This window comes from Nicotiana tabacum, chromosome 7 (assembly GCF_000715075.1).
Source record: "Nicotiana tabacum cultivar K326 chromosome 7, ASM71507v2, whole genome shotgun sequence".
NCBI lineage: Eukaryota > Viridiplantae > Streptophyta > Magnoliopsida > Solanales > Solanaceae > Nicotiana > Nicotiana tabacum.
Genome location: NC_134086.1, coordinates 29,919,944 through 29,980,891, shown reverse-complemented (window position 1 = coordinate 29,980,891; position 60,948 = coordinate 29,919,944). Strand labels below are relative to the sequence as shown.

Genomic DNA, 60,948 nt, shown 5'->3' with positions numbered 1-60,948 from the left:
TTATCAGGATAGGGGCAAGTGTAGTGTGGAAGTACCAGCGCTCAAGTGTCCAAGTTCAGAGGGAACTCAATGGGTCCCAACGCGAGGCTCACAAGAGGGGGCATAACTTAAAGTCGAAGAGAGAGTGCAAGTGAAGAGCAGAGTTTTGGGGAATAAAGGAGGGAGAAACAGCTACAAATGGGTGCACAAAAGGGATTCAGGGGAATAGAGAAATTGTAAAGAGCCTATTGCTTAGGCAAGGGCAAGCTTTAGGCATGTCTAGCAATGGAGGATGCTGGCATACCTATAAGCCTGCCAGAAACACACACTATTAGAGGCTAGGATCCCAGGGGGATCAAGTTTGAGTTACGGACAATAATTTACAGTATTGCCATGCCTCAAACAAACCATAGCATGAACACATAGGGGTAGGGGTTTGGGTTTCATAATTAAACAGGCAGAAAGAAATTTCAGCATGCTAGAGTAAGTGTTGAACTATACAGAAGCAGTAGGAAGACATGCATACAAAGGTAGTAAATAAACACATTGTTGTGGTGCTGAAAACCTTAAATAGGACATAACAGTTTCAAAGAAGCAGATAGAATAAAAGCAGGCAGTAGGACTTGAAAGAAAACAGGCCACAGTACAAGTAACAAGAGAAAATACTTTTGAGTATGGGTATAGCTTCAGAAAGATTATGAGTGTCCGTCCCTTTGTGTCAATGAAAGATAAGATATTTATAGTGTGAAAACGGACAGAAAATAAGGTAAGAAAATAATCATGTACCAATTAAAATCAATCAGTAGAAGACTTCCTTTAATTAAGGAGTTCAAACTTAAACTATAATGAGCAAAAAATTTATTTAAGGAAAGAGATCAAGTAAGCATCTTATGTAAAGTAGGAAATTAACGGTAAATACATAAGAATTCAATTAAGGGAAGAAATTTTGAAATACACGGTTACACAGATAAGGTAAGAATCAATCAGTAGAAGTAAATCAAGGAGTCAAAGATTTGAAATTACTGGTTCATGAATAAACCAAGTCAGAAAGGCTAAGGAAATATTTCGACTCAAACCAAGTAACAGGGAAATTAGCAAAACAAAAGGAAGTCTGAAATCAATCAAAAAATTGAAAGTCATTTTAAAGGGAAGTTCAGTACATATAAAGAGTACACAAGTATTAGGCATGCGTGCCTGAATTTAGGACAAAGAAAGGTGTCATGCAATTGCAAAATCAGTGAACTATAGGAGCATAGTAGTCATATAGTAACTCAGCAAGAGAGAGAGTATCAAATAACATGCAAAGGATCCAGTAGAAAGACCTTAGAAGAGTTTAGCAGGGAACCAGAATCATATAAAGAAACAAAGGTCGAAACAAAGATTTTAAAGCTCAATCGAGCAGTAGATGAAACAACTTCAGAAACTCGGCTAGGTCTAAAGAAGTTTAGGGTTTTGAAATCAAACAAGTTCAGAGATGAAGAACAAGCAAATCACACAGCAAATGGTCTCAAAACTCGAATGAATCCCTAAATTTTAGGGTTTTACCATCAATCGAGCGTAGAGATGAAAGGACGAGTAAATCAGGCAGCAATACTAATGAAATAAGTTCAGAAATCCCAAAAAAAGAACTAAGACTCTTAGTATGTGTATTCCAGTAGAAGAACATAAGAAACACAGTAGAGAAGCAACATAAGAAACATTGTAGAAGAAGCAACACAAGAAACACAGTATAAGAAACACAGTAGAACATAAGAAACACAGTAGAAAAACCAACATAAGAAACACATTAGAATATGCTAAAGGTCAGAGAAACTTCTTAAATAACTCAACAAAACCCTAGATCGGAAACGATAAAAGTTTTGAAAGCAGAGTTTTGAAAGAAACTTTGAGAAAACGTTTGAAAGCTTAGGGTAAGCACAGATCTACAACGGATCTAAAAGAATCAGAAAAACCTCGAAGGTTAGGGTTTCAGAAGAAACCCTAACGGTGAGAAAGGCTTGGAAATCATCGATCTAAGCAGGAGAGGTCGAGATCAAGCTCGAATAACCATAGCTGGCCGGAACAAGGTCGAAAATGGCCGCAGACAACCATAACACTGAAAACATCCGAGGTCTGGACCCAGCTTCTTCATGGTCAGGCCTCGAAACTATAGTAACCAGGCGTGTAAGAGTTATAAGAGGCCGGTATAGGGCTTCAATGGCCTTGGAATCCATGGATTCCAGCGATTTTAGGGTGGAAGCGTATAGAGGCAGTTAGGGTTTGAGAGGGGAGTTGAGAGAGAACTGAGAGAGGAGGGAGTTTGATCAACAACCTGGATTGAATGGGGATCCGGGCGGGTTATTCAAACGGGTTGTGGGTTGGATAGATTTAGGATTTGGGATGGGTAATTGTGTTTGAGATTGGGTTTAATTAGGGGTTCAAATCTGGCCGAAATTGAAATACAAATGGGCTATCATTTAAATAGCCATTTTCCATTATTTATTTTATAAAAAATAGTAAAATTATTTCCAAAAATAAATTAAAAGCACTAAAATGATTAATAATACATAATTATCAAATTAAAAATACTGAAATTAATTTTACAAATATAAATACAATTAAATCTTAAAAGAGACCAATATTGCAATTATATGCAATTTAGCTTTAAAAAATGCCAAATAAATTTGTAAAAATACGCAAAAAATTATGTTAGCTATATTTTAGTATAAGTATGAGAATCCAATAAATGAATCACTAAAATAGGGCAATAAATTGATTTAAAAATCCTTAAAAATTAAGAGAAAAATATTAAAACCTTGGGACATACTTATATATGCATATACATTCTATTTTGAAAGTATTTTGCATATAAAAATATACAGGAAAAAATTGGGTATCAACAGAAGTTAGTCTTCACAATATTTTTGAAATGCTGCAGGCACAGCAGTTGGTTATCGCTCTATTGCAAAGCCACCCGAAGACTCCCAGCGCAGTAGCGCCGAAAACTACTCCCCCAGCCGAATAGGTACCGGAGAAGTCAAGCAACGACGGATCAGTAGCCGATCCCGCCATCGTAAAAATGTTAGAGGACCTCACTAGAAGGATTGAGTCAGGCGAGAAAATGATAGCAGCCAACGATAAGAGGGTCGACACTTACAACTTCAGAGTCGACCAAAATACCAGGCGCGCCCCTGGTTCTGAAGAGTGCAGATTCGTGAAAGTTCTTGCAACAACGGCTCCCCGAGGAAGCAGCCCTAGAACCCATTTCAAAGAAGTTCAGAACGCCAGAACTCCCTGAGTACAACGGGACCTCAGATCCCAACGAACGCATCACTGCCTATACGCGCGCGGTAAAAGGCAATGACCCAAAAGACGATGAGATCGAGTCCGTCTTATAGAAGAAGTTCGGGAAAACACTCTCGAAAGGGGCCATGATGTGGCATCATAACCTAGTGCCCAACCCCATAAACTCACTTACCATACTGGCAGATTCCTCCATAAAGGCACACGCCAATGCCATCAAAGCGACAACGAGAAAGCCCTGCACATCCAGGGCCGAGCAAAGGGAGAATGAAATGCTGCGAGAATTTTCTCATTCCCAGATGGAATGAACGGGACTACCCCTGATCTCAGACGACTGGGCGATGCAGACCTTAGCTCAAAACCTAAACAAACAAAGCCCGATGATTTCAAGGCAGTCGAAACAAAACTCGATCGAGTATCCGGCTAAGACCTGGCCGGACGCTCGCAACCGACACCAATCGCAAATCAGGGTTGTGGAGGACCAACTGAAAGCCCCCTCGGGATTAGTATACCCGAGCGGGCTCCTAACAAAGAAACTGAAACCAAACAAAGGAAGATACCGGCCGTACGCCACAGATAAGAGGAATGTCCCGAGATGCAACCTACCCCGCAATGATTGGAGAATGGATCGAGGACAATATCCTCGATGAGTCGTTAATAGAGCCAGATTCGACGGGGATGCATGGCCGGCGAGGGCGCCTCGCCTATCAGAATACAATTTCAACATCGCCATACCAAACATCGTGCTCACCGTCAGCAAAACCAGGGACGCCAAATGGCCTATACCAATTCGGTTGAATCCTTGTCAAAGGAATCACAGCCTGGTGCGGGAACTATATAATAAGTGCGTCCGTGGGGCCGAAGATAGCCACCAGCTCCGAAGGAAAAATGCCAAACCACTCAACAAAAATCACCGCCGAAAACTGGCGAGCGACCAAATTTAAGCTCAGTCCCAAGTAAGGAAGGCGGCCAGGAGGAACGAAGCAAATGGGCCGCAGCATATTACCACGATAGTGGAGGAGCGCCGACCTTTTCCAAGAACTTGTAAAAGGGAGAGAAAAATTTCTCGTCACCAGAGAAAGGTGGATCTGGGGATATATTCCCGAGGATGCCCTTACATTCAGCAAAGAGGGTACCGAGACCTTGTCTCGGCCTCACACTGACGCACTGATAACCTTCTTCCTCATTCGATCCATTTTAAATAAAACATGTGCTCATGAGTTCAGGTGGCTCGACCAACGTTGTCGGGCCAAGGATGATAGGGCGGTTCAGACCGCCGAGTCAAAACACAACCACCTCTCGAATCTTTAGCGGATTCCAAACAGTGATCGCAACGACAAGGAGAAAGACCATTCTCTCGGTACAACATAACTGTCCCAGACCGGAATGGCAAGTTCCATATCATCAAAGGAGGCGCAAGGCACGGACGCCTTATTCAGAGACCGCGTACGCACCACCCGAAGGCAGTGTTGTCCCCCCTTCGCCAAAAAGGGCAAAATTCCAAGCAAGGGACAGAATTAAAATTGTCAGTAGAAAGCAATACACGACAAGGGGAAAAGTCCGCATCACATAACGCATCACCAGCACCAACATCTCCACTCTCGAAAGAGTCAAAGGGTAAGCAAACCATGTCTTCGTCCAAACTCGATTAAACACAGCAGAGGGTTGTACCAGAATCCTCGCTCCAAAACGGCAGGGACATATCAACCCTAGGAACATAACCTGTGCATCCCGCGGTAAAGTAAAACTACCTTCCTCCTTCGTTATTTTTCATTAACCTGTATGCAGACACCTGGCCAGGGCGTTCGGAAGTGCTAACTCTACCCGAAGATCCCGAGGCCTTAACGATACCCGTTGCACTCTTTCCCCTCCCCGAAGAGGTTCTCGCCAGCAATGTTCTTAGCAGAGTAACGTGTCCCTTAAGGAGGATCCGACAAGACCGCAGGCCTTCTTTTGCAATCAACCCCGAACGATGAAGGGCACCCCTCTTGAAGGCGCCATCTGCTCGGAAGGGCCGGGGAATGGCAGACTGAGTTTCAATAGGGAATCATGTACTGGACCAAACGGTCCAAGGAGCCGTGCCCCCGCGGGCCGAGCTCACGACAACCAAACAACATGTATTTATGCCAACCAATTAAAGAATATCTTTCAGCATCTCGTACTCCAAAAAAGAAAATTTTAGCATGCTCGCGGCAGGGGTCCCTCCACCGAATGCGTCCCAAAATACTCAGAAACTTAGCGTCAATAATTTGGCTCCCGTACGACCCCAGGGTCGGAATTCCGAGCTCATAAGGCCCCAATAAGGCAATTCCGAGCTCACAAATAACAGCCTTCGAGCCTAAGCAAACTCGATGACTCGGAGACTGTCGACAATCGCCATACACTAGAAAACCTGAGGCCGTAAGACCCCGAGCGGGCAGACTCGATCTAGCTAGATCTATTTTACACAGCAACAAAAACTGTAAGACCACAATAGGCATGACAAACTGTAAGACCTCAACAGACATGACAAACTATAAGACCTCAACAGGCATGAAAAATTTGTAAGACCTTACTACAAGCATAGAACTCAATCCCGAAGTATAGGCTATATGTCGCATTTGTAAGATTCCCGAAATGGCATACCCTCGGTGTAGACGCCTAAACTATCACTCAGGATCAAAAATGCCTTCGGCCAAACACATATGACTATGGTTAAAATGGCTGCACCAGCCAAATTAATGCGATTCGGGGACGCCCGACTGTCGCTAACAAAATTGTAGGCCACTACTTCGAATCTACTTCGAAAAGAACCGGTTAAAACAGGCTACCCTCAACAGGCAAACGAGCTTCGACCATGTCAACTCCAAATCACAAGGCTTTGAGCTACTCAGCCTACGAGCTAAAAACCTTTCGAGGTGCTCAAACATCGTCGCTAACGACTTGAAATCGAGGTTCTTCCCGAACCAACGGCGGGTCAGGCAAAATTATTTCAAAAAGCCCTTAACGAGAGGAAAATAAACCCTACAATATGCCCACAGGCAAAAGCGTAATAGCCATAGTCACCAGCCAAACGAGCCTCCGGGCCGCACACTAAAAGGTCGCAACGACCGACAGCGTAAGAGCCACTGTCGCCAGCTTGAAAATTGAAAACTTGAGGATTAAAATGAGCTCGAATCGTAACCCGATTCGGAGACTGAATCCAAAATAGTTAACCTCACATGCCTAAGGGCACAGCGTAAGTGCCATTGTCGCCAGCCAAACGAGCCTCAGGTCCACACACTTAAAAGGTCGCTTCGACCCAAGGCGTAAGAGCCATCATCATCCGCCCATGCAGGCACGAAAATACTTGAGGGTCAAATAAAGCTCGAGTCGCAATACGACTCGGAGACTGAACTCAAAAACAGTTAAAATACAAATGCCCAAGGTCAAGGCGTAAGAATCGTTGCCGTCTGCCTGTGCAGGCATAAGAGATCGAAGGTCAAGCAAGCTCGAGTCAAAGCCTGACTCGGAGACTAAAACTAAATAGCTGGGCAAAGCACAAAAGCTCTAACGCCTACTCGTGTTAAACATCGCACTTGACCAAACATGGAAGAGCCTCCGAGCCTGTCTAATGAGCTCCGGATCCATAGGGCTCCCACCAAATACCGAAACCAGCCCGCCTGGTCGAAAGCAATGCAGAAAGAGATACAAAAGAGATAAAGCTTCAAGTTTTCTTTTATTTACATACGAAAAAGGTGCGTTCTCCATATACAAACATGCTCTGCGAATGACAATTACAAAATGGTAAAATAGCAAAATCTATGCTCCGCTCCAGAAGATTATGGCCTACCAGCCCCAGCTTCGCTTTCCGTGTCGTCGGCAAGAAATGACCGAGCATCACGCTCATCCGCCCTCGCACGTGCTAACTCCTCCAAGAGAACGAAACCCCTGGCGCCGATCTCTTCGAGTGCCTCTCTTCAGGATCTACAACGAACATATTCCTCGATCCTCTTCTTACGATCGAGGGCCCACTTCAACTCGGCTTGGGCATCGGCATCATCCTTCAAATGAATTGCCATCTCCTGATCAGCCTTGGTCCGACTCAATGCTGCTTCAGCCTGAGCATCGACTATCTCAGCCCTGACCTTCGAGAGATCGGACTCGAGCTTCGCGATCATAGCTGCTTGAACTGAAGTATTGTCATGAGCTAAGCGGAGTTGGGCCTCGAAGGCAGGAGCCTTAGCCAAGGCGCCCCTCTCCTCTAAAGCTTGGCCCTGCACCTGAGCCCTCAGTTCGCCACAAGCATTCCTAACTCGGTCGGCTTCGCCCCTAAGATACTCCAAAGCCTCCGTCTTTTTCTGCAGCTAAGATAGGCAAAAGGATTAACCTTAAGGGTCAAAAGGGCGAAACGCATACTACAAAAGGTTACCTGCTCCACCAAATAGCTCTCGTAATTTGAGCTCCGGTACGCCTCATATTGCCAGTGCATCAACTCAACCTACTTCTCCTCGCTGAGGAGCTTAAGGGACTCACCCTCATCCAGAGCTTTCCGAAGCCTATCCCCATGATGGAGCAGCTCATACATGAGCCTATCAAAGGCCTGCAAAAGAAAAACTCAATAGAGAAAGGAAAGACGCGAAAGGCAGAAAGGCTATGCCGAAACTCACCGCAAAGTGAAGCCGGCGGACTTCCTCAAAGACCGAGCACACTTCTATCGGTACGGCCCCTTTAGCCCTGGAAGAACCAACCTCAGTCGAGGCATAGTTACTCGAAGGAACCACCATTTTGGAACCAAACACTTCGTGAACAGCAGGCTCGGGCAATGTCCTCTCCTTGAAGACACGGGCCTGTTTAGCCCCACTAAGAGCTCCATCGCACTACGGGTGCAAATCCCGTTTATCATTGTCATCCCTTAGCTTTGAGGCCGATGACTGCTCCCTCTCTCCGGAGGAACACAACCTCGCCTCAAGGAACCGCCCGACACCTGCAACGGCAAAGACGGTACAAAAGAAAGAGGAAAATGTCATCTCAAATATATGAAGACCAAGGTAAAAGCAACGTACGCGCATACCTTGGTATTTCGCTTCCCATTTATCACGGGACACAGCTCGCCACCTACGCTCATCGCAAGTCGAATGGGTTGCCAACCTACGAACCCAGCCGGGCAGATCGAGAACTTCACCTGGCATCTATGAAGTTGCTGCAAAAAAAAAGGAAACACAATTACTCAATTGGTTTTCGCTATATGCAAAATCTAAGAAAGCACGAGACACTCAACTCATGCGCGTAGTTCCATCCCTCGGGAAATGGCGTGAGCTCCACGGGGATAATGTCAGCCGCCCGAATCCAGACGAACCGACCGACCCACTCTTGATCCTCATCTTCCTCATCATCAAAGAGCGTGGACGAACGACACCGCAAGGTTAGCAGGCCTCGATGATGAAAGGGCTGGTACAGCCTGATGAGGTGGCTAAGCATGAATTCAAGCCCAGCCTTCTCCGCAAAGAAATCTCATCATCAGCTCTATTCGCCAAAATGATGAGTGTATCTACGCCAAAGTAACCCGGTACTTCAGGCAGAAGTCAAGCACGACCTTATCAAGGGGGCCCAATGCGAAATGGTATAGGTATACGTTCAAGAATCTATTAGCAGAATCCGTAATACTCTCACCCGGGGAAAGCACTTGCAGCGCTGTCCCCTCGCCCCATCCGCAGTATCTCCTCACCATCTCCAGATGTTCCTCTCTTATCAAAGACGTAGTCTTCAGAGTGAACTCCCGCAAATCCTGAACACTGGGAGTGGAACTCTCCCCTCCCTGCCGGGCCGGCCACGAAGTAGCTGCCATGGCTATGGTAGAATTGACAGACTAAAACATGGACGTACGCCAACACTTTTTGTGCCTGAAGAAATGAAGGACCTGATGCCAAGGCGGAAGAATAACTATCTAAAATAATGGGATCTTCCAAAGAATCAAGGGCCACCCCACACATATGTGGGAAATAGAAACGATTCGCCTATCCGGAGTAAGCCTAGGGAGGCCGACGGCCTCGGTACAGATCCTGGGGTGGTGCCCGACCTCGAGGACCTCCATCAACAAGAAATTAGGCTTCAAGGAGCCAACTACCTCATCTCCAGTCTCGAGGTGGTGCCTGACCTCGAGGACCTCCATCAACAAGAAATTAGGCTTCAAGGAGCCAATTGCATCATCTCCAGTCCCGAGGTGGTGCCTGACCTCGAGGACCTCCATAAAAAAGAAGTCAGGCTTTGAAAAGCCTTCAGCGCCGTCATATAGCTCGAGGCGGTACCCGACCTTATGGTTTTCCTTTCTAAAAAAGAGAAGTAAACACTTAAAACTTCACCCATGAAGACTCTAGGAGGGCTCAAAGCATCGCCTAAATATAGGCAACCCCTCAATAGAAGTCTATCCACTACGCTTTAAAAGGCTATCTACATCAAGTTCAAAGTAAATCCCCAGGTATCCAAAGCTGACCTTCGCTCAGGACACCATTCTCAAAAACTTCAAAACTCAGCGTACTATCTCCATGCAACTTGAAGGGCCCGACGGCCCGAATCTATTGGACCAATTCAGACTTGGTCTGAGGTATGACAATGGGCTCGAAAAAGAGCCATGTCAATCGAGAGAAGATCGGAAAGAATGCTCGCATCCGAGTTAGGTATTGGCGGTCAACAACAAAGGAAAACATTCAAAAGCCTCGAAGCCCACAAAACATACAATAATAGGGCAAGTATCAAGAACGGGAATCAAGGAAGTATCTTTATATTCATGAATATTCATGTACAACAACCCTCGAGGGGCCCTCTCATATGATTACAAAAGCCTACAGAGGATCTCTACACAAAAACGGAGAAGTAGAAAGATGTACATGTGATGAAAACCCGAGAACCTGGTCCATCCTCGAAGGTCCATCTCCGGCATCAGCCTCATTGGGCGTCGCCCCCTCGAGCTCGCATCCTTGAAGGCAATTCCTTCGACCTCCATCTCCTCTAGGTTACCAGCTCAATCCGCGGAAGGTCCCCGCCGAGGGAAAAGATGAAGAAGAGGAAACGGAGGGGATGCAGAGGAGGCAGATAAAAGAGACATGACCCGCCGAAGCCAAAGGTTGAAGATTCGGCGGGCCCCAGCCTCGACGGCCGGTAGTGCCACTTTATCCTTTGGGAAAGGAAAAACCCAAGGAATGAAGTGCCACACCAGGCCTGGGTAGGAGAGTGAGCACCGGTGCATAGTCCGAATGACTGTCTACAAAAGGGGAAAATCGATTCCCCGTCTATCATCGTCTCGGGCCAATGACAACAACAGCAGCAGACGCAGCAACAGGACGACATGGTCGTGCTCGACAAGGGGAAGCTCCGGTAAGAGGCTACAATACAGCCTACGGGAGTTTTGCCAAATGGCCTTGAGGCCCCAAGCCCCAAGCATGATGTGCAATGATAGAAGAAGATAATAAGAAGAAATGGGCGAATAGGCAGATGAAGGTATTTGGATGGAAAAATAACGCCAGAGCACCCCCATTTATAATGGGTAATGACACGGTCATTGAGGCTTTGGAAGACTGACCGGCGGACGCAATTACTGCGTTCATGAAGAACCGAATCGATGGCGGTACTTTCACCTTGGACACGGGAATCGACAGTGCATTGAATGATGTCAAATATACAAGTCCATGGGACATCCCAGTTGTCACAAAAGCTCGCACCACAGATTGCATCGTTGGTATGACGTCACCACAAGAAGCTCGTAGAATCAAGTGTCAGAATCATTTCCCATCGCTTCGTTCTGGGAAACGCGGAGACTATTGTATGCGGCGAAATTAGAGGGCTTAATTTCTTGCTATCAAGCCACTTCGGAAGAATGTCTCGAGGCCCCAAGGACGTGGAGTTACGGCTGAGTCCCCTCCCTCGGGGCTTGTCGAGGCCCGACTTAGAGAAGATGAAGATCGAGGCTAGAGCAAAGGGGGACGTTCCCAAGGCACACGGTTAAGTCTGACAGAGCCGGCCTACCCAGAGCCTATGTCGAAGCGTCACGTCTAGCCGTCTCATCTCCATGCTTTTACAATTAATGTATGTTGTACTATAATCGGATTCCCCTCCTATATAAAGGAACCCACACTATTTTGTAAGCGGCGGAGGTTGCTCCAACTATTCTCCACAAGATCAATAATATCTCTTTCTTTCTTCTCTCTAACTTACTCGCTCTTACTAGCTCGAGGCCACTTTTGGCATTGATTGCTTCATATTTGGCATAAAGAGCTTTCTTTAATTATATCCTAACTGTTATCCCTTCCCCGGTTGCCCCCGATAGCTTGAGATCGAGTCGGATATCGACCCCGAGGCCCCTCATCGACCGGTCCGAAGCCCGGGCGGCAAGCCCCTTGGTTTGGTTACTGCCCCGTTTTAACTTGCATCTCATCGTTAAACTTCATATTCTTAGCATCAACTTCTCTAACAACTAGCATAAAAATAGATCACGTATATTTAGAGTCCCATTTACAAATTTAATTGTTGTTACTATTTTCACGGTACCTAATTCTATTTGCTCAAATTGTACGTAACTATGGTCTATCATCCTCGAGGACCACATAAAATCTTCCTTGACTAAAAATAGAGTAAATTAATGTCGATGTCATAACTCAAACAAAAAGACAAAAGAAAAAAAAGAAAAAAAAAATCACCTCCACACTTCTTAACGTGGCTGCTCTTTTATCTCAAGTACCTCACACTTTCTCTTTATTATCCATTCTCTTCACTTTCCTCCAAAACTTTTTCCTTTCCCCTTTCGTGTACCTCAATGTAACCATAGAAAAATAAACAGACAAATCTACCACGTGTCTTGTCATCATTTGTTGAAAAAGTAAGCGTTACCACCAAAATTCAACAATTAAACTCTAAGATCAACAAATTAAAATGTAAGTACACGTAAAGTTTCATGTAACGACATGACGGGAGAGGGTGGACGTGAGAATTAGGGTAGATTTAGTCGGAGCGTTTTTTTTTTCCTTTCCATACCGGTTGTATTAATTAATATTAATATAATATATTTCTTACTCTTAAATTGCTATTATTATCTGTTATTTGATTGCTATATTTTACTTATGTCTTTTCAATATCTTTATGTTATTATTGTTTGTTGTCATTGTTTTTTTTCCATCTTTTCTTAAGCCTGAGTTCATCGGAAACAACCTATCTTTCCTCCTAAGGCATGAGTAAGGTCTATATACGTATTAAGACTCGCACTTATAGAATTTCACTGGATTTGTTACCGTTATTGTATCTCTTTTTTCTTCTTCTTTTAAATGCCAAGAGGGAACTCACTCTTGTATTCATTAGTTTATTATCAATAAAATTTAACTTTAAAAATTACAGATTAAATAAAAATATCTTCCTTATACTTGTATTTATTGATTGGACGTGAGAAAATTGAGTATGAATAACTCTTTTCCCCATTAGTCTTCCCATACTTCAGCTGCATCCTCACTGGAACCTTCACGCGTCTCGCAATTCAACCGTCCCCTTCACGTGATCAAGCAATCGTAGCCGTCGCCTCTGCATTCGCTGATTCGTTGCCACGTGTCCGACTTTACACGTGTCCTTTATTGAACGTTTCCTTTTAGATCTTTACATAACTATATTATAATCTTATCTGAATTTCTCGAGCTCTATAAATATTCCACTTTCTTCCTTCCTCTTTTTCAGTATCAACAATTTGCTTCTTCAAAGTGTACACAAAACAAAGCCCAAAAAACAACTTCATAAAATTTCTCACTCTTTTGGAAAAAAATTCAAAATTTTCTGAATATTATGGCGATGAGTATGCCACACCAGATCTGTGCCTTATCAGGAACACCGTTAACGGCGGAGACCGGCGGTGAAGTTCCGGCGAAGGGAAACACAACTGCATCAGCTGTATGGAGAACGCCGTTGACGAATCTAAGAGTATCGGTGCAGAAGACAGGAGCTGACGTGGACATGTTGTCGCCGACGCCATCTCCGCCGTTGAGTCCGCTGAAAGGAGGAATGCGGCCGGATTTATCTGTAGCGTGTCAAGCACTAATGGAAGCGCCGGCGGAAACGGCAGCGGAGAGAGAGCATAGGCTCGGGAATTCTCCGGAAAAAGGGAAAGGAGTGCCGGTGTTTGTTATGATGCCGTTGGACAGCGTGAAGATGGATCATACGGTGAATAGGAAGAAGGCGATGAACGCAAGTTTGCAGGCGTTGAAAAGCGCAGGAGTGGAAGGGATCATGATGGATGTGTGGTGGGGATTGGTGGAGAGAGACGCGCCGGGAGAGTACAATTGGGGCGGTTACGCTGAGCTATTGGAAATGGCGAAGAAGCATGGGCTCAAAGTCCAGGCTGTCATGTCGTTCCATCAATGTGGCGGAAACGTCGGTGATTCCTGCACGTACGTACATTCAGTCTTCAACTATTTTTTTTAATAATTATTTTATTAATTTGCAGTTGTTATATTTTAATTTGGTATGGTTCTCATATTACAATGGGGTTCAAAATCTAGATAAAGCTTATTAACTTTAAATAAACGAATAGGAGTAAGTAAATGGAATACTTATAGAAGATTCGGTAGGATCTGGAAAATGTGAAAAAGGGAAAAAGAAACTTTTGAAATTTTTTTCTTTACTTTAAGCGATTTTCGAAGCCTAAACTTGCTCAAGTATCCAGATAACCTTTATGGGAGATACCAGCTAGGCAGCAAAGGTTGTGGCGGGGTGGTAAAATATGGAGGTTTAGTGATAGACTTTTCGGTCTGAATCCGAATTAGTCAGGCAGAACCCAAAGCAGATATTGAAGACCAGGTGGAAAAAAAATCTTTTATTCCGATCAATTTGAAGAAAGTACAAATTGCATTGCATAAACTATTTAAAGAACCTCTACTTTACCTGAAAAGACAAGTGACTTAATATTAGGATGGAATCAACTTGAATAGAGTCAAATGGATATTGAAGAACTCATATAACAACCCGAACTAATTATGGAAGAAGTAGATAATGGATTGAATGTTACATGAACTAAACATAATTAATTATGTATATGATGCTGCTTAAAGGTAACAGGAAAGAAAATATGAATAATTCTGTTCCATTCATATATTTGTTTCCCTACTTTTTAATTGCTTTGGATTAAAGGGGAAGCTACCATATTACAAGGATGTAGTAAGCAAGTAAAACCATTTGAATTAGTTTTTTATCGCCTTTGGTATTGTCAAGATCCATGATATTTGATATTGGCAAAGCCCCTTCTAGTCACTGTGTTGATTGAATGTTTAAAACTTGTTGAGTTGTGTTAACTTGGTAATTTTTGAAACTTGAAGGCTCAAAATCATCCCTGAAATAAAGGATACTTGGGCAATTTAGGAAGAGCTGTAAACAAGATATAGTCCCACTAAAATGTCATGCTTTTAGTTGTCCTTGTTTTCTGGCGTGCTTAATGGTAGACTTTAAAATTTCAGGATCCCTCTTCCTAGGTGGGTTGTTGAGGAGATGGAGAAGGACCCAGACCTTGCATACACAGATCAGTGGGGAAGGAGGAATTATGAGTATGTATCGCTCGGTTGTGACACACTTCCAGTTCTTAAAGGGAGGAGTCCTGTCCAATGTTATTCTGATTTCATGAGAGGGTTTAGAGATAGATTTGAGAACCTGCTAGGGGACACCATTATGGTAAGTTTTATGCTTTTCCAACCTTATGTTATGCTGCATGATATTGCTGATCAAAAAATAGAAAAGCTCAAACATTTTTCCAATGACTTGTGGTATGTAGGAAATTCAAGTTGGAATGGGTCCGGCTGGAGAGCTCCGTTACCCATCCTACCCTGAACAAGACGGAACATGGAAATTCCCTGGAATTGGGGCTTTTCAGTGTTATGACAAGGTATAAGCCAAGTTCTTTTTTCATTTTTCTTTTGCTGTGTTTTAGTGACTTAACTCCATTATCACCGATGATTTATTCTGATAAATTGTTCGTTTGGCAGTACATGATCAGCAGCTTAAAGGCTGCAGCAGAAGCTTTTGGCAAGCCTGAATGGGGACACACAGGTCCAACAGACGCTGGTCACTACAACAATTGGCCAGAGGACACCAACTTTTTCAGGAAGGAAGGTGGTGGCTGGGATGGTGAATATGGGGAATTCTTCCTCACTTGGTATTCTCAAATGCTTTTGAACCATGGTGAGAGGATATTGCAATCAGCCAAGGCAATATTCCATGACAAGGGCGTTAAGATTTCAGTTAAGATCGCAGGCATTCACTGGCACTATGGAACAAGGTCCCATGCCCCTGAGCTCACGGCTGGGTACTACAACACCCGTTTCCGTGATGGTTACCTTCCCATTGCCCAGATGCTTGCCCGCCACGGTGCAATTTTCAACTTCACATGTGTTGAGATGCGAGACCATGAGCAGCCACAAGATGCGCAATGTGCACCCGAAAAGTTGGTTAGGCAAGTGGCGTTAGCAACTCAGGAAGCTCAAGTTCCACTTGCTGGGGAGAATGCATTGCCACGATATGACGACTATGCACATGAACAGATCCTTCAAGCATCCTCATTGAATATCGATGATCAATCAAGTGACAGAGAGATGTGTGCATTTACTTATTTGAGGATGAATCCAGACCTGTTCCATCCTGATAATTGGAGGCGATTCGTCGCTTTTGTGAAGAAAATGAAAGAAGGAAAGGACGCGCACCGCTGTCAGGAACAACTAGAGCAAGAGGCAGAACATTTTGTGCATATAACTCAGCCTTTAGTGCAAGAAGCTGCAGTGGCCCTCATGCACTAAACAAATCTCGGCTGTAAACTTGTGCAAAATGGATGCGAAATACCTTGTAGCATGCAGTTTTTCAGCATGTTACCGGGATCTTATCTTCTCGTTCTATTTATGTTGTAAAACATATTATCGTGTAATTTTTTCAACTTAGATATGTCTTAATGATATGATACATAATTCAGTAGTAACTCCAACTCTTGATTCTCAGATAGTCCTGTTGTATATTCTTAATTTTCAGAGTAGTAAATATAACTCAACTCATGTTTCTCGGACAGTACTGCTAAAACCTTCCCCATCTACTTCTTCTCTATCCTGTCCCTTTCTCTCATTTTCCATGAGGATTGAGGAGATCGGTTTAGTGGTCCATCGCAAAAGATCCCAACTAAACTACAGGAGACTTTTGCTATGTCATTTTCTTCTATTAAAATAGTTACTAAATTATTTCCTAGCTTGAGCATGGCAACTTTTTTATGTCAACCCCGTGGCGGAGCCACTCATTGGCAAAGGGAATCAATTGACACCTATTAGTCCGAAAAGTACACTGCACGTTTCATTGCAAGCTTAGTTATTTATATTTTAACTCCAGTTATTTAAAGTCCTGAATGGACAACCCATTCATTGGAGCACATGATATGTGCACAAACTCCAAAACTATTTTGGATTTGGCAGGAAGTAGTGGCAATCACCGAAGGCTATTAGGTTTTTATGTGCTCGTGAGCAGGGGCGGAATTAGAGCGACGAAAACGAGTTCGGCCCAACCTAATATCTTTGGCTCAAATTTTATATTTATTTTTAAAAGATTACTGAATATACAAATTATTAATTTAGAACATAATCATTTAAAATAATTAAACTTGTAAACCCATAAGCCTGGAGTGCTGACTCCGCCTATGGAGGTCTCCTTCCCTTGGTAACTTCTCGATTGTTGTTCACTTGGTGATATGTCGGGTTGGTGTTTAGTAGGGCCAGAAATTTTGGCTGTAACGAAATTAAAGTTTAACACGAGTTGTACCCGTTCTTTTCCCAGTTCGAAGTTTGTTACTCTCGTGTCTAAGTTTAGTGGCCAGGAACTGTCATAAAAGAGTGTACCATACGCATATTCGTTCTAACATACAGACAAAATTAGTACAAATGCCGACTTTTAGTTTCATTTCACATGGCTCTCATGCACAAACTTAACTCCTCAACTACATGACTTGAAGATCCGTAGAAGTTAATTAAGCATAATGAGGTTTTCTTTTTCTTGGTAACTGCTATACCTTTTTTATTTTTCATCCGATGTTGCATTAAAGTCTTGATTAGTTTGAATTCGCGTTACATAAAAAATATTAAAGGGGAAGCGCTCTCTATCAATATTTTTTCCCTTCCAAGGCTCGCAGACCTCTAATTAAAAATTAAGACTGAAAGATTATATCCATCACGGCAATCGTTAACTGTAATAACTGCTATACAGTTTCAACGCTCCTTATAATTATTATTTTGAACTTTTTTCGGGTAAAAAGAAAACCTCATATGAGAATTTAAACCTTACACCTGTACCACGTAAAGTTGTTCTTCCAGAATTCTCCTTATAGCTCTAGTTGTTTCTGTCTCTTTATCTAATTTAGTTTGCCAATATGTCAACCACAAAAAAGTTGGAGGAGTACTCTAGACTTTAAGTACCATCACGAATAAAGCCAGAAAGAAATGCGGATATAATTATTTTGGAAAAAATTACTGGTATTTATATATCTTTAATCATTATTATGTGAAAAAATCTTATTAGTTTTTTCCATTGATAATTGGATGGTTTTTAACATGTCCCTCCTTTATAGGAACTACAACGTAATAATTTCTCCTCTGTCAATAATATATGCGAGATACTTATTTTTTGTACATTAGTATGTGCATTACATTTAGAATACAGTTTTCAAAAGCAAGCAAATATAATTATTTTTTGAAAAGTTACTGGTAATTTCTAATATTACTTTATTTTAATGTGTATAATTAAGATAACAGTCATCTGCTACAAAGTTGATTTTGAGTATCTCATTGTTGCACACAACAAATTCCATAAGTCTCTTGTGAATTCCGATGATATATATATATATATCCTGGCATTAGTCTAATATGTCAATTCATGTTTTGGTTGGGCGAGTTGAAATTGTTCGTTTGTACAACTAATGAATAATTGTTTTTACCATATAGTTTTCACTATACTAATATTCTAATGACGCCTTCCATGTGTTTTGTATTTTTTGTAGGTTATGGCACTATATTAATCCAAACAAATATTATGGGCTAATATTATTGGATTAATTATATAATTTAAATAAGTCCAAATTTATTGGGCTGGCTCACTTAATTGGGCTACAAATAATGAGCCCATTTTATTAGGCCCAAGATATCATCTTCCTAGAGGCCCATTTTGCTGTCACGTGTCATATGACATGGCACGCCAAGTCAAGCGAAAGAGCCAATAGGATCATGCCACGTCTCAAAATGACAAGGCATGCCAAGTCACATTAAAAGGCTAATGAAATCACGCCACGTGTGCAAGTGACATGTTCTGGCCAATCAAATGCAGCCATGTCACACTTCAATTTGATTGGTCGGAAAAAGTTTGTTCTTATCATAATTCTTCCCTCCCACAACTATAAATAGGGGTCTTCATAACTCAAAAAGACACCAGAAGTTATAACAAGAAGCAAGAGATAGCTCGTGGATCAAACACCGCAAATTTCTCTACAAGTTTCAAGCTTCAAGTTCAAGTTCAAGAAATCAAGTTCAAGCTCAAAAACGAAGAACAAATCAAGGTCAAGTTCAAGCAATCAAGCTCAAGAACAAGATCATCGTTCGTGGCAACAAACATAGATTCAAGATCAAGCTCAAAGGCCCTTGAATTTACAATTGGAAAGAAGAATCAAAGGATTTATAGAGATTGTAACACTCAATTTCTGAAATAAAATACTACGATTGTTGCGATATTTTCAGTCTTGATTTTATTTTCTCTATGCAATTTATTGTCTACAAATTCTGGCACGCCCAGTGGGACCAGTTCTGCGCTTCATCTCTTCCTCCTGCAAATCGAAAACTGCAAGTTTCAAGATTATCTATTGTGATGGTCGGGTACTTCAAGTCACGTCTTCAAGTTTCAGCAAGCCTACACCCCGATAAACCTTGAAATAGGGTCATTTGTAAACATCGAAATTTTAATGGATCAAGCTAAATCCAAAATTCAAGATACTACAAGACAGACTCTTGAAATTCTAGGAGTCTATCAGGGTTGCTTGGAGGTTACTCTACCAAAACCCTAACTTGGGGCTACTCTAGCCTAGCCCTGACTCACTCCTATAAAAAGGGTTACATAATCCCTTAAATAAACATCTCAAAAAATGGAGATCGTCTCAAAATCCCATAAACTCTTGAGATATTCACAAAGAGATCAAAACATGGCCGAATACTTCTTGACAATCAAATAATTCAAGAAGCTGGAGATCAAATACATCCCCAGGAGGTCTGCATCATCCTACATTCGAGAAATACGTTGGTTAAACACTCGAATCACAGAGAACGATCTAGAGAAGAATTAAGAGAACAAATAGAATTGTACCCGCATCATTTTATCAATAACATTATGTTTCTTCATAGTTATATTGTGGTTGCAATTTATTATGTATCACAAATAATTTGTTGCAAACAGTAACATCTAAGTTTGAGTCACACTAACACCAAATCAAATTAAAAGGTTTCTGTCCAAGTATCAATATTAACATCAGTTCGGAATTTGCTATTTTGTTAATAAATCAACTTATTTATGTACCAGTGCCTATTAATTCTAATCTTAGAATTTTCATTCTATGATTCTTGATTTACTATATTTTTCAGAGTTTATTCCTTTTAACTAACACCTTCCTACATATAAGGGGCTCTGATTAAACTTGTGGTTCGAGATTTGTTTTTACTGTGCAAGCAATTAATGAGTATTAGATCTTGTGGCACACTCGATGTAAGTGCATAATTTTACTTTTTTTTAAAGATAAATTAATGCTATATTTAGAGTCATTGTATAAGTTCCTTTACAAGAGGTTGTGAGTTCGAGTCTCCCCAAGAGCAAAGTGGGAAGTTCTTGGAGGGAAGGATGCCGGGGGTCTATTTGGAAACAGCCTCTCTATCCCAGGGTAGAGATAAGGTCTGCGTACACACTACCCTCCCTAATCCCTACTAAGTAGGATTATACTGGGTGGTTGAAGTTCCTTTTCTAATTTTTACACTAAGTTAACCACAGGAAACCCAGTCAAAAGCAGAAAAACATGGATCATCAATCAACTAAACCAATAGTCTCTCTATAAATAGGTCCAATTAACCTATAAGTTATTCAACAAATATCTACCAAGCTCAAATTAAAAGTAAAGTTTTCAAATATCTATTTATTTTTTCTGGAAAAAATTCCTTCAGATCAATAATCAAAATGTCAAGTGCTCAACAAGCCGGTGAGTCCCACGGTCAAGCTCAGGTAATACTTCATACTACATGCAATTAATAGTCGTTACAAATAAAAATTGTTTTTTGACTACCTAGACTTATAGCCCAGTAGAATCATTAGTAATTATATTACACTGTGTATATAAATAAATTTTTGTGAATATATATATATATATATATATAGAGTGTATACAGGTGTATTTTTCGAATTTTCTTAATGAAATCATGTCTGTCTAACGCAATATGTGTATGTTTCATTCTCGTTGTCCCTTGTCCCTTTCATTCTTTTTGATCTCCTATGAATATAAATAAATAAAAAGCTTTGGCAAAATCCTTTATAATTGTGGAATACGTATTATATACTTTTAGGTTCATGATCTCTTCTTGTTCTCTACTGCATCTTTTACATTATTGTAATTGATGAAAAACTAGGCCAAGACAGAGCAAATGGCAGATTCAGCCAAGAGTACAGCACATTCAATGGTTGACAAGGCTGAAAATGCTACCCAAAGTGCTCATGAATCAGCTCAACAAAACAAAGACCAGAATCCTGGATTCCTTCAGCAGGTAATTTATCTATGAGAAATCTATATTTTAGCTGCTAATTTGGTATATCACAAGTTTTCTCCAGTAATAGGGCACCTCGTAGATCAATCGGTAGGTTGAAGGTTCAGGTCACGTAAACTAAAGTAAAGGATAAGGAACTCAGTCAGTCACTTTGGATGACACAAGAACTTACTCATAGAAGAATTTTACACAGTCAAGTCACGTAGAATATAATTACAAATAACTAATTACCATAAAATTGGGATAAGTAAGATTTCCTTACTATAACGGATTAAAATACACGGATAGTGCAGTGTAGAAATACTTTAAACTGTTAGTATATACATGAGTTAAATCCTTAAAAAAACTATTAATATACTCAAAAGCTTCTAGTTCCTTTTTTTTTTAAATAAAAAAAACTCATAACATATCACAAGTTATTTTTCTTTGTTGTATTTAATTTAGACTGGAGAACAAATGATTCACATGGCTCAAGGTGCAGTTGATGGAGTGAAGAACACTCTTGGAATTGGATCAGACAAAAAGTGAAAAGAGAGAGAGAACTGAAACACCATTATATTCTCATTTCATCTTTGCTTTCATTTTTTGCATCTCTTTTAAGTGTTTCCCTATGCTTTTATTAAGCATAAGTGAAAACCTTAGTAATTTGTGATTTATTTTTGGTTAGGGTTTCGAATTCCACGCACCTCATTGGTGTTAGTGAACTTGTTTTATTGATTGAGATTTCTCATCATCACTATGGAATAAGAAAGTTTCTTTGGTTTAGCAAATTCATATGTTGTTGCTTTAACTTTTAGTCCCACTATGCAAGTATATATTTGTGACGACACAAAAGGTCATCACCTGTTTTTAAAATGAATTTTGCGTTCCGAGACCTTAAAAACCTTTTTCTGTCTCACATCGATTTGTGTGTGCAATTCGGGCGCGTAGCCGGAAAGCTATTATGTGAAAATGTTGAAATTTTGATTTAAAATGTATTTAAGTTGACTTCGGTCAACATTTTGGGTAAATAGACCCAGACCCATGATTTGACAGTCCCGGAGGGTCTGTGAAAAAATATGGGACTTGGGCGTATGCCCGGAATCAAATTCCGAGGTCCCAAGCCCGAGAAATGAATTTTTAAAGAAAATTATTTTTTGGAAATTTCTATGAGTTTTGGAAATGAAATGCATTTAGAATTCGATGGTATCGGACCCGTATTTTGGTTCCGGCGCCCGGTACATGTCTTATATGTGATTTAAGATAAGTCTATGAAATTTGGTAAGAAACGGACTTGAAACGATGTGAATCGGGTCATATTTGAGAAAAATGGAAATTTTGAAGTTCTTGAGAAATTTCATGGTTTTGATATTAAATTCATAGTTGTTGATGTTATTTTAGCGATTTGAATGCACGAGCGAGTCCGTATGATGTTTTTAGGTTGGTGTGCATGGTTGGTTTGGAGCCCCGAGGGTTCGGTGAGTTTTGGATAGGCCACGGAGTGGAATTTTGACTTAGGATGTTGCAGATTTTGAACTGATGTATTGCAGGCCTGCAGGCTTGCGAAGCCTGGCTCACAAATGCAAAGGCCTCATCGCAAATGCGATCAAAGGCCCAGGCCAACTACCTTGCAATTGCGATGCCTCCCCTCCTAGCCAGTAGTCGCAAATGTGATCCTTTGTTTGTATTTTCCAACTCGCAAATGCGAGAACCCCCTTCGCAAATGCGAACCTAACAGAGGTCGGGGTTCGCAATTGCGATCCCTATTCGCAATTCTCATACCTGCAACATGCAATTTTTATACTTAGCCTAAAATCAACCATTTTTCACATCCTTTCAAAACACAAACTCCCTAAGGCGATTTTTCAAGAACAACTCTTCTTCCAAATCGATTGTAAGTCAATTTTAACTCGTTTTCTTCAATCATTAACATCTTTTAGCATGATTTCAACCCAAAATCAATGATTTTCATGGGGGAAATTGGATGTTTTGGGTAGAACCTAGGTTTTTCAAAAATTGGGGATTTGGACCTCGATTTGAGGTCCGATTTCAAAATAAATTACATATTTGGGTTCGTAGGGGAATGGGTAATCGGGTTTTGGTTCGAACCTCGGGTTTTGACCATGTGGGCCCGAGGGCGATTGTTTTTTGACTCTTTGGGTAAAACTTTGGAAAACTCATTTTTATATATTGGGGTTGATTCATTTAGCGTTTAATGTAATTAAGTAACTTGAGGCTAGATACGAGCGAATTGGTAGTGGAATCAAGGGGTAAAGAAATAATTGAAATGTGAATTGTGTTCGTGGCATCGAGGTAAGTGTTTGGTCTAACCTTAGCTTGAGGGATTAGGATTTGTGTCCTATTTGCTACTTGTTTTTTGTGGAGTACGGCGTATAGTCATGGTGACGAGTATCTATACGTTGGTGTCGAGCATGACCGTGAGTCTTAAATTGTGATTTATTGTGTTCCTGAATAATACTACGGATGCTTAAGTTGATGATTCTCTGAATTGAGCAAGGATTATGGTTATTCTCGTGGAAATTACTTATGACTGAGTATTGGTGTTAGCTAAGGTAGATAGGTGTTGGAACAAGTTTGGTTATAGCTATTTCTCCCTTACCGGGACTCTTGTTGTGATTGTTGTTGATGGTATATGTGGATCGGGTTGCACGCCGCAACAATATTATATGTGGAATGGGTTGCACACCGCAACGATATTATATGTGGATCGGGTTGCACGTCGCAACAATATTATATGTGATCGGGTTGCACGCCGCAACAATATTATATACGGATCGGGTTGCACGCCGCAACAGTAATAAATAATATGGATCGAGTTGCACGCTGCAACAGTATTGATATATATTGGGATCGGGTTGTGCGCCGCAACAATTGTTGATACAAAGTGTTTACAGATTGGATATAAGTTTCTTATTGTTTTGCCGTGAATTCTAAGTTTTCCTTATGCCGTTACTCTTGATTTACTATTGATATTGATACATCCCCGCAGCATGTACCCCCCTCCCATCTTTACTTGTTTATTTCTGTTTTTATTTTCTGTTGTTTGTTATATAACTGCACAGGTTCATTTGGTAGTCTGGTCCTAGCCTCGTCACTACTTCGTCGAGGTTAGGCTAAGCACTTACCAGCGCATGGGGTCGGTTGTGTTGATACTATACTTTGCACTATGTGCAGATCCCGGAGCAGCTCTTGGACCATAGCATTTGGGTGGCTACCTTCAGTCCACGTGGAGATCAAAGGTAGACCTGCAGGCGTCCGCAGGCCCTGACATCTCCTCTATCCTTTATTTCCTGTTTCATTTCTTTGATTCGAAAAGAGTGTATCTTTATTTTCAGACTTTGTATTTAGAACTCTTAGATCATCTGTGGTAATGTGACACCAGTTCTGGGTGATTAAGGCTTAAAGAGTTGTATTAGATTCATATTTCAGATATTTTACTACATTTCTTCCGCTTAATGAAATTTTCGTTGTTTTTTACATTATTGCTTTATAAATGCTAAAAGGGTAAAAAAAATAGATAAAGGTAATTTGTTCAATAATTAGCTTGCCTAGCTCACATTAGTAGGTCCCATCACGACTCCCGAGGATGGGAAATCCGGGTTGTGACAAGTTGGTATCAGAGCTCTAGGTTACATGGGTCTCACAGTTCACAGACAAGCTTAGTAGAGTCTGAGGGATCGGTACGGAGACGTGTGTATTTATCCCCCAAAGGCTACAATGTTAGGAAAAACTTCACATTTATTCCTTCATGTCGTGCGGTTTGGTTTCTTAATGCTGATTGAATTTCTACTCTGTTCTTTCGCAGATGGCGAGAACAAGTTCTTCCTCATCCACTGCCCAATAGCCCGAGCCCCCAGCAGCAACTCCCACGAGGGGTAGAGGGCGAGGCCGAGGAAGGGGCAGAGCTCAGCCTAGAGAAACAACACTAGTGGCGGAGCCTCAGGTTGACTTTGATGATGAGATTCCGGCCCCAGCAGTTCCGATAGGCCCAGCTCAGGTCCTAGAGGGGTTTATTGCTACCCCAGTACTCCAGGATGCTCTGGTCCGTCTAGTGGGCCTTATGGAGAGTATTACCCGGGCAGGCTTGCTTCCTGTAGCACCAGCCGTCTCTCAGGCTGGAGGAGGAGCCCAAACTCCTGCTACTCGCACTCCGGAGCAGGTAACTCCCCAGTTTCAGACTCCAGCAGTTTATCCAGTTGGAGCAGTTCAGCCGGGTGTGGTAGCTCAGACCAGTGATGGAGCAGCTATGTCTGCTGATGCTTTGTGGAGATTGGACAAGTTCACCAAGCTCTTCACTACTACCTTCAGCGGTGCATCTTCTGAGGATACCCAGGATTATCTAGACAGCTGTCATGAGGTTCTTAGGAACATGGGGATAGTTGAGACAAATGGAGTCAATTTTGCTACCTTTCGCTTGTCGGGATCCTCCAAGACTTGGTGGAGAGACTATTGTTTGGCTAGACCAGCCGGATCACCAGCCTTGACTTGGGAGCAGTTTACTCAGCTATTTCTGGAGAAGTTTCTCCCCATCACTTAGAGAGAGGCCTATCAGAGGTAGTTTGAGCGTCTCCAACAGGGTTCTATGACTGTTACCCAGTATGAGACCATATTCATCGACTTGGCTTGTCATGATCTTATCATACTTCCCACTGAGAGAGAGAGGGTGAGGAGGTTCATTGATGGACTTATTCAGCCGATTCGTCTTCAGATGTCTAGGGATGCTGGGAGTGAGATATCTTTCTAGGAAGCGGCCAATGTGGCCCGGAGAGTTGAGATGGTTTTATCGCAGGGAGGTGGTCATGGGTCGGACAAGAAGCCCCGTCATTCAGGCAGATTCAGTGGTGCCTCGTCTGGAGGCAGGGATTCGTATGGTAGAGGCCATCCTCCTAGGCCCTTTCGATCAGCATTTCAGGTTTCTCATGGTGCTTCGGGTGGCCGTGGTTCTCATATGTAGTATTCTGATCAGCAGCCCTACAGTGCACCACCAGCTCCTATCAGTGCACCACCACTCTAGAGTTTTTGGGGTGGTCATTCAGGTCGTCGTAGTCAGTCTAAGTGGCTTATGAGATTCTGACTGAGTAAGGCCAAGGGCCTATGTTGTAAGGATACACTGATTTATAATTATGAGGCCGAGGGCCTGAGATTGTACGCCATGAGGTGGCCTGTTGATATGAGGCCGAGAGCCTACTGATTATGCCATGAGATGGCTTGATATTGCGTTTGGGACATAAGGGTCCCCTCCCGGAGTCTGCACACCCCCAGTGAGCGCGGGTGCCCATGATAACCTGTTTGGCCCATCTGCCTATGAAAGTACGATAAGAATGATATATTATGTTGGTACTCGGTTGAGTAAGTTACCAGGTGCCCGTCGCAGCCTATAGCTTTGGGTCGTGACAAAAGTGATATCAAAGCAGTTCTGTCCTAGGGAGTCTACAAGCCGTGTCTAGTAGAGTCTTGTTTATGGGTGTGTTGTGCACAACACTTATAAGCTGGAGGCTACAGGGAATTTAGGACTGTCACTCTTTCTTTTTACTCTAGATCGTGTGGTAGAGCTCAGCTGTAAGAACTCAATTTCCTAAACTTTATCTTATTCATAATACGACGATGCCTACGTCCAGAAAGATGGTTGATAAGAGATATAGCTGTGGAAGAGTTGAATCAAAGGAATTCAATTTGTGCATCATGATTATGATGGATAAATATAAGGTATTCAGCAAATCATGTGTATACTAAGATGTGTAAGCTTCTTCATAAGGATCCCTAAGGCAAGAATATCTATCCACCTTTATGGTGGAAGACAATGAGAGATTCAGAAGATGAATAAAAGTTTCAACAAGTAAAGGAAGCAAGGTGAAAGAGGGTACGAGGTACCCAGCAGGATTCCCATGCTATGGTTTAGGCACCAGGTGTTCCACAGCCCGCCCAACCAGCTAGAGGTGGGGGTAGAGGTGCTAGAGGTGGAGGTAGAGGTGTTAGAGGTGGAGCTCAGGCCACTAGAGGTGGAGGCCAACTAGCAGCAGGCCGTCCTAGAGATGTAGTTCAGGGTGGTGGGGCCCAGCCTTGATGTTATGCTCTTCCAGCCAGGCCCGAGGCTGAGGCTTTCGATGCGGTTATCATAGGTACTGTTCTGGTTTGTAGCAAAGATGCTTTAGTTTTATTTGATTCGGGATCTACGTACTTTTATGTATCATCTTATTTTGCACCGTATCTGGTCATGCCTAGTGATTCTTTGAGTGCTCCTGTTTATGTGTCTACACCGGTGGGTGATTCTATTGTTGTCGGTCGAGTCCATCGTTCTTGTATAGTTGTGATTGGGGGTCTTGAGACTCGTGTAGATTTGCTTCTTCTAGACATGATTGATTTCGATGTCATATTAGGGATGGACTGGTTATCACCTTATCACGCTATCTTGGACTGTCATGCCAAGATCGTGACCTTAGCCTTGCCAGGTTTACCTCGTTTAGAGTGGAGAGGGACTCCTGGTCATTCTACCTGTAGTGTTATCTCTTATATGAAGGCTCGACGTATGGTCGAGAAGGGGTGTTTGGCCTATTTGGCCTATGTTCGTGATTCTAGTACTGAGGTCTCTTCTATTGATTTGGTGCCCGTTGTTCGTGAGTTTCCTAAGGTATTCCCTTCGGACCTGCCGGGTATGCCACCCGACAGGGATTTTGAATTTTTCATTGATTTGCCTCCAGGCACTCAGCCCATTTCTATCTCGCCGTATCGTATGGCCCCGCCTGAGTTGAAAGAGTTGAAGGAGCAGTTGCAAGACTTGCTTGAGAAAGGTTTCATGAGACCTAGTATTTCGCCTTGGGGTGCGCCGGTGTTGTTTGTTAAGAAGAAGGACGCATCGATGAGAATGTATATTGATTACCGGCAGTTGAACAAGGTTACAATCAAGAATAAGTATCTATTGCCGAGGATTGATGATTTGTTTGATCAGCTTCAGGGTGCCAAGGTATTCTTGAGATTGACTTGAGATCGGGCTACCATCTGTTGAGGATTAGGGCATCCGATGTCCGTAAGACAGCTTTCCGCACTCGGTACGGACATTATGAGTTTGGTGATGTCATTCTGGTTGATAAATGCCACAAAAACTTTTATGGATTTGATGAACCGAGTGTTCAGGCCTTACTTGGATTTTTTCGTGATAGTCTTCATTGATGATATTTTGATCTATTCCCGCAGCCGGGAGGAGCACGAGCAGTATCTTAGAGTGGTTCTTCAGACCTTGAGGGATAGTCAGTTGTATGTTAAGTTTTTGAAGTGTGAGTTCTGGTTGAGTTCAGTTGCATTCATGGGTCATGTTGTATCAACAGAGGGCATTCAGGTTGATCCAAAGAAGATTGAGGCAGTCAAGAACTGGCCTAGACCAACATCAGCTACAAAGATTCAGAGTTTCTTGGGATTGGCGGGCTACTCTCGTCGGTTCATGAAGGGGTTTTCATCTATTGCAGCCCCAATGACCAGGTTGACCCAGAAGGGTGCCTAGTTCAGATGGTCAGACGAGTGTGAGGCGAGCTTTCAGAAGCTCAAGACAGCTCTAACTATGGCACTGGTGTTGATTTTGCCCACAGGTTCAGGGCCTTATATAGTTTATTATGATGCATCTCGTATTGGACTTGGTGAGGTGTTGATGCAGGATGGCAAGGTCATTGCTTATGCTTCGCGGCAATTGAAGATTCATGAGAAGAACTATCTGGTTCATGATTTGGAGTTGGCATCCATTATTCACATGTTGAAGATTTGGAGGCATTATCTATATGGTGTGGCATGTAAGGTATTCACGGATCACAAGAGTCTGCAGTATTTGTTCAAAAAGAAGGAGCTAAATTTGAGGCAGAGAAGGTGGTTAGAGCTATTAAAGGACTATGATATCACCATCTTATATCATCCGGGAAAGGCCAATGTGGTGGCTGACGCTTTGAGTAGGAAGTCAGCCAGTATGGGCAGTCTTGCTTATATTCCGGTTAGTGAGAGACTACTTGCTTTGGATGTTCAGGCTTTAACCAATCAGTTCGTGAGGTTGGATGTTTCTGAGCCCAGTCGTGTATTAGCTTGCACGGTCGCTCGCTCCTCTTTATTGGAGCGTATTCATGATCGGCAGTATGATGATCCCCATTTGTGTGTCCTTAAAGACACGGTGCAACATGGAGGTGCCAAGTAGGTTACCTTAGGTGATGATGGAGTTTTGAGATTGCAGGGTCGAGTTTGTGTGCCTAATGTGGATAGACTTTGAGAGTTGATTTTAGAGGAAGCCCATAGCTCCCGGTACTCTATTCATCCGGGCGCCGCGAAGATGTATCAGAATTTATGGCAGCATTATTAGTGGCAGAGAATGAAGAAGGATATCATTGCATATGTGGCTCGGTGTTTGAATTGTCAGCAGGTTAAGTATGAGCATCAGAGGCTTGGTGGTTTGTTCCAGAAGATTGAGATTCCTGAGTGGAAGTGGGAGCAGATCACTATGGACTTCGTTGTTGGACTCCTACAGACTCAGAGGAAGTTCGATGCAGTGTGGGTTATTGTTTATAGGCTGACTAAGTCAGCGCATTTCATTCCTATGGCAGTCTCCTATTCTTTCGAGAGGTTAGCTAATATCTATATCCAGGAGATTGTTCGTCTTCATGGTGTGCCCGATTCTATCATTTCGGACCGAGGTACGCAGTTTACCTCGCATTTCTGGAGAGCAGTTCAACGAGAGTTGGGCACACGGGTTGAGTTGAGCACAACATTTCATCCTCAGACAAACGGGGAGTCCTAGCGGACTATTCAGATTTTGGAGGATATGCTCCGAGCTTGTGTCATTGACTTTGGAGGCTCGTAGGATAAGTTCTTGCCTTTATTAGAGTTTGCCTACAACAACAACTACCAGTCGAGTATTCAGATGGCTCCTTATGAGGCTTTATATGGTAGGCGGTGTTGGTCTCCGGTTGGATGGTTTGAGCCGGGGGAGGCTCGGTTGTTGGGTATGGATCTGGCTCAGGATGCCTTGGACAAGGTCAAGATTATTCAGGATAGGCTTCGTACAGCTCAGTCCAGGAAAAAGAGTTATGCCGACCGCAAGGTTCGTGATTTGGCATTCATGGTCGGTGAGAGGGTATTTCTTCGAGTGTCGCCTATGAAGGGCGTGATGAGATTTGGGAAGAAGGGCAAGCTTAGCCCTAGGTTCATTGGCCCATTTGAGATTCTTGATCGAGTGGGAGAGGTGGCTTATAGACTTGCATTGCCACCGAGCTTATCAGCCGTGCATCCAGTGTTTCATGTGTCCATGCTTCGGAAATATCACGGCGATCCATCCCACGTGTTAGATTTTAGCACTGTCCAGTTGGACAAGGACTTGTCTTATGAGGAGGAACCGGTACCTATTCTAGACCGGCAGGTTCGTTAGTTGAGATCGAAGAGTTTTTCTTCTGTTCGTGTTCAGTAGAGAGGTCAGCCAACTGAGGCATCGACCTGGGAGTCCGAGTCCAATATGCGGAGCCATTATACCTATCTTTTCCCCGACTCAGGTACTTCCTTCTTCTGTCCGTTCGAGGACGAACAGTTGTTTTAGAGGTGGAGAATGTGATGACCCAAAAGGTCATCACCTATTTTTAAAATGAATTCTGCGTTCCGAGGCCTTAAAAACCTCTTTCTATCTCACATAGATTTGCGTGTGGAATCCGGGCGCGTAGCCGGAAAGCTATTTTGTGAAAATTTGTGAAAATGTTGAAATTTTGATTTAAAATGCATTTAAGTTGACTTCGGTCAACATTTTGGGTAAATGGATCCGGACCCGTGATTTGACGGTCCCAGGGGGGTTAGTGGAAAAATATGGGACTTGGGCGTATGCCCAGAATCAAATTCTGCGGTCCCAAGCCCGAGAAATGAATTTTTAAATAAAATTATTTTTGGAAATTTCTATGAGTTTTGGAAATGAAATGCATTTAGAATTCGATGGTATCGGGCCCGTATTTTGGTTTCGGCGCCCGTTACATGTCATTTATGTGATTTAAGATAATTCTGTGAAATTTGGTAAGAAACGGACTTGAAACGACGTGAATCAGGTCATATTTGAGAAAAATGGAAAATTTGAAGTTCTTGAGAAATTTCATGATTTTGATGTTAAATTCATAGTTGTTGATGTTATTTTAGCGATTTGAATGCACGAGCGAGTTCGTATGATATTTTTAGGTTGGTGTGCATTGTTGGTTTGGAGCCCGAAGGGCTCGGGTGAGTTTTGGATAGGCCACGGAGTGGAATTTTGACTTAGAATGTTGCAGAATTTGAACTGATGTATTGCAGGACTGCAGGCTTCGCCGCAAATGCGAAGGCCTCGTCGCAAATGCGATCAATGTCCCAGGCCAGCTACCTCGCAATTGCGAGGAAATCTATTGCAAATGCGATGCCTCCCCTCCTAGCCAGTAGTCGCAAATGTGATCCCTTGTTCGCGTTTCCCAACTCGCAAATGCGAACCTAACAGAGGTCGGGGTTTGCAATTCCCATACCTGCAACCTGCAATTTTTATGCTTAGCCGAAAATCAACCATTTTTCACATCCTTTCAAAATACAAACTCCCTAGGGCGATTTTTCAAGAACAACTCTTCTTCCAAATCGATTGTAAGTCAATTTTAACTTGTTTTCTTCAATCATTAACATCTTTAAATATGATTTCAACTCAAAATCAATGATTTTTATGGGGAAATTTGGGTGTTTTGGGTAGAACCTAAGTTTTTCAAAAATTGGGGATTTGGACCTCGATTTGAGGTCCGATTTCAAAACAAATTATATATTTGGGTTCGTGGGGGAATGGGTAATCAGGTTTTGGTTCGAACCTCGGGTTTGACCATGTGGGCCCGGGGGATTTTTTTTGACTTTTTGGGTAAAACTTTGGAAAACTCATTTTTATGCATTACGAATGATTCATTTAGTGTTTATTAATGTAATTAAGTAACTTATAGCTAGATACGAGTGGATTGGTGGTGAAATCAAGGGGTAAAGCGATAATTGAGACTTGAATTGTGTTTGTGGCATTGAGGTAAGTGTTTGGTCTAACATTAGCTTGAGGGATTAGGAGTTGTGTCCTATTTTCTACTTGTATCTTGTGGAGTACGACGTATATGCATGGTGACGAGTATCTATACGTTGGTGTCGAGCATACCGTGAGTCTTAAATTGTGATTTATTGTGTTCTTGAATAATACTACGGATGCTTAAGTTGATGATTCTCTGTATTGAGCAAGGATTATGGTTATTCTCGTGTAAATTACTTATGATTGAGTATTGGTGTTAGCTGAGGTAGATAGGTGTTGGAACAAGTTTGGTTTTAGCAGTTTCTCCCTTGCCGGGACGTAGTTACTTATACTGTCGATTCCCTTGCCGAGATAGTGTAGTTCTTTATTGATCCCTTGCCAGGACTCTTGTTATGATTGTTGTTGATGGTATATGTTAATCGGGTTGCACGCCGCAACAATATTATATGTGGAACGAGTTGCACGCTGCAACAATGATATATGTGGATCGAGTTGCTCGCCGCAACAATGATAAATGATATGGATCGGGTTTCACGTTGCAACAGCGTTGATATATATTGGGATCGGGTTGCGCGCCGCAACAATTGTTGATACAAAGTGTTTATACATTGGATATAAGTTTCTTATTGTTTTGCCGTGAATTCTAAGCTGTCCTTATGCCGTTACTCTTTATTTACTGTTGATATTGACACACCCCCTGCAACACGTACCCCCCTCCCATCTTTACTTGTTTATTTCTGTTTTATTTTCCGTTGTATATTATATAACTGCACAGGTTCATTTGGTAGTCTGGTCCTAGCCTCGTCACTACTTCGCCGAGGTTAGGTTAGGCACTTACCAGGACATGGGGTCGATTGTGCTAATACTACACTTTGCACTATGTGCAGATCCCGGAGCAGCTCTTAGACCATAGCATTTGGGTGGCTACCTTCAGTCCACGCGGAGATCCAAGGTTGACCTCCAGGCGCCCGCAGGCCCTGACGTCTCCTCTATCCTTTATTTCCTGTTTAATTTCTTTGATTCGGAAATAGTGTATCTTTATTTTCAGAATTTGTATTTAGCTCTCTTAGATCGTCTGTGGTACTGTGACACCAGTTCTGGGTGAGTAAGACTTAAAGAGTTGTATTAGATTCATATTTCAGATATTTTACTATATTTCTTCCGCTTAATGAAATTTCCGTTGTTTTTCACATTATTGCTTTATAAATTCTAAAAGGGTAAAAAAAATGGATAAAGGTAATTTGTTCAATAATTGGCTTTCCTAGCTCACATTAGTAGGCGCCATCACAACTCCCGAGGGTGGAAAATCTGGATCGTGACAATATTTGGCGTTCAATTCTCAAATTACAACGACCTTTTGTGTAATTATTAATCAGCTGATGAAGCTTCTAACCCTTAATAATTGAAATTTTAGTATGGCAAGAATACTATCGACCATTAGGAGCGATAGTGAAGGTATAAAGGCGCAATAACTAATAAAATTTATGTGAACTAAAAGTTGATCAAGTATTTTTTTATAAGCAGGGATCTTATATATATATATATAAAGCATAGAGTTTACATTGGTAGCATTGTCTAAGGGCCATTACTTACTATTACAAGTACTACTAATGTCACGAATGACATTTTTATTTCCAAATGATGCAAGCCTAGAGCATGCATCTTTGCTAATGTTCTTAACTATGGGGATAGACCTATCATAGTCGTAGGATAAGATAACGGTTACAAAAGATGGTGGATGATACATAATTGCCAGATCCCTGCTGATGCCCAACTGAGTAGCATATTTAGCCAGCTTGCTGATGCCCAACTGAGTAGCATATTTAGCCAGCTTGTGAGCTGGCTTGTTCGCCTCTCTGAAATTGTACTGAATTGTTTGGACCTTCACTTGGTACATCAAAGACCTGCAATCATGAATAATATTATTAAGAGATGTGTTGCCATTTTCTAAGCAACAAATGACATCTGTAGAGTCTGATTCCAATTCAAGGTTGGTGAAACCTTGTACCATAGCAACTTGCAGGCATGTCTTTAGTGCCATAAGTTCGGCATGCAAAGAGGATTGCCCTGGTAGAAACCCGTGAAAACCAACTATCCACTTACCGGTAGTATCCCTAAATAGTCCCCCCAAACCCACATAAATAATCTTTTTGCTTAAAAAAACCATCAATAGTAAGCTTAATAAAGTTATTAGTCGGCTTTATCCATTAGACAGTGATTGGAATTTTTTGTTGAAACATAACTTCTTTGCCAGTCAAGAGCTTGTATTCCAATTATAGCCTGTACGCATAATGTATGAGAGCTTTGTTTGTGGTGTTATTATAAAGGTTATTATTTTTATTCACCCAAATGGTCCATAAAGCAAAGGAAAATAAATCTTTCCAATTAATGACACCATTTTTTAGTAGGCAGTTGTAATCGCGGATATTAATCGGCCAATTGTCCGTTAAATTCTAGGTTTCCATATCTATTCCTAAACTTAGCCATAGCTCTTTTACAGATGTACAATACATGAAGATGTGAGAAATGGTTTCCTTATGATTTTTACAAAAGGTACAACTTGGGTCAATGTTTATGCCAATGTGATTAAGATAACTTCTAGTAGGAAGACATTCATGGCGACATTTTGCAAATCAAAAATTTTATTTTTGGAGGGCAATTCATTTTCTAAATCCAATCAAAATCCCTATTTTCCACAGATTGGGTGCCTAGGAGACTGTAGCAGGTCTTGCTAGTGAAGTGACCATTTGTAGTAAGTGACCAAATGGGAGCGCCCCAATTTGTAGGGTTTGGAGTGGTGGAATTAATTTTGTTGATAAAGAGAGATTGGAGCTCAAAGGATATTTGAGATAAATCCCACCTATTATCCACCCATATATCCTTGATGGTCATTCTTTCATTATGGGATGTTAAGGGGCTATAAATACAATTACGAAGGGGAGGTATTTGGTAAATCCATGCATTGTTCCAAACACTTAGGTTAGATAATTTGTGAGGCAGCCATCTAATCCCTTTGCTACAAATATCCTAACCTTGAGTGATGTTATGCCAGATAAACGAAGAGTTCTTAATGTTTTTCCTAGTACTATGGAGTTCATGGATTATTTTTACCCAAGGGGAGTAAGAATTTTTGATGAGCCTCCAAGAGAGGTTAGCTAAGTTTACTAGGTTCTTGCTCTTGGCAGAATGGATCCCTAAACCACCTTCCTTTTTTTTCTTTGGTGATGGTATCCCATTTTATGAGATGAAGTTTTTTGGAGGTGGTATTTGTACCCCACAAGAAGTTACGCTGGATTTTATCAATATTTTTGAGAGTCTTCGAGGGAAGTAGTGTATATTGCATAATGTGGTTTGTGAGTGAATTTAGGTAGGAGGTAGCAAGGGTGCATCGACATGCCATGGAAAGGCAATTTGTTTTCCAGGAGGCTAGTTTTGATAGCATTTAATCAATAACGTATTGAAAATCACTCGTTTTGGTTCTAGAATTTCTAATGTGAAACCAAGGTATTTTTCAAATGTGTAACTAATATTTATATTGAGCAGATTTGAAAGGTTGTTACTAATACTCTTTGGGCAGTGTTTAGAGATAATAATTTTTTATTTTGCCCCTATTAATTTAGGTCTGCCAAGACAAAGAACAGAATAGATCAAGGCAATGCTTAATCGTGCTTATAGATTTATTATTAATCCTAGACATAAGAGTGAGATCATCTGCAAAGAACAAGTACAATAATTGATAATTATTCTTTCCTATAGTTATTGGATCCCAGCAAGCAGTATCCACTTTGTGATTGATAAGGGTGGAAAGAAGTTCCGTGCATAGGATAAAGAGATATGGAGACCACGGATCTCCTTGCCTAATACCCCTTGATGGAGCAAAGTGTTCAATTCTAGAGCCATTAACTAAGATAGATATATTAGTTGATGAGATACAACTCATAATAAGTTTCATAATGTTTGGGGAAAACTTAAAGTAGATGAGGGCTCTATGGATGAAGGACTATTCAAGACTATCAAAAGCTTTTTCAAGGTCGATTTTTAAAAACATATTGTGGTTCTTCCCACGGTACCTATTTAGCTTAAGCATGAGTTCTTGAATAATAATAGCATTATCACAAGCTTTCCTATTTTTAATGAAACTAGATTGGTAGGGGCTAATGAGACTATTCAGGAAGGGCTTTAAACGATTTAAAATAATTTTTGTTATGATTTTATAGATTGTGTTACAAAGCCCAATCGGACTAAATTTTTTAAAATTATTTGCATTTGCAATTTTCGTGATGAGGCATAGAAGGGTACCATTTATGCCGTTAGGCAGTTTCCCACTGGTAAAAGCATCTTGACAAAGGTCGATTATTGATTTTCCCACAAAGTGCCAATATTTGTGAAAGAAAAAAGGATGAATGCCATCAGGCTTGGGGATTTAAAAGGTTTGAAAGAGAAGCACGTGTTAGTAATCTCCTTCTTTGTAAGAGGGTTATCTAGTGGGGATAAATTAATATTATTAAAGCTTTTTGGATCATTTTTCATGGCATTCCAATCACTAGAGGTATGGGTAGTTGTAAAGATTTTACTAAAGTATTCTCTAGTATGATTGAGGATAGCTCCTGGCTCATTAATACAGTTGTTATTCCCATCGTTAAAGAAAATAATTTTATTTCTTCTTTTCCTATTAGTAGCCATAATATGGTAAAACTTGGTGTTTACATCCCCGTTGTTTCACCAATCAATTCTAGAGCGTAATTTCCAGTAGTCTTCCTCTATTTTTAGGATATTGAATTCTATCGTTAAGGAAGATTCTAAGTTGTGAAAGAAAGTACATAAATAGTAGGCAGGAGATTTTTTTATTCTATTAAGCCTGGCTAATAATTCCTTCTTCTTCTTAAAAATGTTTCTAAAGGTGTTGTGTTTCCAAGTTGTAACAGTATCCTTAAAGGTCGAAGAAGCCCTGGTGTATTGGTTATCAGTCCAGGCAGTAGCTACTAGGACTTTAAAATAAGGTGCTTACACCAAAAAGGTTCTAGTCAAAAAGGTTTAGGAAAATTTGTGTACCGTTTAGGAATAATGTTTATAAGAATTGGATTGTGATCCGAATAAATTTTTGGAAGATGAGTTATAGAAGCATCAGGGAATGTTTGGATCCAATTATCATTTCCAAAAACTTTGTCTAAACAATCCGTAATGAGGCTATTATTACTAAACTTATTATTTGATCAAGTATACTTACTACTTTTATAACCAAGATCAAGTAACTTGCAATGGTTAAGGCTAGACCATAATTTTAGAATGCGGCTACGTTTCAATGGTCTACCACCTAACTTTTCATTTGTTCTAAAAACATCATTAAAGTCCCTTTAATAGCCAAGCCCCATGAAAATTATCAGATATATGTTCCAAGTTTTCCCACATTTGATCTCTAGTTAATATATTATTGCTGGAATAAATAGATGAGAATAACCATAAGGATCTAGTGGGACGTACCTCAATAGTTGCATGTATTTCATGGTTGCATGTATTTCATGGTTCCTACGAACAAAATTATGAACAGTGACCTTTGCTTGGCCCCATAGAACAACCATGCCACCTAACTGACCAACCGCTGGAACTTTGATCATATCAGAAAAACCTAATTCATTAAGAAACGAATCATGGGAAAACATCCTAGTCTCCAGAAGAGTGACTACACACGGCTTGTGTTGCATCATAATCTCCCTAAAGTTCCTTCTAAAGTCATCATTGTTCCCCCTAATGTTCCATATAATGAAATTAGTAGGACTGATCATGTTAAACTCTTGTGCATGTGCATGGCCATTTTCCATCAACACCCTAGGGGTAGTTGAGTTCCTCTTTAGGGATGGAACTAGGATCACTACCATGTTGTCCACTGTTGGGTCGTGTGGGGGACGAATGTCCATCGAGCATTTGGTTAGGTTTCGAGGGCATGCAAGAATATGCCTCTTCTTGTGGGTTTCCATGAATAGGAACACTTTTACCTCGTCTAAGTTTGATAATTTCACTACCGATTCTCCTACTAAGTCTATTTCTTTGTTCATCTCCTCTTCCACTGAATTTCCTACATTTGGTATTATTGGGGGATTGGGATCCATTTCCCTCATATGCATTTGTATGTTTGGGTTCTATGTTTGTGGTTGAGGAGGTGGCATTTGGTGATGAGCTTCCCACTGCATCAATATGGGGTTGATGGCAGTTAGGCTTTCGGTGGGAAGAATGGGAGGTCCAACCCTAGATTTTGTGGGAGAATGGGGACTGGATTGAAATTAGAAGGTAGTGCATTAGGCTCTCATTTCTTGCACTAGGTTTGTATTTAGTTGTGGAGCTAATGGTTGTAGGATGTTGTTCACCCAAACATGGTTCAAGTAATTGTTAATTGCCAAGTGTAATCCCTCGGCCACTAATTGTGCTAAGTAGCATGGATTTTGAATTAGGATCACACTTTCTTGGCCATTAATTGTGGTATTGAATACTAGAGCCTTCTCCATTAGCCCTATCTCTATCCAAGACATTGGATGATGGTCTTGTGGTGGTGGTGGTTAAACAAATATTAGTGGGGGATTTTGGAGTTGTGGGGGGAGAGAAGGGAATTATCCATATTTGAAGGACATTGATGACGGAGAATTTGGATTAGTCGGTATCTTCTCCGACGGAAGTCTTGGCATTTTCAGAGGAAATGTTGATATTTAAAATAGGAGGGATTAGGGTGAAGGGAATGATTGCATCTAGATGCATGCAATTGGAATGGTTTAGCGTAGTGGATATTATGGAGGATTTTGCATGCAATGCAATTGGCACGTGTTGGCATTCTTCCAATATTTGGTTATTGGATAGAGGGATCGCTAACAGGTGGTCTCTCTTATTGGGTGAATTTGTAACATTTGTAGTAGGAATTATAGAACTAATTATGTCATTAGCAATGGGGGGATTAGCTAGGTTGAGTGTTTGATTTGCCTTAGCATTGCCATTTTTATTACCATGCGTGACAAAGGGTTTAGTTGTATGGGTAGGTCTACCTCGTTTAACGTATCCAAATCCCTACTGCCATGCGTGTTATTATCTAAGGTAAAAACTGATTTATTAGTATTTGGGTAGTTTGGCAAAACTGTGATTTCATAGTTTAAGCTAGAGAAGCATTTTTCTACTTGAAAACTAGTAGCTTGATTTTGTTAAGAGATAAAAGTGGTTTTTTGTACTTGAGGGGATTTTTTACTGCCTTTAGAAGATGAAGTAGTATCTTTGCTAAAAAAAATTAATTTTTGAGTGTTAATATACTTACTCGTAGCAGCATTGAATAACTTAACGTTTATACATGTTGCCAGTGATGATTTAGAGTCTTCCATTAATATTTCTTCTGCAATCTCCTTGATCTATGGAAAGACATTGTGTGCCAGCCATTTTTCTTTTGATGCAAGTAAGCCTTTTGGGTCTCCTGATGATTGGTAGTTGCTTTCCCAGTGATGGATTTTTCAGGCAGAGAATTTATTATACAAGGACATTGATTACTTGAGTGGCCTAACATTTCACATTTCTTGCAAAGCATTTTCTCACCCTCATATTCTATTAATTGTTTATAGACTTCTATATAGATATATTTTGCAATTGGTTGATCCATGGGTAATTCCACACATAATCTAGCATATTGGACCCTTAACTGATGTACATGCATCAACTTTCAACAATTTGCCTATTGAATTTTCAATTTTTTGAAGAATATATCCATCATAAAATTCCATAGGAAGGTTTGGTAGTCGAATCCATATTACAGTAAAAGATTTTTTTGTCTCGGATGTAATAAAATTTGGTTTTCATTTTTGACATGATAAAAGGTGACCAAATATAAACCATGGACTATTTTCAAGGATAGCTGCCATACTATCTTTATTTTGAAATTTTTCAATGTAATAATCAGCTCCTAGGTCGATTAGAGGGAAATTTTCTTTCACCTTCCACAATTCCTGGACCTTCCTCCTAAGGACTTGATGTAATAAACGTTTGCCTTGAAGATTGATGATTAAGGAATATCGCCATGGCAGATACATGCGGATTTTATCTTCTTGGTGTCACGCCCCCTTTTTCCTTTCAGAGTCTGGGTTTTGATATTTTGGGACAACTCCTTTCCTTTTGGAAATTGGGTAAGAGAATTTGAAGAGTCACCACCTAACGGATTAAGGTGCGTTAGGGAACCTAAAGCAAATAACCCATGAACTAGTTTGCATTACCAGAGATTGGGTAAGGGCTGGAAATTACCTTGAGGGGTTGGTGTTAGGCACTCCTCGAGGTCCACAATGGTGGGTCCCAGCCAAACTCAATTTAAGTGAATTAGTCTTATAAGCAGATAAATAAACAGATATTACTTTTAAAATGAGGAGTAAAAGGGGGTCCTAGGTTTTTTAACCTATAGGATCACTTCTGTGCAATACTTGGTAATCGTCCCCAAGTTGGGGTGCTACACATAGCATTAGCGCACAGGTCATCATTTTCTTTACTACCCAATTACCCTCCCCTTTTCAATTATTACCTAAGCGTTTTAATAACATCCAGTACGTACCCTATGCGTGCACTACCCGTCCCTTACCTCTGGCCCTAGAGGCGTTTAGGACCTCTATTTAAGGTAGTTCTAGACTCACCTATGTTGTTTAAAAGGAGAAAACTAAGCGACAAACAAAAGTCAAATAAAACTATCACATAAGGAAGTAATTAAGTGGGCTCATGTTAACCTCCACAAATAGACAAACAAATGCACGATGTTCAAACGAATGATTTTAGGATCCTATAGGCAGGATATCTAGTGAGCATAAATAGAATATACAACAGTTTTATATCTAGTGAGCATAAATAGAATATACAACAGTTTTACTAAAGCGGGTAGATGAGTACCTATCAGTTGCCTACTGATTTGATTAATACACTGAATCCGGGCATACGTCAAACAAGCAGTCATAATTTTAGACCCAGAATGTAATTAACCTACAGGCTTGCCTAAGTGACAGTCGGGCAGAACCTTATAGACATGACATTTAAGCTGTAAATCAACTACTAATTTTTAACAGGCAGATTTTATCTTTTAATCCTATAGGCATGCTCTCTAAGTGCTGAAACAGGTTTTGAAATCCTATAGGCATGATTTCTAAATTCAGAAACTGATTTTAGAACCTTATAGGCATGATATCTAAATGAAGAAACTGATTTTTTAAAAATCCTATAGGCATGATTTCTAAATGCAGAAAATGATATTTCCTATAGGCATGATAACTAAATACAGAATTGATTATCTCATTTTCTATAGGCATGGTATCTAGGTGACTTTAGTTCCTATAGGAAGGATCTCTATTACTTATGTGTAGACAGAATTCTTTAAGCACATTTGCTAGGAAAATTGTTATTCAAATAGACAAGATCCTATAGACATGGTTACTAATGCACATTGAATTGAAAATACTTGTAGATCCTATAAACATGATTTCTAATGTGCAGAATTAAACATAAAGTCCTATAGCAGGATTTCTAATATGCAGATGTGCAGCACGGAGTCAAACAATCATAAAATCCTATAGACAGGATCTCTAAACATCACATAGTGCAATCAGCATAGTTAAATCTTATAGACAGGATTTCTACCCAATTTCAACAAAAGATATGAGAATAGACCCTCCCAGCTTTTACTAATAACCCCATATCTGTTTATTATAGAAATTATTACAGGCCAATATGAATAAATTATACAATAAGAATCATTATACTATAGAGAGCCTTAGCAGGCAAAATATAAACCTAAGAGCCAGGCCTTCAGCACAACAGTCTTGAAATAGTAGCAGAGATCTATTCATAGCACATTAGACTAAGCTTTTAGTGTGTCAAAATTCCCAAAGAGCATCAGGGACCTCGGGCAATGCTCACAATAGAACCAGGTATTCAACACATAATTCATAAAGGTTTGGAAATCCAGCCCCAATGTGTCAGAGTTCAAAAGAGTCTTAGGGACCCGAGGCAGTGCTCACATTGGGGGTAGTAGGAATCTAAAGGACTAAGAGTTGCAATTTGAAAACCAGTACATAGAAGGTAAGGGGGACAGTTTTGGAAAACAGTTTAATTTTAGAAGCAAATAGATTCAGGCTACAGGGGTTGCAAATAGAGTCATACAAACAGGATTCATACTCAGCACATGATTCAGGAAATTGATATTTGTTTAGACTGGATACTTATATCAGTGATCACAAAACAAGGACACTTGAATTAACAGATAGGATAAGCCACATTACATGCTTGCAGTATCCAACCATGTTCAGAACAGGAAACATACAACTGATTTAGACAGGGTTTCATATAACTTAGTTTATTAACTATCACTAGGTGGACTCAGATAGACATATATTGAACAGAAGCACGCTGGAGTTTGAAATAACTAACCAAACAAACATATAGCACATGATAGCAGGAACTGAAGGCTCTCTAATCTAGAAAGAAGTAAACAGAAATGAAGGGCCAGACATGCTAAGGTAAGCCCATCACATAAACACATAGAACAAAGCAAATTAACAGGATTTGAGGCATACTAGTCAGGGAGAATGCAAGCAGGAAACACATGGCAAACAGGAACATATCACAGTTGGAAGTACACTAATCATATAATCACATGGAGCAGTTATAACTGAGGCATAACATGTGAGAACAAAATGATCAGGAATCATGTATCAAACAGGAACATGTTGAGGTCTATAGTAGACTGCCTAAATTGCATATATAATAGAATATGGTAATAGGAATTCAGACATACTAGTTAAGAGAGCAGTAAACATGAAATAGAAGTGCAAACATAATCATATTGAAGTCTGTACGTGGCGAAATCAGAGGGTTCGATTTCTTGCTATTAGTTCATTTCCGAAGAACATCTCGAGGCCTAGAGGATGCGAGGCTGCGACCGAGTTCCCTCCCTTCAAGCTCGTTAGGCCCAACCTAAAGGGAATATCGACCGAGGCTAGAGTAAAAATGGGGAATTTCCAAGGCATGCGGCTAAGTATGACAAAGCCGGCCTGCCCGGAACCTATATTAGGATGTCACGTCTAGCCGTCCTATCTCCATACTTTTTTAATTAATGCATTTTATACTATGTTGGGATCTCCCTCCTATATAAAGAGGATCCTTGCCATTATTTTGTAAAGGGCTATTGTTGCTCCAACTATTCCACAAAAGATAAATAACGACCTCCTCTCTTTTCTCTCTAACATATTCCTTCGGCACTATTGCTCTTATTTATTGATTTCATACTTGTTCTTTATTTATCGCTTGTCATTGGCCATAAAGAGCCTCCCTTAATAATATCCTAACTGTTAGCCCCTTCCCGATTTTCCCCAATAACTCGAGCCCGAGCTCAGGCGTCGACCTCGAGGCCCCTCATCGGTCAGTCTGAGGCCCGAATAGCTAACCCCTCAGTTCAGTTATAACTCTACTTTAGCGCGCATTTTATCTTTTATCTTCACATATCCAACATCAAGTGCTTAACAACTAGCATAAAAATAGATCACGTATTATTAGAGTCCCATCAACAAATTTAATTGTTATTACCATTTTCACGATAAACAGTTTGGCGCCCACCGTGGGGCTAAAAATAATAGTGATTATTTTTTTGTTGGTTTCGTCACACAACACAAGTTATTTTTCACACTTTTTCTTGTCCAAGATATTCCATTTCAGGTCAAAATGTCTGGCTCAGTAAACAGAGTTGAGAACGACAACCTTGAAAACCATGGAGAAAACGATGTGGCTGTTCCAATCGTTGGCGCGCCACCACAGAACCCCGATAATGCACCTGGACCGATTCTAGCGAATGCTGGCTCGCGAGACACATAGGTTGACGAAACCTCACACACCGACAGGAGTATACAACATGGCGACCAACAGGAAGCCCAAAAACCCCAGCTCGGGAAGAACGAGAAATTAGTCTTCATGTTATTTTTGAAATGTTGCAAGCATAACAGCTGGCTATCGCTCAGCTGCAAAGCCACCCGAAGACTCCCAGCACAATAGCACCAAAAGCTACTTCCCCGACTGAACAGGTACCGGAGAGATCGAGCAACAACAGATCGGTAGCCGATCCTGCCATCGTAAAAATGCTCAAGGACATCACCTAAAGGAATAAGTCGGGCGAGAAAATGATAGCAGCCAACGACAAAAAGGTCGAAACCTATAACTTCAGGGCTGACCAAATCCTGGGAGCACCCCCAGTCCTGAAAGGTGTAGAATCGAAGAAGTTTGTGCAACGGTCGTTCCCAGAAGAAGCGTATCCAAAACCCATTCCAAAGAAGTTCAAAAGGCCAGAACTCCCAAAATACAACGGGACCTCAGATCCCAACGTACACGTCAATAACTATACGTACGCAGTAAAGGGCAACGACATAAAAGAAAACGAGATCGAGTCCGTCTTACTGAAAAAGTTCGGAGAAACACTCTCGAAGGGGGCCATGATGTGGTATCACAACCTAGCTCCCAACTCCATAGACTCATTTGCCATGCTAGCTGACTCCTTCGTAAAGGCACACGCTGGTGCCATCAAAGCAGCAACAAGGAAGTTTGACGTATTCAAGATTAAGCAGAGGGAGAATGAAATGCTGCGAGAATTCGTATCTCACTTCCAAATGGAACGAATGGAACTACCCTCGGTCTCTGACGATTGGGTGGTGCAGGTCTTCACTCAAGGCCTGAATGAATGAAGCTTAGTGGCCTCAAGGCAGCTGAAAGAGAATCTGATCGAGTATGCCACCATAACCTAGTCGGACATCCGCAACCGGTATCAGTCAAAGATCACGGTCGAGGATGACCAGCTGGGAGCCCCCTCGAGCTCAGTATATCCGAGCAGACTCTTGGCAAAGGAGTCGAAATCGAATAGAGAGAGGTATTGTCCATACCCCGAAGACATGAGGGATGCCCCGAGATGCAACCCGCCTCGTGAGGACTGAGTGGTGAACCAAGGACAAAACCCTCGGGGACTTGTTAACAGAGCCGGATTCGACGGAAATACGGGGCCGACAGGGGCACCGTGCCTATTAGAATAAAATTTCAACATTGACATATCGGACATCGTGTTCGCTATCAGCAAAACCGGGAACACCAAATGGCCCAGGACTATTCAATAGGATTCCTCCTAGAAGAATCACAACTTGGTATGTGAGCTTCATAATATGCACGGGTATAGGACCGGAGATTGTCACCAGCTCCGAGAGGAAATAGCTGGGCTACTCAATAAAAGTCACCTCCGAGAATTTTTAAGCGATCGGGCTAAAATTCAATTCTGAGAAAGAGATGCGGCCAAGAAGAACGAAGCAAATGAGCCACCACATGTTATCCACATGATATTAAGGGGCGTCTACACTCCCCAGGAACCCGCGATGAGAAGGACAAAAATATCCATCACCAGAGAAAAACGAACCAGGGGATACGTACCCGAATATGCCCTCACATTCAGCAATGAGGACCCCGAAACCTCGTCCTAACCTCATAACGATGCACTGGTAACCTATTTCCTTGTTAATACATTTCAAATAAAAATGTGCTCGTAGATCCAGGTAGCTCGGCCAACATTAACAGGTCGAGGGTAACAGAACAGCTCAGACTGCTAGACCAAATCGTGTCTGTCTCTAGAGTTCTTAACGAATTCAACACAGCAATCGAAACAACAAAAGGAGAGATTACTCTCCCAGTCAGCATGACCGGCACGACCCAAAATGTCAAATTCCATGAAGGAGACATGAGATACAACGCCTTATTCGGGTGACCGTGGATACACTGCATAAGAGCGGTACCATCCACTTTTCACCAAATGAGGAAATTCCCAACAAAGTACGGAATTAAAATCATCTATGGGGAACAACATATGGCAAGATAAAGGTTCACGGTGCACGACGCGGCACCGGCGCTCGCACCTCCGCCCCCAAAAGAGCCAAAGGGTAATCGAGCCACACCCTTAGTCAAGACCGATTAAATGAAATAAAGGACCGTACCATGTCCTCATCTCGAGTGATCAGAACATATTGATCCCCAAAACATCGCCGACACATATCACATTAAGGTACGACCATCCCCTTTTCATTTCGTATCTCACACTAACACTTATGCAGGCGCCCGATCGAAGCGCTCAGAACGCTAACCCAACTCGAAGACCTTAAGGTTTTAAAGCATCTGTTGCACTCTTTTCCTTCGACCGAGTTTTTATCCCGAAGAGGGTTTCGCCGGCAAGGTTTCTAACGAGGCAACACCTACATGCTACCTAAGGGGGATCCAACAAGTATTCAAGGCTTCTTTTGCAGTCAACCCCGAACACTAGAGGGCATCCCCTTGAAAGGTCATTCATTCGGAAAAACCAGGGAGCGCCGAGCAAGGTTCCAGTAGGAAATGATGTACCGGGCCAAACGATCAAATGAACCATGTCCGTATAAGCCAGACCCACGGCAACAAAATGAAATGTACTTGTGACAGGTAATCAAAGAATGTCTTTTGCCAAAGCATCTCGTACTCCAAAAGAAACTCAGCATTGTCACAGCAAATGCCCCTCCACCGAGGACCCCCCAAAATACTCGGAGATTAGCGTCATCAACTCGGTACTCGCATGACCTCAGGGTCGGAACCCCAAACTCATAAGCCCTCATTAAGGCAACACAAAAATCATGAGACATCTCCAAGAAATAAAAACGTCTCAAACACTCAGAGACTGGCTTCATGACCTCAGAGTCGGAATCTCCAAAATCATAAGCCCTCAACGAGGCAATTCCGAGCTTACGAGTAATGGCTCTTAAGCCTGAACAAACTCGATGACTCAGAGACTGTCGCCAATCACCATTCATTAAAAAACCCGAGGCCGTAAGACCCCGAGCGGGCAGACTCGATCTTCTAAGGCCTACACAAGGCAACAACGAAAACTGTAAAACCTCAAGCAAGGCATGAATCATACTTGTACCAAGTATCAACAAAACTGTAAGACCTCAAGCAAGGCATGAATCATACTTGTACCAAGTATCAACAAAACTGTAAGACCTCAAAAGGCATGAAAATTTTGTAAGACCTTACTACAGGCATAAACTCAATCCCGAAGTCTAGGCTATATATCGCATTTGTAAGACTCCCGAAAGGGCATACCCTTGATATAGACGCCTAAACTACTATACTCGGGACCAAAAATGGCTTCGGCCAAACACAAATGACTATGGTTATACGGTTGTACCAGCTGAATTAATGCAACTCGGGGACGCTCGACCGTCTCTACAAAATCATAGGCCATTACTTCGAATCTACTTCAAAAATAACCGGTTAAATAGTCTACCCTGGATAGGCAAAAGAGCTTCGACCATGTCTTCTCCAAATCACAAGGCTTTGAGCTACTCAGCCTACGAGCCAAACCTTCCGAGGTGCTCGAACATCGCCGCAAACGACTTGAAATCGAGGTTCTTCCCAAACCGACGAAGGGTCAGGCAAAATCATTTGAAAAAGTCCTTAACGAGAGGAAAACAAAGCCTGCATATACCTAAGGGCAAAGCGTAAGAGCCATTGTGGCCAGCCTAATAAGCCTTAGGATATACACACTAAAAGGTCGCATCGACCAAAAGCGTAAGAGCGACCTTTGCCAGCTGAAAATTTGAAAACTTAAGGGTCAAAATGAGCTCGATTCATAACCCCATTCAGAGACCGGACCCAAAATAGTTAACTATACATGCCTAAGGGCAAAGCGCGAGAGCCATTGTCACCAGCTTACATTAAAAGATCGCTTCGACCCAAGGCGTAAGAGACATTATCGCCAGCCCGCAAAAATGCAAAACTTGAGGGTCGATTGAGCTCAAGTCAAAACTCAACTCGGGGACTGAACCCAAAATAGTTAAAATACAAACGCCTCAGGGAAAAGCATAAGAGCTCTAATGCCAGCCTTACACTAAAGGTCGCATCGACAGAGCGCGTAAGAGCCCCTGGCCTGCCTAATGAGCCCCAGGGCCATATCACAAATCTAAGGATTCTCACCAACTCCGAAACCAGTCCACCTGGTCAGAAGCAAAATAGAAATGGGTACAGAAGAAATAAAACCTCAAGTTTCTTTTATTTACATACGAGAAAAGGTGCATTCTCCATCTACAAGCACGCTCTGAAGATATCGCATACAAAATGGCAAAGTCTACGCCCCGCCCCTAAGGGATACGGCCTATCAGCCTCATCTTCACTCTCCTTGGTGTCGGACAAGAGTGACCGAGCACCACGCTCGTCCGCCCTCGCTCGCGCCAACTCTTCCGGGAGAATAAAACCCCTAGCACCGATCTCCTCGAGAACCCTTCTTCGGGATCTGCAATGAGCATATTCTTTGATCCTCTCTTTACGATCAAGGACCCTCTTCAACTCAGCTTGGGAATCGGTGGCATCGTCAAATAAATCGCCATCTCCTAATCAGCCTTAGTCCGGCTCAGTGCTGCTTTGGTTCGAGCATCAACGATCTCAGCCCTAACCTTCGAAAGTTCGAATTCAAGCTTCGTAATCATATCCGCTTGAACTGAAGTGTTATCACGAGCAAAGCAGAGTTGGACCTTGAAGGCAGGAACTTTAGCCAAGGCACCTTTCTCCTCTGAAGCTTGAGCCTACGCCCGAGCTCTTAGCTCGCCACAATCATTCCTGATTCGGTCGGCTTCACCCCTAAGGCATTCCAGGGCCTCCATCTTTTTTTTGTGGCTGGGATAGCGAATAGTTAACCTAAGAAGTTAAAAAGCGAAATGTGTACTCACCCGAGACGGGAAGTTACCTGCTCTATCAAATAGCTCTCGTAATTCGAGCTCCGGTACGCCTCATATCGCCAGTATGCCAACTCAACTTCCTTCTCCTCGCAAAGGAGCCCAAGGTACCTACCCTCATCTAGAGCTTTTCGGAGCCCAGCCCTATGACAGAGCAATTTAGACCTAAGCCTGTCAAAGGCCTACAAAAGAAAAACTCGATAAGGAAGGGAAGATGTGAGATTCGGAAGACCCGTTCCAAAACTCACCGCAAAGTGAAGATGGCGGACTTCCTCGAAAGCACACCTCTATTAATCTAGTCCCCTCGACCTTAGAAGAATCAACCCCAGTCAAAGCACGATCGCTCGGAGGAACCACCTCTCCAGAACTAGAAACTTCAGGTGTAGCGGGCTCGGACGATGCTTTCTTCTCAAGAACTCGGCCCCGTTTCGCCCTGCTGTGAGCGCCATCACACCGCAAATACATATCCCAATTATTATTGTCATATTTTAGCTCGGAATCTGGCAACCCCTCCCCCTCTCTGGAGGAGCACAGCCTCGCCCTTGGAGACCCTTAAATACCTACGACGGCAAGATTAATATGTGAAAAGGGAAAAAATGTCTTCCCAAATGTATGAGGGACAAGGAAAAAGCAGTACACACATACCATGATGTTTTGCTTCCCATCTGTTCTGGGACACAACTCGCCACCTACGCTCATCACAAGTCGAATGGGTTGCCTGACAAGATAGCTGAGCGTGAATTCAAGCCCTACCTTCTCCGCAAAGGACCCCATCATCAGTACTATTCGCCAAAACGACGGATGTATCTGTGCCAAAGTAACCCGATACTTTAGACAAAAATCATGCACGACCCTATCAAGGGGGCCCAGTGCAAAAGGGTACAAGTACACGTTTAGGAATCCATTGGCAAGGTCCGTGATACCCTCATTCGGGGGAAACACCTATAACGCTACCCCCTCGCCCCATCTGCAGTCTCTCCTCACCAACTCAAGGTGCTCCTCTCTTTTTGAAGACATAGTCTTCAAGGTAAACTCCCGTGGATCCTGAGCTTTGGAAGTGGAACTCTCCCCTCTCTGTCGGGCAGAACCTGAAGTAGCAGTCATGGCTACGACAAGACTAGCAAACTGAAGCAGGAACCTACACAAATACTTTGGTGCTAAGGTAACAAAGGACTCAACGCTGAAACGGAAGGATAGCTATCTAAAAAAGTGGGATCTCCCAAGAAGCGGGAGCAACCCCATATATATGTGAGGAAACAGCAACGATCCGCCTACCTAAGTTAGGCCCCGGGAGGCGAACGACTTTGATACGAGTTCCAAGGTAGTACCCGACCTTGAGGACCTCTATCAAAGAGAAGTTAGACTTCAAAAATCCAGCCACATCATCTCCAGTCCCGAGGTGGTACCCGACCTCGAGGACCTCCTCTCAAGAAGAAAAGTAAGCACTTCAAGCTCCGTCCATGAGGGCTCAACCTTAGGGCTCCACCTAAATATGGGTAACCCCTCCTCAGGGACCTATCTACAACGCCTTAAAAGGTTATCTACATCAAATTCAAAGTAAATCTCCAGGGGCCTAAAGCTGACCTTCATTTAGAGACCACTCTAAAATATTTCAAGGTTCGATGCGCTATCTTCACGAGACTCGAGGGTCTCGATGACCCGAATCTATCGGACCGCTTTAGGCTTGGTCCGAGGAACAACGATGAGCTCAGAAAGGAGACATTTCTATCAACCAAAGACCAGAAGGAATACTCGTATCTGAGTTAGCTATTGACAATCGTCAACAGAGGCATACATCTGGAATCCCTGCAAATACAAAAGAATATGGCAAGTATCAAAGGCAGAAGTTAAGAAAATATCTGTATATTCATAAACATTTTCTTACAACGTCCCTCGAGGGGTCCTCACATATGATTACAAAAGCCTACAAAGGATCTCTACACAGAAACAAAGAAGTGAAGGGATACACGTAGTGAAAGCCTTGAGCCTAGTCTACTCTCGAAGGTCTACCTCCTACAGCAATGGCTTCGGACATCCTCTCCTCATGCATGTATCCTCAAAGACAATATCTTCCGAAGTGCTATTTCCTCGGGAGCCTCCTCCCGGCCTTCCACACTAATATCCCCAAGGGATAAGTCAAAGAGGAGGAAAGGGGAGAAGCAGGAAGGGATGAAAAAATGCCATAGCCCGCCAAAGGTCGAGGACCCTCATTGGCCAAGAGAACCTCGAAGAGGAAATAGACCTGGAAAATATCGGCCTCGCTCACACGGCTACTTTGAATCCACTTCTTAGGACATTGAGCCGTGCAAGCTACCAGCCCAGGGCGAAGTGCCACGCCGAGCTGGGGTATGAAGGTGAGCAGCGGTGTATAATTCGAACCCCCCCCCCCCACATAAGTAACGATGTATAGTTCGAATAACTTTCTAAAATAGGGAAAGTCGATCCCCCTTATATCATCACCCCAATCCAATAACGACAGTAGTAGCAATCATAGCAACAACAACAGCAACGACAAGATGGTATGATCCCACTCGACAAGGGGAAGTTCAGGCAAAAGGCCGTCACACGGCTGATGAGAATTCTTTCAAACAATATTAAAGCCGTGAACTCGAAACATGGTGATTAGAAATAAAGAAAGATGGCGAGAAGAAAGGGATGAATGAATGAAGGAAGGCACTTGGATAGAGAGATAACGCCAGAATACCCCCATTTGTATAGGGCGATAGTGACACGACCATCAATTCCTTTGAAAGACAGATTGGTAGGCACAATCAATGCATTTTTGAAAGCAGAATCGATGACGGTACTGTCACTTTGAAGAACAGGAATCGACAGTGCATTGTATGGCATCGAAAAGACAAGTCTATGGGATGTCCCGGTTATCGTGGAGGCTCACGTCATAGGGTGAATCATCGGTATGACATCATCACGGGAAGCCCGAAGGGTTGGGCATCAAGATCATTTCCCATCGCTTCGCTCTAGGAAATGCGGAGACTATCTGTACGAGACAAAATCATAGGGTTCGATTTCTTGCTATTAGTTCATTTCCAAAGAACATCTCGAGGCCTCGAGGATGTGAGGCTGTGACCGAGTTCCCTCCCTTAAATCTCGTCAAGGCCCAGCCTAAAGGGAATATCGACTGAGGCTAGAGTAAAAATGGGGAATTCTCAAGGCACGCGGCTAAGTCTGACAAAGTCGGCCTGCCCGAAACCTGTATCAGGATGTCACGTCTAGCCGTCCTATCTCCATACTTTTATAATTAATGTATTTTGTACTATGTTGGGATCTCCCTCCTATATAAAGAGGATCCTTTCCATTTTGTAAAGGGATGTTGTTGCTCCAACTATTCTATAGAAGATAAATAACAACTCCCTCTCTTTTCTCTCTAACATATTCCTTCGGCACTATTGCTCTTATTTATTGGTTTCATACTTGTTCCTCATTTATCCCTCATTTATCGCTTGTTATTAGCCATAAAGAGCCTCTCTTAATCATATCCTAACTATTAGCCCCTTCCCAATTATCCTCAATAACTCGAGCCCGAGCTCAGGCATCGACCTCGAGGCCCCTCATCGGTCAGTCCGAGGCCCGAATAGCTAACCCCTAGGTTCAGTTATAACTCTACTTTAGCTCGCATTTTATCTTTTATCTTCACATACCCAGCATCAACTGCTTAACAACTAGCATAAAAATAGATCATGTATTTTTAGAGTCCCATCAACAAATTTAATTATTATTACCATTTTCACGGTAATCAAAATCTAACTACATGGCATATAGAAGAGAAGATGATAACAGAAACGGAGGCATACCAGTTAAGGAGATAGCAAATAGGAAGGTGAAGACAAATGAAATCCAAGGGTCTAGCCTTGGCTTTCAGCCGGCTAGACAGTGCAACAATTCAAAGAACTGAAATTGTGTAAGTTTGTGAGTGTGTATCAGTGTGTGCTTGAAAATATAGATGTTTGAGTCTGAGTGTGTGTTCGTGTGTTTTAAAAATCAGAATGGTGAGGTTATATAGCATTCAGCAGAGTAGAACAAATAAGGTAAAGAAAATTAAAAATTCAAAAATAAGGTATGCAAATCATTCAATCAATTAATTAAGGCCATACTCAATCAATTAAAACGATAGGATCTGGAAAGATCCCTTAAATTAGGGAAAATCTCATACGAAATCAATTAGCAAACAGAATTGAGGTTTAAATAAGGTAAGAAATAAGTAAGAGACCATTTATAGGTTGGTCAGGACAAATCAAACCCAGAATCAAGCCAATAGCATAATTAAGGAAAGCAATGCCAATCCTATGTCACATATAAGGAAGGAATAAATAAAAATCTTAGAAAGATACCAATTTTAAAAAGAAAAATATAATTTCAAACCCTAGTCAAGCAAGTAAATCAATTAATCCATTTATTTAATAGAGCCAAAATAAACGAGCAAGATCAGTGAGGTAAATAATTGAATAGCGGAAAGTTTTAAGCATGTAGAAACACATAGATGAAACATCAAGCAAGGGACTTAGTCGAGCAGTAAAGAAGAAAGGTCATGGTTGAACCTTTAAATGTTTTGAAACATTTGCAGAAACTTAAAAGATGAAACCCTAGTTTTTAGGGTAAAAGTGAAATCGGTAGATAATAGCGGTAAAAATGAAAGAACCTTAAAGGAAAATGGTTAAACAAACCTCAAACACTTCAGATCTAAAGATATCTGAACCTATTCGACTGAAATAGTTAGGTCATGCACAAAATAGACAGAGGTGAGAAAAATATGGTTTGAACCAGAGATTTGAAGCCATGAACACGAAGATACCAATACTCATAAACATAGATATGAACATATGAAAGTTCATCGAGAAAAATGAAGAGTTGAAGCCAGGACTGCATTGAATCTCTTCGAGACCCCATCAAAAAACAAGGAAATCGAATAGCCAGTAAAAATAGGAGGCCAGATGTGGCCGAAAATCGAAGGGAACCCTTATGGATTGAAGGTTTTCCAGCAACGACGGGCTAGGGTTAGGGGGAAATTTAGAGAGAAAAGAGGAGATAGGGATTCAGCGGTGGCGGTTTGTGTAAAATGAGGTAGGGTTTGGGGGTTTGGTATATTAAAAAGGAAAGAATGTCCTGGACCGTTGATCTCTTGAGATCAACGGTCAGGATTTAATCTGGGGTTGGGCGGATTAAAATCGGGCTATGGGTATTGGGTTAGTTTAATTGGGTTGGGGTGGTAATTTGGGCTAGGATTTTAAGTAATTGGGCTGGTGTAATTGGTTAGGTCCGAAAAATAATTAAGAAAAAGGGCTATTATTTAAATACCCAATTAACTTAATAAAATAATTTTATAAAAAATAAAAATATCATTTATACATGAAAATGATTTAAAATAATTACTTAGTATTATAAAAATATAAAAGGTTATGTGAAATAAGGTAATTATAACCCCTAACATGTGAATGTGGCTATTCATGAAATAATTAAAGCTTAGTATAAATATAAAATAATAAAATTAAGCAATAAAATTATCATAAAACCGTTTGTGATGCAATTAATAATTATTTAGATAATAAAATGCTGGAATAAATTAATTAAAATCCTTTTAAAATTACAAAAAATTATGAAACAATGTTGGTTGATGTTCATGCACTATTTTGAAAGTATATATGCATTTTAAAATATATGAGGGAAAAATTGAGTATCAACACTTAGGATAGAGAGAAATTTCTTTCCTTAGAAGCTAGAGGGTTCTTTTATGACTCTTCAAAAGTAGAGGATGATAGGGTATTGAAAAAAGAGTCAGTATCAATGTTAATGTCCATGCCTATCTCTCCCTTAGTTAATTTGTCTTTGTAGGAGATAGGTGGATTCAATGGAAATTGAGTTTCTTTCACATCATTGAGGATGTCCCGTGATTTTGGAGTGATAGTAGACGTATCCATTTCTATGGAAATATCATCAGTGTTCATGGTGGTAATTTTGGTTGGAGTTAGAGAGAGTTGTGTTAATTCCTAGTGAGAAGTCAGAGCTTCTCTCTCTATTAACCAACAAAACTTCCTCCTCTCGGCTATAATCCCAATTTTGTAACTAAGAAGTTGAAAATGGTGTTTCTAGAAAAATGTAAGACGAGGAGGTCTAAGGGAATTCGATCCCTTGTTCTTGGGGAATTAAAACAACCATCCAGCTAGTGCACCACTTGGTTGTTGATCAAGTAAAACAAAGAACAATGAAACAATACTCATAGATAGAATAATTTTATTCATGTTTTGTCATGACTTTACATGATTTAAGAAGAGCTTTTAAACTTATGAAAAAAATGATACGAGACCAAACTAGTGTTCGGCCATAGATTCTTAAATTTATTTTAAAAACCCTGATTTGAGTGAAGTTTAGTTTGAAGATGAAAATCAGTTTGGACATAATTTTTCAAAACGTATATTTTTTTTTGTTGAAAAAATATGAAACATAACTTAAACCCATAAGTTCTAACCTAACAATGCCACACAAACAAACTTGCTAATCTTGTATATGCAGAACCTTCATGGATGCCATTTATTATTATTTTCACAAATTACAGTCCTGAACATAAATAAGTTTGGCACAAATTTGTCATTTTTATAATGAACTACATAACATATTATCCTAAAAATTTATCCTAACTAATATTTTAATATTAACAGCTAATAACACAATTACTAGCTACTACAATTCGCCAAATTGCAATAATATTATGTGATGACCCAAAAGGTCATAACTTATTTTTAAAATGAATTCTGCATTCTGATACATTAAAAACCTCTTTCAGCATTACCTTAATTTGTGTGCGAAGTTCGGACGCATAGCCGCAATGCTATTATGTGAAAATCTGTGAAAAATGTTGACAAATTTTGACTATAAAATGAATTAAGTTGACTTCGATCAATATTTTAGGTAAACGGACCCGGACCTGTGATTTGACGATCCCAGAGGGTCCATAGAAAAAATATGGGACTTGGGCGTATGCTCGGAATCGAATTCCGAGGTCCCAAGCCCAAGAAATAATTTTTTAAAGAAAATTATTTTATGGAAATTTCTATGAGTTTTGGAAATAAAATGCATTTAGAATTTGATGGTATCGGGCCCGTATTCTGGTACCGAAGCCCGATACAGATCTTATATGTGAAATAAGATGAGCCTGTAAAATTTGGAAAGAAACGGAAATCGTTTGAGGTGATTCGGACCCGTAGTTGTAAAAATTCCTACTTTGAAAGTTTTGAGATTTTTCTTAGATTTATATGCTAAGGTCATTGTTTAAGAGGTTATTTTGGCGATTTGATCGCACGGATAAGTTCATATGATGTTTTTGAGTTAGTACGTATATTTGGTTTGGAGCCCCCGAGGGTTCGGGTGAGTTTCAGATGGGTTTCGGAAAGTTTTGAACTCATAAAAAGTTGTAGGTTTTTGGCTGTTCAGTGACCAGGGATTTTGTTCTTCGCATACGCGTGGTCCCACTCGCGAACGCGTAAGGAAAATCTCCCAGGTGACAGATTTCTTCTTCGCGAACACAAAGTCTGAGATGCGAACGTGAGGCTGAGGGGGGAATACCCTTCGCGAACGCGTCCAAGCACTCGCGAACGCGTAAGGTTAAAGGCCTGGGGGAGGGTTCACATTTTGTTCTACACGAAGGCTCGAGGGGTCAAAGCTTCGCGAACGCGAAGGTCACTAAGGCCTAACTCATCGCGAACGCGACAGGCCTATCGTGAACGCGACAGGCCTATCGCGAACGCGATAAAGGCCTGTCCAGTGATTTTTAAAACAGAAGCAAAACGAGACTTAATCAAAATTTCATAACTTCTTCTTCCAAACTCCAAATTGGACGATTTTTGAAAGAGGATTTCACCACCAATCCATAGGTATGTAATCTTAGACTCATTTTCTTCAATTTTTGTTAACACCCATTAGATTTCTAGGCTTAAATCATGTTCTTAAGGATAGAAAATTAGGGATTTGGGTAGACTTAGGGCTTTTTGTATAATTATGATTTAGACCTCGTTTTGGGGTCGAATTTTGGATCTAATTATATATTCGGGCTCGTGGGTGAATGGGTGATCTGGTTTTGGTCCGAACCTCATATTTTTACCAAGTAGGCCCGGGGTCAATTTTTGACTTTTTGGGAAGAATGATGGGAAAGCTATAATTAAGCATTGGAATTGGATCGCTTAGCATTTATTGATGTTATTAAGTCGATTATTTCTAGATACAATTGATTTGGAGCCAAATTCAAAAGGAAAAGCGATGTTTGAGACTTGAGTTGGCCGTGGAAGTTCGAGGTAAGTGTTTGGTCTAACCTTAGCTTGAGGGATTAGGAGTTGTGTCCTATTTGCTACTTGTTTCTTATTGAGTACGACGTACGGGCATGGTGACGAGTATCTATACATTGGTGTCGAGCATGACCGTGAGTCTTGAATTGTAATTTATTGTGTTCTTAAATAATACTACGGATGCTTAAGTTGATGATTCTCTGTATTGAGTATGGATTACGATTATTCTCGTGGAAATTACTTATGACTGAGTATTGGTGTTAGCTGAGGTAGTTAGATGTTGGAACAAGTTTGGTTATAGCTATTTCTCCCTTGCCAGGACGTATTTACTTATACTATCGATTCTCTTGCCGAGATAGTGTAGTTCTTTATTGATCCCTTGTCGGGACTCTTGCTATGATTGTTGTTGATGGTATATGTGGATCGGGTTGCGTGCCTCAACAATGATATATGTGGATCAGGTTGCACGCCACAACAATATTATATGTGAATCGGGTTGCAAGCTGCAACAATGATATAATTGGATCGGGTTGCGCGCCGCAACAATGATATATTTGGATCGGATTGCACGCCGCAACAATATTATAGTTGGATCGGGTTGCACGCTGCAACAATGATATAATTGGATGGGGTTGCACGCCGCAACAATGATACAATTGGATCGGGTTACACACCGCAACAGTGATAAATGATATGGATCAGGTTGCACGCCATAACAGTGTTGTTATATGTTAAGATTGGGTTGCGTGCCGCAACAATTGATGATACAAGGTGTTCATAGATTGGATACAAGTTCCTTATTGTTTTGTTGTGAATTCTAAGTTGTACTTATGCCTTTACTCTTGATTTACTATCGATATTGATATACCCCCGCATCATGTACCCCCCTCCCATCTTTACTTGTTTATTCCTATTTTATTTCCGTTGTTTATTATATAATTGCACAGGTTTATTTCATAGTCTGGTCCTAGCCTCATCACTACTTCGCCGAGGTTAAGCTAGGCATTTACCAACACATGGGGTCGGTTGTGCTGATGCAACACTCTGCACTATGTGCAGATCCCAGAGCAGTTCTTGGACCATAGCATTTGGGTGGCTACCTTCAGTCCAGCTAGAGATCCTGAGGTAGTTCTGCAGGCGTCCGCAGACCCGGCGTTCTCTTCTATCTTATTATGTATTCTGTTTTCATTGTTTTCCAAACAGATTGTACTTTCTTTTCAGACTTTTGTTGTAGTAATCATAGATAGTAAGTAATATTGTGACACTGGATTTCGGGTAGAGACATATGTTGTATTGTCGTACTGGCTTTGGTTATTTTATCAGACTAAGTCTTCCGCTTGATTTTATTTATCGTTAATATTTCAATGTTGATTACCTGTTAATTCAAATTGTTAAAAAGGGCTCAAATGAAAGAGTTAGTGATTATTTATTTTCCGGTTTGAATAGCTTCTACGAGTAGGCGCCATCACGACTCTCGAGGGTGGAAAATCCGGGTCATGACATATTACAAGATCCATCAGTTCAAAAAATGATAGTAACTAGCTGGTGGATTAGTTGGGTCATAATAAATGGTGGCCTTTTTTATTAGATGCAAAAGTTTGGGATAATTTTTAAAACATCTAACGGTAATTTTTTAGGTCAAAAACAGGTCTATTTCTAATTTTGGGATTTAAAAATTTTATTTTCAAAATCTATCAAGATATGGATAAAATCAATAAACAACAGGTTTTGCCAAATATATTTGGGAACTTGGCAAAATCTATGGCCCAACGGAGACTTGATGTTTTTTCTTTACACAAGTATCTAAAAGGGAAAAATACATAAATAACCAATTTAAACACAAACTTACTAACCTCTAGCCCAAAATTAGACCCTTACCAAAAGTAGCCCAAAATTAGAGATACAAGTAAGGAAGGATTCTTCCATCCGAGAAGTACGCTAAAGATCTTCCTTCCTTCCCTGTTTTTCAAGCGTATCAATTTAACAGATCACGACATTCTCTCCCTCTATAAATCACGGCATTCTTTCACAAAAAATTCTCAAAAGGAGCTCTAAATTTTACTCAAAATCGATCAATTTCACTGTAGAAGCAACAATTTCCGTTCGCAATTTCTATGTAGATACAACTTTCGTGATTTCTGTGTAGAAGGAACTACGAACTACAATCAAAATCAATCAAGGAGTTAGTGAGTTTTGACCTAATTTCAGCTACTTCAATGGTAAATTTATCAATTTTTATTCAGTATGGTGGCCGATGAAATGTTGACAATAGCTTTGTAGATTACAATGCAGATGTTGTAATAGTTACTCCAAATATAAGTTTTAAAGATTTTGTAGACGTGATTTCAAAATAACTTAATGATAGATACTTCATTGAATGTTATTGAAATCAAATAACTATCCAAAATGTTTCTCCACCAATAGTGATACACAATAATATGGGTGTATGTGTATATCTTGAGCTGAAAATAAGCTCAAAATTTACAATATATCCCATTTGTATAACATCGAGTAAAAAGGATATGAACATGATCTGCTGTGATTTCCTCAAAATGTGCACAAAACGCAGTTATAGAGGAGAGATACATTGGCGATACAATTAATATGATTGAGTTTGGGAATTGAGAAGACTGGTAGGATACAGAATCTGATGAAAACACAATAATAAGTGACGCTCAACACATAGATGTAAAAGAAGGTCATATTTATAAAGATAAAGCTACGATAGTCAAAGTCATGAAGCACTTGGCAGTAAAGGAAATTTTTTAGTTTAAGGTGCATAGGTTAAGTGAAAGCAGGTATCGAAATATTTACTGTATAATTATGTATCTCAATGTATATCATAGTTGATGTTAGAAGCATAATTATGCAGAAAATAAGCTGCTGCTTGTAAATTTGTGGCTATACACTTTTAAATTGTGGTTGTCACCGTCTAGTACTGCATAGTCATTGTATTTTTTCATCGAGTATTATTGATGGCAGTGTATATCACTTTATATCATTGTATTTCATGTCTCTCTGTTTATTTATGGAAAAGTTTATATATTTGTTGTAGGTACTGCCTAGCATGCATCAACAACAACTGTGATTGGTATTTTAAGTCTTCGAGCCTGAAAAAAGCAAAACTTTTCAAGGTCAAAAATTTCAGCAAACTGCACTCATTCCCGCTGAAAGACAGATCTTACGCACAACGTCAAGCTACTGCAAAACTCATCGGCAGTCTTCTGATAGACAAGTATGAAAACCCAAAAATAATATACATTTCTAATGATATAATTGGAGACATGAACAAGCAATATGGTCTTCAAATGACATATATGTAAGCATGAAGATCGAAAGAATATGCAGTTCAACTACGGAGAGGGAACCCATACGAATCATATGAAAAGCTGCCAAGCTATTTTTATATGCTGGTTCTTACAAATCCTATGTCGGTAGTAAGTTTAAAAAAATAGAGGAAAACATGTTCATGTATGCTTTCGTTGCACTATATCTGTCTATAAAAGGATGGCTGTATTGCAAATCGGTTTGTTGTTGTATATGGAACCTTTCTTAAATCGACATTGTAAGCACGTGATTTTTGCCCTATATGAGAATTACTCCCAAAAAATTCAAAAATAAAATGATTTTTCTTTGGTGTACAATTTTGTGATATTTTGAAGAATTATTTGTATTTGTCTGTGCGTGTTTATTCGCTAAATTAATAAAAAATACAAAAATATGTCGCATTTTGCATGTAGGATTTAATTCTACAATTGTTAGTAATTAAAATTGTTTTACAAAAATTAAAAATTACAAAAATAGGCATCGTTTGCATTTTT

The 60,948-nt window shown here is 41.0% G+C and overlaps 2 protein-coding genes across 3 annotated transcripts; both read left to right on the top strand.

Moving 5' to 3' along the window:
* Positions 1–12,700: 12,700 nt before the first annotated feature.
* On the top strand, positions 12,701–16,207 carry LOC107832261 (beta-amylase 1, chloroplastic). Its single transcript, XM_016660106.2, has 4 exons — positions 12,701–13,640; positions 14,703–14,913; positions 15,014–15,124; positions 15,225–16,207. Exons 1-4 carry the CDS (start codon positions 13,039–13,041, stop codon positions 16,029–16,031), a joined length of 1,731 nt encoding a protein of 576 aa, XP_016515592.1. The 5' UTR covers positions 12,701–13,038; the 3' UTR covers positions 16,032–16,207.
* Positions 16,208–20,356: 4,149 nt separating this feature from the next.
* LOC107832171 (uncharacterized) lies at positions 20,357–24,511 on the top strand. Of its 2 annotated transcripts, none has more exons than XM_075257028.1 (3): positions 20,357–20,514; positions 20,916–21,050; positions 24,225–24,511. In XM_075257028.1, exons 1-3 carry the CDS (start codon positions 20,470–20,472, stop codon positions 24,291–24,293), a joined length of 249 nt encoding a protein of 82 aa, XP_075113129.1. In that variant the 5' UTR covers positions 20,357–20,469; the 3' UTR covers positions 24,294–24,511. The 2 variants fall into 2 exon arrangements, with proteins under 2 accessions (XP_075113129.1, XP_016515502.1); XM_016660016.2 differs by lacking the exon at positions 24,225–24,511 and adding an exon at positions 21,495–21,820.
* The last annotated feature ends 36,437 nt before the right edge of the window (positions 24,512–60,948 follow it).

Bases quoted from the DNA above. Each gene is read 5' to 3' on its own strand.
- LOC107832261 (XM_016660106.2), top strand. From the start codon at position 13,039: ATGGCGATGAGTATGCCACACCAGATCTGTGCCTTATCAGGAACACCG. The intron at 14,914-15,013 runs GTAAGTTTTATG...TGTGGTATGTAG, and splicing joins TGCTAGGGGACACCATTATG to GAAATTCAAGTTGGAATGGG. The intron at 15,125-15,224 runs GTATAAGCCAAG...TTCGTTTGGCAG, and splicing joins CTTTTCAGTGTTATGACAAG to TACATGATCAGCAGCTTAAA.
- LOC107832171 (XM_016660016.2), top strand. From the start codon at position 20,470: ATGTCAAGTGCTCAACAAGCCGGTGAGTCCCACGGTCAAGCTCAG. The intron at 20,515-20,915 runs GTAATACTTCAT...ATGAAAAACTAG, and splicing joins AGTCCCACGGTCAAGCTCAG to GCCAAGACAGAGCAAATGGC. The intron at 21,051-21,494 runs GTAATTTATCTA...TATTTAATTTAG, and splicing joins ATCCTGGATTCCTTCAGCAG to ACTGGAGAACAAATGATTCA.